This window comes from Ziziphus jujuba, chromosome 4 (genome assembly GCF_031755915.1).
Source record: "Ziziphus jujuba cultivar Dongzao chromosome 4, ASM3175591v1".
Classification (NCBI taxonomy): Eukaryota; Viridiplantae; Streptophyta; class Magnoliopsida; order Rosales; family Rhamnaceae; genus Ziziphus; species Ziziphus jujuba.
The window spans coordinates 16248670-16320758 of record NC_083382.1 but is presented as its reverse complement, the minus strand read 5'-3'; the positions used below and the strand labels follow the sequence as shown (position 1 = coordinate 16320758).

Sequence of the window (72089 nt, the reverse complement as noted above, 5' to 3'; positions counted from 1 at the left end):
GTCCTCCCATTCGAAGGTGTCTCTGGCCAGACCATTCGTCGCCTCTCTTCGAGTTCTCAACGGATCGTTCTCCACCTCTTTCATTTGGAACCGCCGGTGAGTATTGTTCTTCTTCTTTGATCTATTCATTTTCTTGTTCTTCTTCTTTGATCTATTCATTTTCCTTCTTCTTCTTCGTCGATCTAATGTCTTCTTCTTCTTCATTTGATTTGTTTAGGGATTTGGTTCACAAAATTAGGGCTTCTATTCCGCACCAATTATTGCTTCAATCTGCGAAATTAAGGCATCGATTTGAGAGGAAAATGGCTTAAATTTGTGGTCTACATCTACAGCGCAACTTCTACGAATTTGAAAGGTAAAATAGTCAAGTTTTGCTGTTATATTCGAGACCATGTTTTGAATGTGTTTTGGTCATACTTCATATGGCAGCTACTCTGTTCCATATAGGCTTTTTTACTTTTTTACTTTTTTACTTTTTTGGAAAATGCAATCAAACTGGGAGCTACTCTGTTCCATATAATTTCTTGGTAGGCAAGGGATTGAATATTAGCTTTTTGAGGCAGTTGTATACCCTGGCATTCCATTTTTTCACTTTAGCACTAGGTCTTACTGGAAAACCCTTTGTAATAACTGGTATTTGTTGTATATGATTTTGTTCTTGACTGCTAATATGGAAGTTGTTGTTAAAATAAAATATGTGCTTGATAGGTAGGTGGTAGATTTATACTTAGCAATCATACTGCATTAAGATATAGAGGTCTCTTGTTATATGTCTTGGTTATATTTGCTTGAATTTTTAAATAACCAGGTTGAGTTTTTGGTACAATGTGTTTTTCTCTAGTTTATACCAGTGTTTCCTCTCTTGCATTAGATTATGGCATTGCATATTAACTCTATCATAATATGCTGCTGCTTAGCTTTGTGTTGCTAGTATTGGTATTATGTATGGAAGCTTTTAACAACTGCATGGTTCGGATCTTATTGAAGCTTTTAACAGCTGATTGTGAGAGATTTGATTTTTGTTTGCCATGCTGCTGTTGAATTCTGCTACAACGTGTACTTCATCTTATACATTGTTTTGTCATATGAGATTGGCTTGGTTGTTAAACCATGTACATCAATAAATTTTTTGAGCCACCAGGTGGGGGTGGAGGGATATCAATAGTTGTATATGATCAAAAAATATAAAAAAATATTGTTATCCCTAGATATTATTTTATTAATTTAACTTGTATGAAATTTCAATTACACTTAAAGCAGGTTATAAAAGTTCAACTTATGCTATCAACAAATTCTTAATTAAATATAGTGTCAACTTTTTTTATTTGTAGTTAATTGTTATTTATGATTTACCATGACTGGTAATTTTGTTTTAATTGGTTTTGAAAATAATATTTTAAGTAGTTTATGGATGTAAAAAAAAAATTACAAATGTCTTATAAATATCATTAAATTATTTTTATCATCAATTAATTGTTATTTATGAAATACTATGTTATAATTTAATTTTTATTTAATTCTTAAAAAAATTAAAATTTTAATGCAAGTATAAATACATAAATTTAAAACTTTAATTAAATATAGTATTTAAATTTTTTATAAATATAAATATAATTTAAAAATTTTTCATTTTAAACAAAATAAAAATTATAATTAAAAAAAAATCCAATACAGTCCAATTATGCATCAAATATTAAACAATTAATTTACTGCTCAATCCAAAATTATACCAAATACAATATTATATTATTTTATACTATTCAATTATATCCTATCAAAATCTATCCTTCCTACCAAACACCACCTATACCATACTATCTCTGTTCAATAATAAGATATGGCCTTTCTATATCCTGAGATTTGGTTCATATCTCCATGTGTGATCCTTGTCTAGGTAACTTTCTGTCGTTTTTCCTCAATAATTATTCCTTTTTTTTTTTTTCTTCTTCTTTTTGGTAATACTCAATGATTACTCATTTAAAAATAAAAATAAAATTTTTATTTAATGCGTTCATCAATTTTATGCTTTTGCACTGAGACGATGATGGGGAAAACCATTAATAAAATATTTAATTATATAGTCATATCATATTAATATTAAAAAAAGTTAAAGAGATACTACTAAAAGATAAAACAGAGAAGACAAAACAACTGCAATTATTGTCGACGGTGACGGGATATGATAAAATCAATGGTGATATGTAGCATTGATGCAAAAATAGTAAAAAAGAAAAAAAAAATTCCAAACATTTAATGGGGAGAAAAAAATTTAATGAAAAGAAAATTTTAAGTGGAAAACTTTGTTCTGTTCTCTATTCTATTGGACATCATACATCAGTAACCGATCATAATTGTTCACACCAAACTTGTCAATAAGAGAGAGAGTACATATCCGGCAGCTTGTAAAAGAGAGATATTCCTTATCGGCACCCCTACTTTTACAGCGAAAAAAAGAGATCAAGAAAAAATGGAAGGAGGGAAAGAAGTAGATGTATCAGCACTGAAAGGCCAAGCAGAGATTTGGAAGCACATTACGTCGGGAATGATCTCTTCGCTACTGAAATGTGCTGTGGATCTTCGCATTGCCGACATTATACACAACCATGGTGGTCCAATGACATTGTCTGAAATAGCTTCCAAAATTTCCGACGCACCATCTCTTAGCATCTCAAGCCTCGAACGAGTTATGAGACTGTTGGTCTACAAGAACATCTTCGCCGCACATCATCCATCGGACGGCGCTGGAGAAACTTTGTACGGACTCACAGATCTGTCCAAATGGATATTGTGGGATTCCAAGCCAAGTTTAGTGAAACAGGTACAACTTATAAACGACCCAGACTTCATGAGACCATGGCAGTACCTTAGCCAGAGAATCAGGGACGGTGATACTTGTTGTAACAAGGCCTTTGGTTGCACACTTTATGAGTATGCAGCAACCCAGAAACCTGAGCTCGACCAGTTGCTAACTGATTGCTATTCGAACACCGCTGACACCGACACGGTTGCAGTAATAGACGCCTATAAAGAAAATGGTGGGCTGAATGAGATTACAACGTTGGTTGATGTGGGTGGTAGGACAGGGAAAGACCTTCATGAGATCATCAAAGCTCACCCACACATCAAAGGAATCAACTTTGATCTGCCACGTGTAATTGCCACAGCACCCACCTATGAAGGTGTTACAAATGTTGCAGGTGATATGTTTGACTCTATTCCTAGTGGAGATGCTCTTTTGTTGAAGGTAATAGTTTAGTATATAATTTGCTTGATTATTATTAATTTATAGTTGTTCTATTTTTCATTTTATTTTATTTTTTTGGGAAAAAAAGAAATCTCATTCTTATGCTATGCCATGCAAAATATTTATGTAAAAATTGGATTTCATTTTATGGCAATATGTGTTTCAACTTATACCAAAAGGACGAAGGGGGGAAAAAATTATACCAGTAACACCTTCCCAGCCATCTTCTTAATTACCACCTAATTAGACTTGCCAAAGTGCACTAGCACATTCAAATGGGCAATAAAGGTGCTTTTGAGAGTATTTTAATAGAGTTCTAAAAGTTAATTTGCAAATAGGCCAAAAGCACTTTCTAAACTACTGTTTACCAAAAATAATTTCAAAGTGATTTTTCAATGATTTACCGTTTTGTAGAATTTGGATATTGGACGATTTACAAGGAAGCACCAATTATGTGATTCCTTGGTGATTCCTTATAAATCTCTTTTATTTTTTTGGGGTGGGTGATGTTAAATCTCATAAATTACTTTTTAAATAAGAAGTGAGTTCTACTGAATTATTCCCAGATGATACCTAAACCATCCATAGCCACTCACATCACCAAAGAGAAACCACAATGTAGAGCCTGGCCTTAACCTCAAAGACCAACTCCAACAATAAGGAAAATGTAAGTCGTTTTATTAGTTGGGTTAGGGGGATTTCGATGTGTGATGCTGGTGAAGGAAGTTGGGGTTTACTAATGAGTGAAAAACACGGTTCTTTTCTTTTTTTTTCCTTTTTTTTTTTTTTTTTTTTTGGTATCATACCAATTAGATATTTGAAAAATGCTATTAAAATATTTGTATAGTGCATCTGTGAGATTATTCAAGAAAAAATGGAAAAAAGCAAGGGCTACTTTAATAACAACCCAAAAGTGCAAGATTAGTAAGTGTAATTAAACTTTTGCTTCTATTCAAAACTTATTTATTTTAGGTGTTAATATGTGTGAGAGTTGATCGAAAATTGAATTTCTAAAAGTGAAACTCAAAAAGGGATTTTTAATGTTTAATATATATGTTCTTTACAATAATTACTACAAAGATGTTCTTTATTTGATTTAATAGTACAATGCAGACTACGCTGCGTGATTGGCCTGATGACATAGTGGTGAAAATTTTGAAGATTTGTCGCAAAGCAATACCAGAAAAAAATGGAAAAGTTATTATTATGGATGTTGTTGTTGAAGGAAACAATCATCTGCTTGAGGAATCGCACTTAAAATCAGATCTTTCAATGTTGGTGTACACGGGTGGAAGGGACAAAACAGCAATGGAATGGAAAAAGCTGATAAATGAAGCGGGTTTTCCTCGTTACAAAGTCATCAAAATTCCTGCCATGCTTTCCATTATTGAGGCCTATCCTTACTGATTGATCCACAACATTCATAATATTATTGAAGCCTATCATATAATAATGATCATTTAATGTTAATGTACCTTGGCATTATATATTACATTCAGACACATTTTGTGTGTGTGTGTGTGTGTGGTATGCCATTGTTAATGTGCTTAGTTGTATGGTTTGTTATTGAATAACCTTAAACTAGAACTTTGGTAAGAGAGGGCAAAAAGAGAGCCTCCGTGGCTCAATTCTCTTTTGTTGTTTGATGTGCCTAGTATTATTTCTTCATGCAATCGATATTTTTCTTTAAAAAAAAGAAAAAAGAAGAGAAAAAGAAAAAAAAAAAAAAAGAAAAGGTAAAAGAAGGCCTAAATTGATAAGGCACTTCACTGCAATATGTGCCTTTGTATGAGAGTCCCATCTGCTTGCAGTTAATAACTTAGTATTTTGTCTGTAATCACCAAATTAAGTTCATCGAGAGTTATTAGTCATGCCCGTGGTTACTTTTATGAACTTTTGACTTTGCTTTATAGAAATGGTGCCATCACGACTCGTCACGCATTTTGATGTTTCTTTCCTCTAGGATCATAATGGCTAAATAAGCTTTTTAAAAAGAGGTGGCTAGTCCATAAGATGTTAGGCTAGACCACCAACATAGTTAGAGCTCGTGATGCATGCTTGTAACCCTTTTGTGGGCTCTTTCCATTGTTATCTAATAAAATGAATGCATTTTATTCAATTCTTTTGTCCATTTTTGTGCTTGTCCCTTTTAATATCAATTATTATTTGCTTTATTGCTTACTTGATGTTTGCACTATATTATTAATATATGTGGGTTATTTGCTTGCAAGGAGCACTAACAGTTGACTTACTATACTCGTGATGCTAGTAAGCATTGTGCAGTTTACTTTTGCATACTTCAAAAGTTGGATTATGCTATCTGGTATTAGAGCGCGGTTACGAAATGAACCACGTAGATACAGAAGATGACAAATGAAATACGGCCATCAGGCAGTAGCTTAAGGAGCTTGCCTACACCAAGGATGCGCATTTCAAAGGCCATAACTGAAAGGAAATTTTTGAAAAAGTTGAGATGATTGACAATTTGGCTGGTCAAGTGAGAGCACTCAAAAAAAAAAAAAAAACATGGGGGTCGATAATGCTTCAAGCTTAACGGGAGGTGTGAAAGAAGGAGCCATAGAAGAGGCAATAGCAAGTTGTCGGTTATAATGAATGACTTAATGGAAGACTTCAAGCTACCATAGAGGCATTCAGAAATGAGTTGGGGTATATGAATACCAAACTCACTTTAACCTTGCGTAGAGTAGAAAACTAACCTATCACCTCAATAGGAATGGAGTGTGGGCAACTTAAAAATGCCCACCTAGGCATATGGAGGTGCAGGAGATGCAAAAGAGCTTGAAAACTTTCTATTTGGTATGGAGCAGTGCTTTCAAGTGGTGAAACTAGATTTAGAAGAAATGAAGACGATGATGACCACAATGTATCTAACAAATTATGCAAAATTATAGTGGCAATCCAAATATGAGGACATAAAAAACAATATATGCATTAAGATATATGAGAGCAACTGCAGAAACTCAAGAACCAATTTTTTTTTTTTTCCAAGAATGTGGACTACATTGCCTGCTAAAATTTAAGAGAGTTGAGACAATAAGGTAACATGAATATACGAAGGCTTTCTCGGAGCTCTTGCTAGATATTTATGACATGTCAAAAAATGACAAAACTCTTTTATTTCTTTGAAGGCTTGAAATTTTGGGCCAAAGTTGAATTTCAGTGATAAAGAGTGCAAAATCTAGCCACTATGCTAACGTTAGTGGAGCGTTTAATGGATTACACGTCTAAAAATTTCAATAGTAAGAAGTCTCAACTGTCAGGAACCCTTCCAAAATTCCTCACCGGAACCTTAGACAAGTCCTGATCCTAGGGAAACACCACTGAATCTCCCAACGGAAAATCCGATAGTATCTCCCCTAAGGGTAGAATTTCCCACAATTTTCCTGCACTGAAAACACACTTCTATATGCACCACCTTATTCCTCCACTTTACTACAAAATATTATCACAAATTTCAGCACTTCAAAAATTAACAGGGAACCAGTGCACAATTAAATAAATAATCGTCCAAATAGTATACAAAGCGTTATCAACTACAATTGAATATGACATTTAATACAATATAAGATAAAAAGAAATAATACAAGATAGAAAGGAAAGGAAAAGCCTCTTGGACTTTCGGCAACGAACCAAGACGTCGAGTTCGCCTCCGGACAATCAACGCGACTAATCTGGACCTAAGGGAACGGAATTTAAAAATATGAGATGCTAATCATCTCAGTGAATAACCCAATCTACTATACAATAATAATAATAATAAAAGGGTAAATAACTTAGTTAATTGATTAATAATAAATAAGTAAATAAATAATAGGTAGTTAAAAATAATATTTTCCCTCAAAATTCTCATGATTCACTCAGCTGGAAAAGTTCCATTTTTAAAATATTTTCGCAAAACCCAATTTTTATGCCCCAAAAATCTAGAAAATATTTAATTAATAATTTGCAAATAAAAGACAATAAATTAATAATCGAAAAATTTTAGTGAGAAATAATTATAAAAAAATAAGTCTAATGAAAAATATTAAATTGGGAATAAAGTATTGTAAACAATTAATACAAAAACACAATAAAATTTACATTAACAAAAATTATCCAAAAAATATTTAAATAAATAAAATAAAACCAAATAATTAATAATAGAACTCAATTTAAAATGCCAAAACAATTTAATTTATAAACACTATTAAAAAAACATTTTAATTTAAATAAAATTCTAAAATATTGTATGATTAAAATCACGTCGTGAAAACCATTTAATGTACCCACTATATACCAGTGGCACCAATGGTACCCAATGTCCCAAGCACTGCCAGACATGAGGTTAAAGAGAGAAACCGGCATACGGTCGTGTGGCGTCCCACCTCGCCGTTGCAAACAGGCATCCCGGCCATGGAGGGCGGCCTATCCTCATCCGATGGCAACCACAGGACAATCCCATAATCATCTGTGCCCTACTCACACTCACCTGCGCACTCACCACATCCACCTGCGCGCTAATCATATGCATGTATAAAGAACACCAGTACGTGTATGGTGCATCTAAAAATCATAAAATCAATATATTTATTTTCAAATCTCAAAATCTCATAAATACTACCGGGTTTATTCCATCCAATTAAACCCGTAAATTTTTCACAATTCCTTTATAAATCATCATTATAAATCCATAGCATAAATTCCATCAATTTCAAATCCATCAATGAAATTAACAACAATTTAAAATAAATATTCCTTTAATTCCTCAAAATTCAAAATATAATTAAATCACATAAAAATTTCAAAATTCGTAAATCCATATATATACATTTTTATTGCTTGAAATAAACTCAATAATTTCAACAATAAATCAAAAATGTTAAAATCATAAGTTCCTTAAATATCAAATTTTCATAAAATGAATTTCCATAATTTATCAAAATCAAAATATGCTTCAATGCACATATACATTTCAATTTATTCAAATTGTGCCATCAAAATTTCAAATATAATTTTGCTAAATATTTAACACATAAATATTAAATCCAAACATTTAATTATCACAAAATAAATATAATTTAACACCCGAAATTAATTTTGAAGGTGGGTCACTCTATTCAAGCATGCAATCCAACCAAGATCCTCCATAGAATTAATTCTACGGCTCACACGTGCTCCTAGAACAACAATATTATACAGGATCAAATAAATTAATATTTTATTCGGGTAAATAATACCCGGTACCCGGGGGCTAACACAAACGGTATCCAAAATTCACAAATAAGGTATCAACGGAAAGCTAAGGGGACGAGGATCACATTACCGACCTCTGTTGGGCTCAACTCGATCGGAGGTGGCCGGAAAGTGGACGGAAGGTTTCGGCCAAATTTCCCCTCTTCTATCCCACAAACGGCTCGGAATTTGGGCAATTGGAGGTTATTTTCGAAAGCAGGGGGTTGAAATCTAGGGGAAAAGACCGGTCTCACGGTCGGAAATCGCTTAAAAAGGGGTCAGCTGGAGGACCTCCGGTTGTCGGTTTTGGATGGCCGATCCCGGCGCGTCCGCCAGCCAAATGGCTTGAAAATTGGCCGCTGACGTCGCCTAACCATGGGCTCTCAAGCCCACCAGCGCGTGTTGCCTTCCAGCCATTGAAACCCGGCCAAAATAATCGATCAAAGAGAGAGGGGGAGAGAGTCAAAAGAGAGAGAGAGAGAGAAGTCACTGTGTGTGTTTTGCTGGTGTTTTGTCGGGCTCGGGGAAGAAGAAGGAGAAGGGAAAGAAAGGAAAAGAAAAGACAAGAAAAGTGTTTTTCTCACGTGGGGAAAGGGAAGGAAAGGAAGGAAAAAGACAAAAAGAAAAAGAATAAATAAATAAATAATAAAATAATAAAATAATAATATATAAAATAAAGACAAAATAATATAATATAGTATTTTCTTATTGCTGACATGTGTCACTTCTAAAATATTACACATGGTGCATCCCACTTGGTGACACGTGGCATAATTATTCATACTTTTAAAAAATAATATTAAAATAATACTGTATTTGACAAATTTTGTAGTTTATGAACTCGTGCGTACTTTGCAACAGTACTTCGGTCAACGTGAAATCCCACCTGGAGCAAAAAGTCAACATTTGACCCCTTCTCGGTCAACAACGGTCAAACCCGGTCAACCTCGATCAAATTTGAGAATTTCAGTGTACTTCAAAACGGGGTGTTACACAACCCTCTCCATTGAATACTAACAGCGACAAGTTTTTCAAGCATGCTAATCTTGTGAAGTATAGGGAAGGCAATAATAGGAGGCTTTTGAATGCAAGAGACACTCCATTATGGACATTCAAAACTTTTATGACCAAGCTCAAATCCATGTTGTGCTTCCTATGTCGTGTCCATATAGAATTGTTGAATGTCCTCATAGAACTGCCTTTAATGCTTTACATGCTTCTATTCACTACCATGAACCAGTAAAACAATGAGTTCAAGTAGTAAAAGAAAGAGAAGACAATAACCAAGTAGGTGCATTGAGTTTTTTGAATGCCATAAGGAAGCAAATAGACCGATGAGAAAGGTCTCATGTTTTTTGATGCAGTAATTAATGGGAAGGTTGCCAAGAGCATGATAGTGGACATAGGTGCTATTCACAACTTTTGTTTAGAGAATGAAGCAAGGAGATTAAGCCTAAAACTGCATAAAAATATGGGTAAAATGAAGGCAGTTAATTCAAAGCCTTAAGCACAATGGATGTGGCGAAGTAGGTACATCTTAAGTTAGGATTTTAGGAGGACCACATTGATTTAATCGTGATTCTGATGGATGATTTTGATGTAATTTTGGGCATGAAATTTTTTATGTAGAAGAAAGCAATTCCCATTCTCACTGCCAATAGTTTATTGATGCTAGAGGAGCAGACAAGTATGGTCCTAGCACTGAGAAAACAATTGAGTAACTTAAAATTTTTTTCCATTCTTCAATTCATGAAAAGATTGAGACACAAGGAACCTTCTTATATCCTACTAATGATGGTAAAAGAAGATGAGAGCGATGAAACAACTCTTTCCATGGTAATAGAAGCTTTGAAGTCTTTTAATGATGTAATTCTAGATAACCTTTTGAGGAAGCTTCCCCCTCGACGAGACTTATATCATAAAATTGAACTAATGCTTGGAGTGAAACTGCAAGAAAAAGCACATATCGAATGACTCCCTAGAGTTGGCAGAATTACAGAAGAGGTTGAAAAAATTACTCGAAGTTGGAATCCTTAGGCCCCTTAAAGGCACCTTACGACGTGCCAGTGCTATTCTAGAAGAAGCAAGATGGAAGTTTACATTTATATGTAGACTATTGAGGTTTGAACAAGGTCATGGTGCAAATTAAATACCCAATTCCTGGATTGTTGAGTTGTTCAATCAATTTAAAGGTGCCAAATACTTCATAAAGTTAGACGTAAGATAGGGATACTACCAAGTAAGAATTGGAGAAGAGGATGAAGAGAAAACTACGAGTCCGTTTGATATAGCTGATGAAAGTAGAGCTTTAGTCTGTAAAACTTTGTATAATAGATATTTTTAAAAAAGGAACTTTTATTAAGAAGCTAATAAATGTTTGGTTGTAAATAAGAAAGCTACATTAAATACTCATTCATCTACATTAAATGCTTATTAAGTTTTCATATAAACTAAAAAAAGAAAGAGTTTTTTTAGAAAAGCATAAAATTTGAGCTTATCTAAAACAACTTAAAAAAACTGTATTTTTTATCAACAAGTGCTTGTTGACTCTTATCAAACACTTTTGTTTTTTAATAAAAAAGTTTTTGGCCTTCAAATAGAGTTTTTGGCCTAAAAAAAAGCTCTGTCAAACACACACTACATGTGTTACTCATTATGAAGCTTTTGAGTTCTTGGTCATGCCTTTCGATTGACTAATGCACCAATGACATTTTGCACACTCGTGAACCAAGTACTCCCCAATTTCCTTGATAAGTTTGTCATAGTGTACTTGGATGACATTGTGATTTTTATTTCTTCACTTAAGGAGCACGTCGAACATATTTAAAGACTTCAAAAAAATCAGCTATTCATGAAAAGGGAGAAATGTGTATTTGCATAATAACTCATCAATTTTTAGGACATATTATTGGGCAAGGAAAAATTCACATGGATATGGAAAAGGTGAAGGTGATTCAAGAATGGAAGACTCCTATTAACAATGAAGAACTTAGATCCTTTCGTAGATCGGCAAATTATTATTGTCGATTAGTCTTTAGTGTAGAAAGGTGAGGCATCTTCCCCGACATATCAAAAAAAAAAAAAAATCTAGGATGATTGCTTTCAAAAGTTGAGTAAGGGATGGGGAGAGGGAGGCTCTCAAACTAAACGAGATCATAAAGAACATTGAATTAGCACCATCCTTATGAGTGTTGTTGTCTCAAAAAATCAATAGGTGGCCAACTCTCTGTCTATCTCAGTCTCGGTTTACATCATATATCAATTTGGGAAAAGTTTTGGTTGCTTGTAGTGTGGATTAAGGAGTAAGATACTTAAAGAAGGCAACACCTCTAATAGAATTGTTAAGAAGGGGGAGTCAAGGGAACAAAGCAGTGAATGCCAAGAAGCATTCGATGGCTTGAAACAAGCTATGATGAGTGACTTGGTTATGGTGCTTTTGGATGTCATAAATCCGTTTGAAATGCAATTTAATGCATTAGATTTTACTTTGGGTAGGGGTATACTTCAAGATGACCATTTTGTTGCCTACAAAAGTAAGAAATGATCAAGGACGAAAAGGAATTATGCCATCCAAGAGAAAAAGATATTGGCTATTATTAACTGCTTGAGGATGTGAAGATACTATCTAAGTGGTCAAAATTCATCGTGAAGACTGACGGCTCAGTTGTGAGTCATTTCCTCATGCAACTGAAATTACTACAAAGTAAGCTCATTGGCACAAATTTGTTGCAGAGTTTGACTTCAATTTGAACACAAGGTAGGGACCAATAATCGGGCCATTAATGTGTCGGGTCATAGATGGAACTTAGGGTTTTAAAAGTGCTAGGTAATGTGTATGCTAGCACTATAGCTACTTCAATGTGAGACCTCATAAAAGAGCACTAGGGGGGATTCTTGCGCCCAAAACATCTTGAAGTTATATAGAGAAAGGAAAACACATCAATTTTAATAAGAAGATGGTTTGCTTTAGATAAAAAAGATAGGTTGTTTATCCCAAAATCTAGCAATTTGAGGAAGATACTTTCAAGAACTCCATGATACTCTATAGTAGGACATCTAGACATGACATAGAACATACGCTTTGATCAAACAAAGGTACTACTTTCCATAATTGCGTGATATTGTTATGGACTACACTTGAACTCATCTTATCTATCAGCAAGACAAAGTTGAAAGACAAAAGCAACCAGGATTATTGGAGCCATTTCTCATTTTTAACCATCCATGGGAGAGCATTTCGTTAGATTTCATCACTAACCTTCCAAAGATTGGTGATCTCTCCATTATTTTGGTGGTTGTATATAGATTCTCGAATTATATAACTTTTATACCAACCTCAAAGTACTGCATAATTGAAGAGAAAACCCGCTTATTCTTCAAGTTTGTGGTCAAATATTCAAGGGTGCCTCAACATATTACTAACAACTAGATGGAAAATTCACATGGTCTTTTTAGTGAGAACTTTTAAAACTTCTCAGCTCTTAACAACATTTCCTCGAGTTATCATCCATAAACAGACAGATAGATAGAAAGATTCAATGGTATGTTGGATGAGTATTTTCAACACTTTGTTAATGTTAATCAGAAAAATTAGACAAACCTTCTCGATGTAGCTTAATTCTGCTTCAATGGATAAAAAGGTTTTTCCACAAGTAAATGCTCATTCAAGATACTTAATGGTCAAAAGCCTTTATTACCCCATACAGTGAATGAATACCAGGGTAAGAACCGTAGCACTTTCTACTTTATGAAAGAATGGAAAAGCAGTATGGAAATAGGTAAAGCCTACTTGAAGAAAGTAACAAATCTGATGAAGAAATGGGTAGATCAAAGGCGGAGATTGTGAGAATTTAGTGTTGGAGATATGATGGTAAAATTGACATGAGAACAATTCCATTGGCTACGGGATTGAGACCTAAATTAACGTAGTATGAACAGCCAATGCCAATTGTTACACAAGTGGGGAGAGCCTCGTATAAGGTGGTGACTTTAAAATTGATGAAAGTGCACCCAGTGCTTCATGTCAGCAACCTCAAGTTGTGTTAGCTAGACGATGAAGATTTAAAATGCAACAAGCTAGATAAGCAGACATCAACATCAAGCTAATGAAGACAATGAAGGAAGCAGAGGAGATCTTAGTCAACAGAGTTAGATAAGTTCATTGACATCTAGTATAAGGGTACATAGTCTAGTGGAAAAGGCTTAGGAAATGAGGAAATCAGCTAAGAGAAAAGTAGATAATTTGACATTCTATAGTAGTGCATCATGACTCCTCATGAGTTCTGATGTTTTTTCTCACTAGGATCATAATGGCTAAATAAGCTCTTTAAAGGGGGTGGCTAGTTGGCAAGATGTTGGACCAAACCACTAGCATAGGTAAAAGATCTTGATGCATACTTGTAACCACGTTGTAGGCTCTTTCCGTTGAGATTTAATAATACAAATGCATCTCATTTAATTCCTTTGTCGTTTTATGTGCTTGACCCTTTAAATATTAACTGTTGTTATTTGATTTGTTGCTTGATTGGTGCTTGCACTATACTAATATCATATGGGTTATTTGCTTGTTAAGAGCATTAACGATTGGCATACTACCCATGTAGAACTAGTAAGCACTGCACTGTTCACTTTTGCATACTTCAAAAGTCAAATCGTGATACCTTTCATGTGTAATGCAAATGTCGGATCTTGGAGGCTACAACAGCTCATAGTAGTTAGTTATTTTCTTTTGAGTAGTTGTTGTTTAAGTTGTTCATATTTCATGTCTTTCTTTGTGTATTAGTAGTTATTAGTGGGTAGGTCATGTTTTAAAAGCTCGTTGTTGAATATGGAATACTTATGAATGTAGTTTGTTTCCAATCTTTACTCTATCTCTTCCTCTTTTTTCTTTCTTATTTCATCTTTGATTATTAAGTTCATATCATTTAATATCAAAGAATCATTCCATGGAACACCCATGGGAATACTAACATAGAATTCTGCATTGAAGTCTTGGAAATTTTGGTGAGACATGTCGTGCGTAGAAGTTCTCCCAAGTGCACAATTCGTTTTCAAGGAATAATAGTGAAAAAATAGGGCTGTCGTACCCAACATATTGATTCAGTATTAATTCTTTATTAAACTCAATAATATGGATTTACAATTTTTGAAGCAAGAAAATTTAAAAGCAAATTAAACTAAATTAACTAAGTAGGCCAAAATTCAACAAGATTACAAAACAAGGAAAATTTAATGATTGTGAAACCTATAGCATACAACTCACCACTAATTACTTCAATGTAATAGTTGAATCAATCTATTATTTTTAGGAATTACCAAGCTTAATAATTTAAATGATCAAAAGCCATCTCTATCTCTCTTGAAATTATTCAGATAAATTTAGATCAATTCTTTTCGGATAAAAACTTAAATTTAATTGCAAATATCATTAAGTAAAGATTAAGTCCATATTATTCAAAAGCAATATGAATATTTTCCTATCAAACATGTAACATGTAAATTAACAAAGAATTTGGCATGCATGCTAGTATATTCCGATTAAAAGGCATACATGTGAATTAGTGAGATATAAATATTTTCCCTCTTCTGAATGCAAACAAAATTAAATTATTTATGATTTTCAAGCTTATGAAAGCATTAAGAGCATAATAATTCATCAACAAAATTATGGTGCTAATAAAAATAAATCCTAACATCCATAACTAGGGTTTCATCTAAGGTTGAGACTATAAATTTAGTTCATCACAGACATGATTTTAATATCCATAATCAATAAAATCAAAATATATAATTGGAAAAAAAAAGATAAAGAAAAACTAGATTTTCAAGCCTTAGATTCTTACTGCCTATCGGCCTCTCTCTCAAGTAGTCCAAAAATTTGCTTCTTTTATTCTCCTCTACAACTGCTCCTTTATCCTTCTTTCAATCTTGCTGAAAACTTCTCTATTGTATGTTGCTTGGATGTATACCAATATCCCAAAATAACTTTAATAAATTTAAAATTTCTAAAATTGTACACCAAACAATCTAATTATACTGTGAGCCCTACATACCTCATATCTAAAATTGAGATTTTTTATCTAGAGGCTAATTTTGTTGAAATTAGACCTTTTATTGGCTTTCATCAACACCTAATTTTACTAATTAAACTTCAGTTTCATCCAATTTGTCCAATTATATCCAAATATAGTTCAAATTTGTCCACTATTAAATTAATTGATCCTAAAATGGAAAAATTATCAAACGATGTCCAAAATTTACAAATTTTATATCGATAAAAAGCTCGTGAGATGAGGAATATGATACTGCACTCATCTTGATCCAAAATCCTCACCTCCTTTATATTTTGGCTAAATTTGATGTTGATAAATCTCTCAACCCTTAAAGAATTTCAACAAAATGAAGGTTAGATTCAAGCTCAAAGGGTTTAAAAAGGGTGAGTACAAGGTATGGGGTGGGCTGAAGTGGCTGGAAAATGGCCAAACTCTTGTGAAACCCATAAGCTGCTATCGTCAGCATCGGAAGGCCGATCCCAACACATTAGGTGGCGAACGGCCATGGGATTCTGAGGTTATATCAGAAAGTTAGTGGACAAAGGCCTTGTCTAGCACATGTAGATGGTTTTTGCTGAAAAATAGATGATTCCGACAAAAACCCAATTTGCTGTTGGTGGGTCATTAAATGGGTTATGTTGGCTTGATTGTCTCACAGTTCTGATGGGTTTTGGGAAAAATGGGTATTTCCTATTTTGTTTAATGACAGCATGCATCCCCATAAATATATATAGGTTTAGGATCCACTAAATGACAAAACCCAATACTGGTTTGGACATAGATAAATATTGATATTTAGAACTTACCAAAACCATAATTTTTAACCATAACTCAAAATTATGCATGTCATCTATCTATAAACTCATATTGATGAGCTCTACGTTATAGTGTACTAGTAAAATCAAAATTCTTGACCAATGAAAAGTCAAACTTAGGGCCTACTAAAAATCTAACTGGTGAATCCTGGTCAAACCAAATAAAATTTTAATTCTAATTTCTAATTTAGCAATGGGTCATCACAGTTATTTTATTTGTTAAAATCATGGAGTTGATGGATATTAATTTCTCATCATATGAATTGTGAGAACAACTATGTTTTAGGGATAATTTGAATTTTGTAAAAACTGTTTGATAAAATAAGAGAACTTTCAAAGAGTGAAAATGAAATCTTAAAATAAAAAAATTTTAAAAATAATTTTTATTTTCATAATATTTAACATGTTCACTCACTGAGCTCATCTTATAATTTTATATTTCTAAACAGTTCCCCCAAGCCTTAGTTGACAGTTGATGCATATTATGTTTATGCACCATTTATCGTAACCTTCATTTATTTCTTTGTTTTGTATCTCCATTTTTATTGCATTTCTGCTACTGATATACTTTCCCTTTCTACACTCTTTTAAGACTACTATTTATGTTGTTTTATTTATTTTTAGACTTATTTACTTCCTTTAGTATGCTTTGGTATATTAACCAAATATGTATGCTTTCATTTCTATTTTCCTTCATCTTGGATTGTGTATTGGAACCCTTGATGGTTATGGTTGTGATTTACAGAAATTCCATTAAAAGTATTTATATTTTTCTATTTTTATTGTTAGGTTATATACAAATTAACAATGAGGTTCTATTGAACTTTTAATACTGGTTTAGTGGGGTTTCTCTATGCGAGACAACCTCTGGTATTCAGAAAGGACCCTAGGAATGGCCATGTCATTTCAATAACCACATATTTGCTAAAAGTTCCAGTCACTAAAAGCTTCCCCAACAGCACTTTATTAGAGCCACTTTCTCGATCTTTTTGTTTTGCATGGAGGTTAAGAGATCTGAGATAGTTTTGAATGATCATCTTTCCCTATGTCGATCCATATTAAGAGAGAGAGATGACCAACTGTAAGAAAACTTGGTTTCAAAATGAATTAGCAAGTTCTTAAGGATTACTCAGGCCGCCATGGTAGAGCATTTTCATGGATAACCCATTGTTAGCACGAAAACTCTTTTACATAAACGGAGCTAATGGAGGAGTTCTTTAAAATGGAAAATAGAAAAATTAAAATTAAAATATCAATAAGAGGCTTTTCTTTAAAAAATTTATTTTTTTTCAAAGACATTAATACCCTTCTTTGTTGGTTTTATTTTCATATAAAGGGATTTAGATACCCTACTTGCATTTGTTTAATCCTTGTTTATACTTGCTTTTTAATCTTAATCCTTCATTTCTAATTCATTTTAATCTAATAGCTAGAAATAATGACACATTCACTGAGGGCACATAATTTTCACATGATTATTAAAGTTTAACACATGTGCAATACATGTAAGGTTTTTGAGCTTTTGAGTGGGTATTGACATTGTGGACAAATAGACATGGCTGTCAAAAAACCAATCTAATTCTTAGGATATGTTTGATTTATAGATTAAATGATGAAATAGAATACGTATTCCTAAAATTTTGATATATTGAATTTTTTTGGGCTAATATATTCTAATGGATTCCCAATTTTACCAAACAAGGAATGATTATTCCTTTTAAAAAGTTCAAAATCTGTATTTTCTTAAATTAAGCAATAGAAAAATACGTTATTTTCTTCTTCTTTTTTTCACACTTCCAATTTTCTTTTACCTTTTTTTTCTGCCACTTTTTTTGCATCTTTTTTCATTATTGCTACCAAATTAAAGAATATGAATAATTATCCTATTCTACCTTTTTTTTATTCATAGAAATTACTAATCCTTATTTTTTAGAAATTGTCATTCTTCCAACAAATATGACCTTAATTTTTGAAGAAATTAAATAAAACAATTAAAACTTGTTGATAAAATGAAGGATACTTGGTTCATTTCCCCCCCAGAACTACATATGTTCTGGCACTTTAATCCTTGAATTTTTTTTTTTTTTTTTGGGTACTTTGGTCCCTGAAATGTTATACCTTTGGCAAGAATTGTCCTTAAAACTTATTTTTGTCAATTACCTAACAATTTTGATCACTTGTAGGTCTCATGAGGACATTAAGATGTATAGTAGGGGCAAATATGGTCTTTTCACTATCTAAAAAAAAAATAAGGAACTAACGTGTCAAATCTTGTGTAGTTTAGGGGCTAAAATGTCAAACTTTATGTAGTTTAGGGGCATCTATGCTAATTACCCTGCTTTTTCTTTAGGTGATTGGCGTTTTTTTCATGAATTTTTTTTTTTTTTTTTTAATAAGGTTGGTTCAATGACATGAGATTTATTAATTTTGACAAGAGTGACATATAATTTGTTATCTTTGAAAATTAATTGCTTGACTTAGGTACCTTAGAGTAGGAGAAAAAATTCTTTTTTTTTTCTTTTTTTTTTTTGTTCTTTTGTATTAAAAATATTAATTAAAAAAATAATCGAATTAATTGTAGTTTCTATAAATGTAGATATGGGGGGGCGCACCTTCAATTTGAAGGAAAATAAAATAAAAATGCACAGAAATTTAACTTTAATTACACAATTGTTTTAAAAATAAAAGACAAAAAAATCTTAAAGGACTCTTTAGGTAATCTTAGTCTTTATCACCCATGGGAATGAGGCTATATATATATATATATATATATATATATATATTCTCTCATCTAGAAGAAACCTATCTAGGACGGTTCAGGATAACTTCACATAATACATTGTGAGACAGTATACTATCGCGCAACATATATAACATTGTCTTGGGCCATTCTAGACAAATTTATTCCAGATGATAAACAAATTATATATACGTAGTCCTATTTTCGTGGGGTAGTAGAGACCAGGATACCCTAGGCGTGTTGTGTGGAGTGTAAATTATATTTTAAGTCTTACAACATGTTACATGAAATTACATTGCTTAAGAGAATTATTCTATACATGTACAACGTTTTGATCTATTGAGAATATAGTTCCCAATTTATGTTGGTAATCTAGATGATCGTTACAAGTTGTTGCTCCTTGCTCAATTGGGATTTTCTTATTAAATCATTCATTGCCATATCATCATTATGTTGGGACCATGTATCCAACAAATTATTGCAATATATATATATATATTTATATTTATATATATAGTTTGGCAGAGCCAAGATTTAGGAATAGTTAGTATAATGTTTTCTAAACGAATAAAGCTTAAAAATACAATACTCTTATTCCAGTTCAATAACTCATCAGTAATTACATAATAATTAAATATTTTAGCTTATGATATTGCAGAAAAAAAAAAAAAACTTATGCATTATAGTATTAAATCATATGACACTTTAGCTCCTGAATTACACAAGATTTTGGTGCTTTAGTCTCAATTTTTTTTTTTTTTTTTTTTAAGAGTGTACAAGGACTATGTCTGCCCCTTACTATTTTTTTCCTATTTCTACACGTGACACGCACGTGATCAAAATCATCAAGGAGTTTACAAAAAAAAAAAAAAAAAAAAAAAAGTTTTTAAGGATTATTCTTGTCAAAGATATATTAGTTTAGGGACCAACATGTTAAAACAAAAAAAACTAAGGACTAAAGTGTCAAAACATATATAGTTCACGAGGAAATACGCCAGTTATCCTAAAACTAAAAGAAATTTTACTCTCTAGGTTTAAAGATGACTACAAGTCAAAGATGGCATGTGAGGGGAACATTGATAAGATAAAACAAGCTAAATGTGCACCCTTTCCTTTTTATCCTCTCGTTGCCAAAAGTCAAATCTTTCTAAATTTTAAAGTCTTCAACTTTGTATTTTATATTGTTCTCAATTTTGCTGAAATACCCATCAATTAAAGTAGAAAAAGAGTAAATTCCATAATTAGTTTTTTTTAATCTATATTGCCATTTATAAGTCTGTCCTAAATTTTTTTTTTGTCATTTTAATCCTCAAATTTGTTAAAATGTGGCACCATTGTTTATCCATTTAAAATTATATACTTTTAAGGACCAATTTATAATATAATATATAATTTGGAATCAATTTGTAACACCTAATATAATTTGATGATTATATCACATTTAATCATCAAATTATATTAAACATTATATATTAATTCTCAAACTATATTTTATGTTATAAATTAATTTCTGACATAATATTTGCATGTGTATTTAACGGTAGATTTTGGATAGAGTAAACAATGTAATATTTTAAAGAGTTTAATATTTAAAATGCTAAAAAAAAGAATTATTTAGAAACTGGTTTATAAATGAAAGTATAAATTAAAGATCAATCATGTAATTTAACTAAATAAATAAATTGTTCCATATGTCTAATAATGTGAGTGTCCTAGCAACCCTCTCATTTTTTTTCCTTTTAAATAGATTCACAGAGAAATACATGGATTTGGCTTGGTAATTGGAATATTCTATTTTTCTTCCCAAAAAATTATAGAAAAAAAATGGTATGTTCTTTGGCATCGAGGAAGTCGATTTAAACCTAACAAGAAAACCATGACAAATTGGTAAAATTGTAGTCTTGTTTTCCACAACATCCTTGGGGAACATAATTCTTCCATTTCATTTTTTTTTTTTTTTTTTTTTCGCTTGACGTAGGTTGCTTATGCACGCGATCGATGCTTCCATTGCAATATATCGATTTATATACAATTATCCAAAAAAAAAACAAAAGCCCAAAAAATTCTCACGTGTATTGCACACGTGTTGTATTATGGTCTAACAACCAAATGAAAGATTAATCAGTAAAATATTGACGACGATAACAAAATGTAAGTAGGACAAGAGAGGCTTTTAAGAGCGAAACAAAGAGAGAGACTAAAACCCAAACAGTCACACAGTCACAGACATCATCATCATCATCATCAATTTGAATCTGTTCGGAGGCGCCTCTACAACTGACGGAGAATAGAGAGATGCCTCTGCGCCAAGCCGTACGAAGCTTGATGAGGAAGCGAATTCGTATTCCTTCTCAAATCTTCTCTTCTAGTGACAGAACAACCTCCATAGCTTCTCCCATTTCCTTCTTTGGTATGTAATCGCAGTCCCTTCGTTCTCTATTTCAATTGCATTTTCCATTCCCAATCTCAGCAAATTAGCTAGGGCTCCATTTCTTTTTCTAAATATATCTATATATATATATATTTATTTATTTATTTATTTATAGAAGATTTAAGAATTTGTTTAAGCATCTCAGCTGTAATCTATTTTGGCAGATGGAATGGGATTTTCTTATGGATATGGTCCCAAAGGAGGATATACCAGGGATCCTCGTCTTTGGCTTTTTCTATCTGGGAATGCAGGTTACTTTTGTTGACACTTTCTTTTATAGATTTTTGTTTTCTTTGATTTCTTATTTTGTCATTAATATGTTTTTATTTTTTTAATTCTTTTTTATTTTTTATTTTTTTGTTTTATTGAACTTGAGAGAAATGATTTTTTTTTTAATTGTATTTTTATTTTTTTGGTAATTTCTTATACTTTGCAAATTGAATTTGATAATAATGTATAATCGGGTTGCCTTGATACACTGATACTTTATCTGTTCCATTTTCCTTGTTAATTCAGATAATCTGCCAATTCTACCCAACCAAGCAAAAGAGTGTTAAAATTTTTATCTACTCGTTAGCTTGATATATTTGAAGCTTTTGCTTTTGGTAAGGGCTTGACTGAAACCATAGAGACATTTTCTAATTGAGAAAATTTGTGAAGTCTCGGAGACATGGATGAAAACAGTTCATTTTCATCTCTAAGTGCCCTCCCAAAATCTAATTGAATCCTCTTTTGCCATTGCTAACTTTCTTAATCAAAAAATAAGGACAGCACTTAGGTATAAATTTTAATGGAGTCTAAAAGATCATTGAGTCACCGTATTAGAAACCAAGCTGTTCAATTCATTAGGATACTTTTTTGATTACCCTACACTACAATTACTTATCAGTAAATATTAAAATTCTAACAACAATTCATTTTTGTAAGTAATTACAATGTGCTCAAGTTTTGGTAAGTAATACAAATTTAGTAAGCATACATCCACAATTCATTTGGCTATTTATAATTTCAGATTATGTTCATATTTCTGTCCAAGTGTCCAGTTCAAGTTGAATTAAGCCAATATTTTTTATATCTAGCTTGATCTACATATTCTCTCCCTCTTAAAATTATTGTCCCCCTTATGAATTAGCATCACTTTGTCAAATACTCATGTTGACTTCTACTGTACTCTTTTGTCGTGTTTGAGAGACTGAACTTCTGAAGTCAATCAAGCCGTAAGGATTATTCATGTTATGTGCTTGTGGGACTAATTGAAATATACGTGCAATGATGCTACTAGACATATGGTATGATACATGTTCTGGAGGGTCTGCATTCTCCGCTGGTGCTACTTACAATGGTAAAAGATATATATTGGTAACTATCTATTGTGTATGCAGCAATGCTACTTGGGATCAATACCAACCCTGTGTTAGCTAAGGAGGCTTCACTTGAAGAAAGATCTGAAAATGATGCAGAAGTGGCTGATATAGTTGGGTTACGCAAAATAGAGGATGATTCTGTGAAATCCAATATACATACAGCTAAATGGAGAGTTTTTACAGATAATGGGAGGGAATCATTTATGCAGGCAGGCATTTATCGCCTATATGCTTTGTTGTTTTCTTTCTTTTTACTATATTACATAGTTTGTTTGTTTTTGTCTCAAGTTTTTGCCCTATTTTGTTTTCAGGGAAAATTGGAGGAAGCTGAAAGGTTCTTCTTTTCTGCACTACAAGAAGCTAAAGAAGGTTTTGGGGAGAAGGATCCACATGTTGCATCTGCATGCAACAACCTGGTAGATTCTTGCCTTAAATATCTGTTAATGGTCATTTTGTGAACCTTTCTTCACCTGAACAAATCATTAAAAAATATCTAGAAAATATATATTTTTCTTGAATGGGGCAAATTTTTTTCAATTCTCAAACAAGAATTGAGAATGGTAAAGGTTCTTTACTATTTTAATGGAAGATATGAAAATTTACTAATTTTGATGTATAGGAATGTTTTGTTAAGGTTGGGCTTCTTGAGCTTGGGGAATAATTGCATACTAAACTTGACATTTTCCAATCTTGTTATTAATATCAGGTTATTGTTTCAGGCAGAGTTGTATAGAGTAAACAAAGCATTTGATAAAGCGGAACCACTGTATTTGAAGGCCATTGACATACTAGAAGAAACATTTGGTCCTGAAGATATACGGTATACTATGATTATTAAGCAAAGTAGACAAAGTATCACATATTTTGACCTCGTGAAAGAGTCCTGATTGTATTTTTTTGTGTCAAGTTAGTCTATCAGGTAACTAAATTAACTTTCTTTTGATCAGTCTGTTAGGTAACTAATATGATTTGCTTTTATAAACAAATAAGCCTTGATGGAATTTTGAGTTCTCTAATATTTGATGCATGGTTTCATAATTAGTTCATTCTCTCAAATGCCTTCTTCTCTAAACTATGCAATTTAAGTTTCTTCTTGATTTACGAAAATCTGCATGCCTAAAACCTTTTCTATTAATTTGTCCGCTCAATATTAAATTATCTAATGCTTATCAACACCCATGTTAGTCTGACATCATTTCCAAATAATTTATCTCGCTCCGACACATTTGTTTTGCAAAAAAAATGAAATTGATTTAAAAGTGAAATAGGGACGAATAGGACCTACAAGAATTATTTGACCATATGTACCCATTTTAGTCCTTATTCTCTTAGTGGTTGTGCCAATTCTTCGATATTGGTGTTCACATTCTCTTCAGTACTTTTTGTTCTTTTTATAATATATATATATATATATATATTTAATTATTTGTTTTTTAACAAAAACGAGTTTAGCAAATGAAAGTTTGTAAATATATCCCATCTTTTTCTTTCATATGTAGGGGAAAAAAAAGGGTAAAGAAAGAAAGAAAGGATTCCCTAAGCTTTATTTTACAGAGTTGGTTGAGAATCCACTTGTCCATGCACTATATGTTTATTTTTTACAGAGTTGGTTCTGCCTTTCACAACCTTGGGCAATTCTATCTTGTGCAGCGGAAGCTGGAAGAAGCTCATACCTGCTATGAGGTGATTTGAATAAGTTAATAACATATGTGACTCTCAATATATTTCTTCCATGTGTTTGGTAACTTATGCATTTAATTATTTCCTATTTGATTTTCTTTCCATGTATATTATATATGTTGTAGTTGTTGATGTTAATGGCCCCATTGGCTATGAATGTAGTGATTGATTCTCTTACGCAATACTTTATATCCGAGTTATCTTTTCTATCAAAAACTTGTGGGAAATTACATTTTTGATATTTAGTTGCCTTGTTTAAGTAGCATTGTGATTGCTGATTATTAGATTCTCTTACGTTTATAGAACATTTGACATAGTTTAGACATAGTTTAGTTCCCTTTCTCTTGTAATGCAGCGGTGGTCGTCCGTGTTATTTTACCATTTTTCATTCAATCAATAACATGTACGAAAATTATCTATTACTATGTTAAATATGCGTTCTTGGGCTTGTATTCTAACAACATAGTTGTTGTGACAACTCAGCAAAAATATTTAGTGATGGACACTAATCTTATATGCCATTGCTTTATGATTGATTTTTTTAGTAGCTCTCAGTTTTACTTTTATGCGCTTTGAATTTGGGCATTTTACTATAATCAGAAGATGATTAGAATTAAGAAATTGTGATTTTGGCAAGTATTATTGGTAGATTAATATTTTACTTCCATGATTCTTTCAAAATGTTTCTGTTAATGTGACTGACAATTTATGTTGCTGTTTTCCCTTTCATATCTGCTTTTTGATTCATGGACAGCGTGCTTTAAAGGTATGTAGTTTGATTGTATCTTCAATACACGCATAAATTAAATTGTCAGCATTCTCAAGTTCTTACTTTAATGGTGAATCACCTTATGATATTCAGATAAAGGGTCGTGTTCTTGGACTTAACCATATAGATTATGCAGATGCTATGTATCATCTTGGAACGGTACTCTCTTGAATCTTGTTTTAAGTCGTATGTTGAGCTTCCATCTCATGTGGGTTTCTATGCTATTGTTTTATCGCAATCTTCAGTGTTTTATGTGTTAAAAGGGAAAAAATAAATTAATTATACATATCCTTCGCCCTCCTACAAGTTCTTTGCTCAATTAAATTGCTAATTGTTCTTTTTATCATTAAAAAAGAAAAAAAAAAAAAAAAGAAAAAAAAAGAAAAGAAAAGCAAAGAAAATTGCTTCTGTTCAATATAATGTTGTCAAGGTACCATCCCAACTATGAGTATCAAGTGAACACCACAGACATATAACACTCATCATGTGTAGACCTGAAGCTTAAAGATACCTAATTCCATGAAACAGTGATCTTTAAAATCTTTCTCATCATTCTTTCTAATTTATGACAAACTACTTTTGGAGCTTCAAACAAAGAAGCATCTTTAACCATGAATTTTTGTGGTCTAGTTAGACTGCTTGACTCTATTGTAGCATTAGCTTGTTAGCTTGAATACAATGGGCAGGGGCCAATACAATTTCGGCTGTGAAATTTTATGACGTGATGAAAGGCATTTTTCAAGGAAAGGTAATGAGAAGTAATACCTGACAAAAGAAATTAAGTCGGCATGAATCTCTCTCCCTTAGATCAGTAAGCTCTCTTTAAATCATCTAATTCATGATTAGGAAAGTCTGAATGTATGTGTCTGTGTCTGTGTCTGTCTGTCTGTTTCTCTCTCTCTCTCTCTCTCTCTCTCTCTATACATATATTTATAAATCCGATCTTCTTCTCTTGATAGTTGATTGTCATTTATTATGTCGACCATGGACATCATTGGTCTTCTGTGAAAGGACAATTGCTTGTGCTATACATTTTTTTTACTTCATTGTTTCTTCAATAAATCATATAATGTTATTGAAACTTGATCTATTTTATGTTCTTTCGGAGTCTTAACGATCAGTATCTTGCAATGCTAAGGCCAAAACAAATATAAAAAAAATCTCATGCATAAATAGTTTTTCCTTTGAAAGTTTATGTCTTATATAGTTCAATGTGACTTTTTATGCAGGTCCTGTATCTCCAAGGAAAAGAAAAAGATGCTGAGGCTCTTATTCAGGATTCTATCAGAATACTAGAGGTGCAAAGCTAGGTTGCTTAACTAGCACAGATTTTGGCCCTTCCTTTTCTTGTGCTAAATTCAATGTCTTTGATTTTCTAGGAAAGTGGTCATGAAGAGTCAATAATGTGTATCAGGAGATTGCGATATCTTGCACAGGTTGTATTTTATTTCACTCTATTTGAGCTGGATGATTCTTAAATTTTTGAACTTGGAAATTTTGCTGAATCTTTTGTCCTGCAACTGATTTTAACTGAAATTTCAATGCTGTATGAGTGATTGTTTATCAGACATGAACACTTGTATAGAGGACTTTTGATTGGGTATTTGATGGACCATGATAAAACAACTTTGTTAGAGAGTAAGACTTCCTCATTTGTAAAGTTGACTCACTCATCTATATTGTGTAATTAAAAATGCTAAACTTATAGGAGGGACGGAACAACTATATTGTTCCTTCATCATATTCTGAAAAAAATACAACAATATGTAGGCATACAAGGAATAGAAGAAAAGAGAATCTAATAGGAAAAACAAACTGTGCAATACATATACAGCTAAAGGATAAATGGAACAAATTAGGAATAAAATCCTAATTAAATAAAAGAAATAAAACCAATGTGTACTCCTCCGGTGATTCGGCCAGAACAAGAAAACAACAATCACCACTTTAAGTCTGGTGAATTTTCCACTTTTCCCCTGAAGCTGGTCCCAAACCTAGTTTGTAATTGGATCGAATGGGTGTTTTACCAGGTTTATTGGCTTCATAAGAGGGTGTTTCACCAGGTTTATTGGCTTCATAAGAGGATTATCATCCTCCATTATCTTCAATAAAGTTTAGTTTTGTATCAATAAGGAGAGAACAAAAAAAAAAAAAAAAAAAAAAAGGATTGGTGGTGTTTAATGTAAAGGTGATAAGCGATACCTCTTTTCCAATCCAATTATATTGTTCTTGTAACAGGATGATTTTGTTAAAGGGTTAACAGATTTCTTTTTGCACCTTATGTGATTAAGTTAATTCGCCTATTTCTTTGGTTACTGGAACTTTTAATTGCATTTGAGCTTTCTCATATTCTTGCCTATTTCCTTCTTCCTTTAGATTTACCTGAGATCCAATCGTCCAGGAGAGGCTGAGAATGTACAGAGAAAAATCCTGCATGTTATGGAATTAATAAAGGTTGCAATTTTATTATCTTATTCAAATTTCTCTCTCTCTCCTCCTGTCTCTTTCTTTCTTCTTCTTTTCTTTTCCCCTCTATCTATCTCTATTTTTTGTTCAAAAGTTTTTCAGTCATATTGCTGCACACTTGGAAATACTAGATATTAAATACTGCAAACATAGGATATATAAATCATAGAAAAATACTAACCTTCGTTACTGCTTGTAAAACAGGGATGGAATTCTCTGGACACCATAATTGCAGCAGAAGGATTGGCTTTAACCCTACAATCAAATGGGAATTTAAATGAAGCACTGGAGCTTCTTGAAAGGTGAAAACTGAAAAGTGTGTATGATCAATAAACGTGATATTACTACCAACTTTCTTACTTTTAATCCTTGCAGATGTCTTGACGCTCGAAAAGTCTTACTTCCTGGTGATCACGTACAGGTTTATTTTTCACTCAACTGACTTGTAAAAATATTGCTGCCTTATTATTACCTATTATTTTAAAGGATAAAATTCTTGATGAAGAGAAACTCACGAAACAATTTCCTTGCATCAATTGCAGCAATTTATATCATTTTGATGACTTGTTATACTTGGATGCATTATGATTAGATCTTGTCCCTTTTCTATATATATTTTCTTCAATTTTTTTATAAGAACCATAACATTATTTAAAAGAACAACCATAGAATGCATTAAAAGAGAACAAACTAGCCAAAGATCTCAACATATTGTTGATGATATTTTGTTTTTCCTGTTATCAGATAGCTGCCAACATGCTTCACATTGCTAGGTTGGCAATGCATAATTCCAGCAAACTGAGGAAGGTGGATACTTCGAAAGCAATTACTGAGCTTAATAAGGCAAAAGATCTTTTAACGGATTCCATAAGGTTTGTTTTCTTTTGACTTTCTTAACCTTTTGTGTTTCAGAACTAAATTTAGATGCTGTGTATAACTCTTTCTGTACATATTTCTTTGTGCTATTCCCTCTGGGTGTAGATTGAAAACTAATTTTGACCTATATGCAATATATTGCAAAGAAAATTGTTCGGTAATGCAGAAAAGGGAACAATGTTAATGGAGAACATAATTATGGAGAGTCAGGACTTAGCTTTGTTGATTGCAGTAACTGCTCCATTCTATGTGGATAAAATATTTATTGGATTGTCAAAATACTTTGGCTTAACGTGTTGAATTTTTCGGGGGCAATGGGAATATTGGAAGAATTTTTTTGTTTTGGGTAAATAATTGGAAGAAACTAACGGACTTTAACTTTTAACTAAGATGTTGAATATCATAAATCAAGCCAAGCCTAATAGAGTACTCAATAAAGTCTTTAACACTAAATATTTTTCTGAACCTACAACTAGCCTATAATTCGAAATATTCTTGTTTATCTTTTTTTGAGTAACTTATCTTGGAAGAAGTAATGCAATGGTAAGTTGACATGATTTTGCTAATGATATGACCATTAGAGTTTATCTTTCTCTTTTATAATTTGATATCATTTGTAATGTGCCTTTTTTCTTTTTCCAATATAGGATAGCATCCCTTTTGTTAAATAAAGCCATGAAAGAAAATAGAAAAGTGCTAAATAATGGAGCATCTGGAGAAACTAAAAAGCATCTGCGTACAGCGTTAATCATATTGGTCAGTTCTCTTTGTTTGTGAGGTATCTAATAGTTGTGATATAATTTGATTCCTTTTATGTAAATTACTTTCTGAATCGGGATATTTTCCCCTACAATAATTGATGGGTTCACTTTCTTGCAGTTGCAATCACTTGATGCTCTTGGGCTTTTGGAGATTGAGAAGCAAGAGCTGCAAGAGTTGAAGGTTGGTATTAAATAAAGCTTTTTTCTTTTGCACGTGTAAAACTTGACAAACCCAACCCAAACCCCCCGTCCCAGATTGGTATGGGTTAGGTTGTTGGCTGGCTTGGTAACTTTAAGATTTTTGGGATGTTAGTTGGCCATCTTCTATATTTCCTATAACTTGTCAGTATGGTATCCCAGCATGTTACCCCTTGCTGACTCAGAGAAAATTTTTAATTTTGATGACTTTTGTTACCTGTACACATATCCTAAGAGGAGTAATCATCTATGCGCTTGGATGAGTTAAAAATTTTTTATGGCCATATCTTGCTTCCTAAATTTCTGCAGTTTGTAACCAGTGCATATAGGCTTGTAGAAGCTGAACTGATATAAGGCTGTTGTTCTTCGTTGTGGTTATGGTTTTGGTTTTGAATATGCTTTGAATGCATATATTTTCGATAGCTTTGAGTTGTTTTTGGATGTCCAATACCTTTATCACATTTTAATTTGTAGAACACAGCATGGTTGGTTATGCTTTATGACTTGAAATTGACCCTCGACATCAATGACATATCAAATCTGTATGTCTATGACTATTATTCTCTCAGGTTAACCTATTATAGTCTTACACCTTGACAGGATGAGCACTCACCAGTTGAGGCTGAAAATGCGCTTTTGAGATGCATTTCTGCTTATAGAGAGGTATGGTTAAATAGTTTTCATTTTGCAAGGCTGTGAGTAGCATTGGCTTTTACAGTCTTTACTCTTTTTATTTTGTTTTTTGTTTTATTTATTTAGCAGAGAAAGGAATTTATTATGCATTCTTGTAATTGCATGTTCTGGAAGCTTTGTTTATAAATATGATATGTCTCATATCATGTCAAGTTAGGATTGTAATTGAAAGTTTAAGCTAAAAGAGTTAACATATTTACTTTTCATGATTTCAGCAAAGCTTAAAAATATTTTGATATTTCTAATAAAAGATTTGTATTATTTCCACATTTCAGTGAAATAAGATTGTCAAAAAATATATATTAGAAAAAAGGGAAATGTTTTTGTTATTAATTATACTATTAACTTATTCCTGAGATTTGATTTGCTATTAAACTTTTTGACTTAGTTTTGTATTTATTTGGCAGTTTGGAACTGAAAGCTCAATTTCTGATACTCATGAGGTCAAGGTCGAATATCTTTCATGTCTAAAGCATTTTTCAAGCTTAATAAGTGATAACCATACTCAGAGGAAACATCAAAGTCAAGGAATCGATTTTGAGGATCTTAAAGGAGAGATAAAACGCCTTGAAGTTGAAATTTCTCATCGAAGACAAAGAAACTAAAAGCTTGGCTGTATCGATGCTGATTTTTGGTTCCACCTGTGGTAAAAACTACATTTATAACAAAAAATAAATATATAGTATGAATAATTTTGTTCAAATAAAAGACATCACACAACATAAAGTGGGCGACATGCATTCTACCATCTTCAGTGGGATGTCTATATTTTTCTTTTACATTCTACGAGTGTTGAAGTGATGAGTTTGTTGCCCATTAGAAAACCCATGATACGTATGAATTAGATTTGATCTGGTATTTAACAGATTAGGCTTCTCTCCATTTCTATGGAAATGGAGGGAGTCGAGTTAGATGGATAATATAATGCTATATGTTTTAAACAAATTTGAACCACTGAATTATTTTACTTGCCTAAAGTATGATTTATCATCATTAATAATTTGATTAGTTTTAGGAAATAAGTCATATATTTGATGGTTTATATATTTATGATTCATTTTTTTAAAGCTCTTGGTTAATGTTAAATATAAATATTTTCTAAACTAATACTAAATACAAAGTCCAAATTATTTTTATACATATGAAAAAATTTAAAATATACTTGTGGATAAATTCCTTAACTAATCATTTTTTTTAAAAAAAAAAAAAAGAAAAAAAAAAAGAAGCTACGAAATAGTGTAAATCAAAATATTTTTACTATTTTTTTTTTCTCTTAAAAGAAATTATGAAGTTTTTTTTACTCATTGAAGGTTGATACATCCTAAACATCTTGTTATGGTAGTTTATATTCTTTTAATTTAAATAGCTACTACTGAAAAAAAAAAAAAAAAAAAAAGGGCTGGCGTTTATATATTAGTTATAACAATATTTTCTATATCATTTACAATAATGCCTCTACATATTTATAATAATTATTTATATCTACCTATGGAAAAGCAGGAGCTGGATCCAATTACTACCAAAAAGCTCCAATGAAGATGAATATTTCACTTGAAGGAGTGTGCATCTGTTTGTTGGGTGTTCTTCTGTCATGCTATTTTGAGTCTATGATTTTTTAGATATGAGTGCAAGTAATTTATCAACTAAATCAATTTCACTTAACTAAATTATAATTGTATTTGATTTGAAAACAAAAGAATAATATTATTGATATGGTTCTTTATTAAAAAAAAAATAATTCTTAAAATAACATAGAAGGAAACAAATGTCATTTAAGGTAGTTAGAAGTTTACAAATTTGTTTACACAAATTTATTTATTTTGTCATGAAAACATTTAAAATAGTTAGATTTTTTTTTTTAACTTATAAATACATATATGATAATAAGGATTTAGACATCAAGAAGTCATTCAAAATTCAATTCTTTTATAAGATTGCAATATACCGAAGTTTTGCATTAGAGCTAACTTCAAATTTAAAATATGGTTCAATCCATTTGAGGTTCCATAACTTTTAATTACAATCCTTTGGTATAAAGGAACACCTTTTTTTATTCCAATTATATTTTAGAAAAAAAAAAGTTTTGAAAATATTTTACAACTATACTAGGAGGAAATATTTAATCGCCTACATACCCCTTTTAAAAATCAAGTTATGGTAGCTCTTAGGAAGATTTTGTTGTTTGTTGAGAAAATTTATAAAATTTGGATTTGATTTGAAATTTGAATTGCACCCAGAGTTAGATTAGGTTGCTTTCGTATTTTTTTTGTAGAATAAGTTGCCTATAGTTCATTGAAAATGATTTTGAAATTTTAAAATACATTTAATTGTAGACTAAGCTGCCTACACATCCTTTGCAAAATCAAATAAACTATAATTTATTATAAAAATTTTTAGAAATTTGGAATTTTTTGATTAATTTATAACCTAAAAATATTTGCTTAAGTTATTTGATTTGAAAAAAAAAATCATGTAATTTTAAGATATATAAGAAATCCAAAGATTCTAAATTATTTAATCCACTTAGATGTCTTTCATGGAGTCTTAGAGAGAGAGAGAGAGAGAGAGAGAGAGAGAGAGAGAGAGAGAGAGAGAGAGAGAGAGAGAGAGAATATTTATCAAATCTCTCTTTAAATTGTTTATAATCTTTATTAAATATTTATTTACTTACTTTTTTCCTAAGGCTTTTGCTAAGATATTTATAGTGCTGTGAATGGGTATTATTTTAATATAAACTACATTATATGAAAAATTAAAAAATAATTAATTTTTTAAAATATATTTTTTTAAAATTTATACTATTATTATTATTATGTGAGTCCCACATGGATTTTTCAAAAAATATTATAATGTTTCAACTTGTTTTTTTATTACAATCAATTAGAGAAATTACTTTTTCCAATAAAATAACAAAAATGAGGACATTATGATAAATCCATGACATTTTCAAATGCAACTTTTTGGAAGAAATTGGATAACAAAGAAGGTTTTACTCATTTTCCAAACCTAAAAGAGTTATTTTCCATTATTCCAAATTCTAGAAGGAGGATACAATTTTATTTTAACAATAGCATACCACACACACAAAATGTGCCTAAACGCGATAGATAATGCCAAGTTACGTTGACATTGCACATCATTATTATACAATAGACTTCAATAATATTATGGATATTGTGGATCAACTAGTTAGGATAGACCTCAATAATGATAGGCAAGGCACAAATTTTCATGACTTTGTAACGAGGGAAACCTGCTTCATTGAACACCTTCTTCCATTCCATCTCTGTTTTTCCCCTTCCACCAGCTGTGCACACCAACATTGTCATATCTGATACCATCTGTGCTTCCTCAAGTACGTGATTTTTTCCCTCTTCAGCAACAATATCCATAATAATAACTTTTCCATTTTTCTCAGGTATCGCTTTACGACAACTTTTCAAAAGTTTCACTATTATGTCATCAGGATGATCAGCCAGTGTAGTCTGCATTGTAATATTATATCAAATGTTGAATATCTTTGTAGTAATTATTATAAAGGACATATATATTAAACATTAAAAACCTTCTTTAGTTTCACTTTTAAAATCTCAAATTTTCTATCAACTCTCAGACATTATGAACACCCAAAATAAATAAGTTTTAAAAATATTAATTACACTTATCAATCTTGCACTTTTGGGTTGGTATTCAAATATCATTTTTCAAATATCTAATTGGTATGATCAAATATATAAATTCTATGAAACAATAAATCATTGAAAAATCGTTTTGAAATTGTTTTTGCCAAAAAGTAGTTTAGAAAGTGCTTTTGGCCTATCTGCAAATTAAGCTTTTCGGATTCTAGGTAAATATTCTCCAATGTAGCTGTATTGCCTATTTGAATGTGCTAGTGACTTTGGCAAGTCAAATTTGGTGATAATTAAGAAGATGGCTAGGCAGTTGATGTTGGTATATATATATATATATATATATATATTTGTGTTCTTCCTCCTTTTGGTGCAAGTTAAAATACATATTGCCAAAAAATGCAAACAAGTTCTTACCCAAAAAAAAAAAAAAAAAAAAAAATTGCATAGCATAGCATAAGAAGAACGAAATTCTTTTTTTTGGTTTTTTTTTTTTTCCTCCGAAAAACAATGAAATAAAATAAAAATTAGAACAACTATAAATTAATATTAACCAAACAAATTATATATATATATATATATATATATATTATTATTACCTTGAACAAAAGAGCATCTCCACTAGGAATAGAGTCAAACATATCCCCAGGAACATTTGTAACACCTTCATAGGTGGGTGCAAGGGCAATGACACGGGGCAGATCAAAGTTGATCCCTTTGATGTGTGGGAAAGCTTTCACGATCTCATAAATGTCTTTCCCTGTCCGACCACCCACATCAACCAACGTTCCAATGTCATTCAGCCCACCATCTTCTTTATACGCGTCTATAAATGCTTTGGTATAGGTATCCACGGTGCCCTCCATGCAATCAGTTAGTAACTGGTCGAGCTCAGGCTTGTCTGCTGCAAATTCCCACATTGTGCAACCAAAGGCCTGGATAGTACATGTATCACCGCCCCTGAGAAATTGGCTTAGGTACTGCCATGGTCTCATGAAGTCTGGATGGTTTAAAAATTCCAGGAACTTCACGAAATTTGGCTTGGAATCCTGCAATATCCATTTGGACAGATCCGTGAGGCCGTACAGAGTTTCTCCTGCACCGTCCGATGGACGATGTGCGGCGAAGATGTTTTTGTGGACCAGCAGTCTCATAACTCGTTCGAGGCATTGGATACGAGGACACGGTGCGTCGGAAATTTTGGAAGCTATTTCCGACAATGTCATCGGGCCACCGTGGGCGTGTATAATGTCAGCTATGCGAAGATCCACAACACATTTCAGTAGCCAAGACACTACTCCTGATGTAACGTAATTCAAAATCTCTAACTGGACTTGAAATGCTAATTCCTCCTCTTCTTTCCCTGCCATTTTCTTTGATCTTTGTTCTTTTTACTATCTCTTTCTGAGTGAAAAGATATTTGAGGAGCTTCTCACAAGTTTCTTGACAGCACTTATAATTGGGTACCGATGCGTGACAGTCCAATATGATAGAACAAAATTTTTCATTTTTTTAAAAAATATTATAAATTATCTCAAATTTCATCCCACGATTCAAATTATTTTTTTATTAAATATTCAACCACTAAAGCTATCTTATTTATCCTATTTGTTTGGTTTCTTGCGGGTAAATATTTAAGTTTTTAATGTCTTTGTAAACCAAATAACATTTTTCAATTTTCACATCCATTTTAATATTGATTTGTTGATATGTTTGACAGATGCTTGAACCTAATTGGATGATGCATCATAGCATTTGATCGTGCTAGATTACATGGGAGCCACCAGATCAACCATTTTGTTTTCTTCTTTTTTGAGGCAAATTTGGCCTATTAAGCGCACAAGGGCCCCCAACATGGCTGAGAGCATAGTTGCTTTCCCAGCCTCCTTCAGTGAGGATTTAGCTGCTGCCTCTCTATCCGCGAATCAACCAAATCAATACGCGTCACCCACGATTTTACCATAAAAATAAAATAAAAACAACATGGTCTTATGATCACTTACATTTTTATAGCTTTTTCATTAAAATTTTTTACAAGATTCGTGCGGAATTTAAAATAGCCAAAGCAATTTTATTTTATTTTATTTTTACATTTAATGTTTGTTTTCTATTTTTCCACTTAAAAATTCTTCCACTTAAAATTTTTCCTAGATTAACTGTTTGGAGTTTTTTATTTATTTATTTATTTATTTTTTCCCTATTTTGCCATGTAAAAGTTCTTCTATGTTTAGTTTTTTACCCCAATTTACTCTTCTATTTTTTTAATGTTTACCAACTAAAAATAATTTTTTCCCAATTTAATATTTTGTTCGATGCAATAATTTTTCTATCTATTTTCATTTATTAGACTATTTTAAAATCAACATCAATCATTTTCATCCTTTGGCAAAGTAAATGGAAGAGTCTACAGTGCTCCTGTTTTAAAAGGCCATCACTGAAACTGCTGTTAACCGTTTGATGAAAAAAAAAAAAAAAAAAAAAAACCCAATAGTAAAGAACCATTTCGTTGTTTAATCTGATACCTGTTTACCCAATCAACCTTCAAAATTTCATCTCATTCCCCTTCAACTCCTGATAACCAATCCGATAAATCATTTTCTTCTTCTTCTTTTTTTTTTTTTTTTTTTTTTTTGGGTATTGCATTGCAAATTTAAAAACTTTTATTGGTAAATTAAAGGAAGAGAAATATGAACATTAAAACGTTCTCTTTCATAGTTTCTTTTTTAATTATTATGATTTTTTTTCAACCTCTTTTAATATTTTTGTGAAAGAGTCCTTTTTTTATGTGTCAAAATTTTGAAAAATTAAAAACACCTAAATGGTATTGATGGGTAACATGATCGACCGTTTGCATTGATTATTATTATTATTATTATTATTTTCCTAAGTGATATTGAAGGGTAGGAATTTAGGATTATTGTTGAAGAAAAATATCATTGATCAGCATTGAACTATTCCTACAAAGACATTCTTTTAAGAACCCAAGATCAACTTGTCTCGTTAATTGGGTTTGTGAGACTTCAACTGAATATGAATTTAAAATCTACATATATATATATATATATATATATACACACACACATAACCATTTAATTAAAACCCAATTTATAATTTAAAATGGAATTAAATTGGGATAACTTGCCTTTGATTAATAAAAATATTTATGTGACTTATTTTTCAGGGAAAAAATAATTTATACTTTTTCTTTTTCTTTTAATCAATATATATATATATATATATATATATATATATATATATATATATATATATATATAATGGGGCATACAAAACCAGAGAAATCATGCATGAGATTGTTTTTGCAGAAGGTAAGGTGTCTTTAATGCTCCTCCTTAGATAATGTCAAATCCCCTCCCCTTCCCTTTCAATCATCATTGGTTTATGCATGTTTATACAATTTTGATGGGGACAAATTTATGAAATATTTTGAAAGTAGGAGTACCAATTTGGCTCTAGGTGGTCAAATAGCTATCATTAATGGATTAGGAAGCAAAAAAGTACATAAATTAAATAAAAATAAGGACAAACAAAAATCTATTAAAAGCTTCATTTTCTAGATTTTAAAAAAATATATTTTAAAGCAATAATTTTGCATTTTTTAAATTACTTTTTAATTATATATGATCAACTAAATTCTTGGTTGTCGTGGAAAAACCAAAAATTGAGAATTATTCAATAAATAAATTGATATTATAATTTAAAAGGCTAATTACAAAAATCAAAATTTAAAATTAAAAAAAAAAAAAAATTGTTGCTAGGCCATAGGCCCGACCTGTTATTACCGTTGTAAACTTTTTCAAAACACTGGATAAGTGCCAAGCGGGACCCATGGAAAAACTGAGCAGATGGTGATCCTTTAACTTTTTCTCGATAGGATGATGGTGGTTCCTGATTCCATCAATGCTATATATCACCCATTGATAGGTGAAATAGGAAATTGGGAAAAAGATATTGATAGATAACTTTTTTGTTTTTTCAGAAACTTTTTAATCATTCAAGAATCACACCTCTAATCATACAAGAATCACTTTGCGAAATTTTAATTAAAAAACTGTGTAAAAGCATATGGAAATAAAATCAGTTGCTTTCTGATAAAATTATATCAATTAAATTTATTATATATTCAAATTTTATAATAAAAAAATCATGTAAAAATAAATTATATAAAATCATATGATTTTTTTTTTTTTTCCAAGCATGTGGTCCTTGAATTTTTTCTTGATAGGGTGAAAATTGCATGGGACCCATGATTTTATCATGCCTTGTCACTGTCGACAATAATTGCAATTGTTTTCACCCAAAAAAAAAACAAAAAAAAAATGCTCAAAAAGAGGACAATAATTGCAGCTGTTCCCTACATATCATATCATATCATCTCGGCACTGTCCACAATAATTGCAGTTGTTTTCACCCAAAAAAATAAAATAAAATAAAAAGGGCAATAATTGCAAAAGACAATAATTGCATTTGTTTAATGTCTTTTGGATTTCATTGCTTCTTTTCAACCCAAAAAAAGAATCAATAGCCTTCAGTGACCTATCCATAAAATTAAAAAAAAAAAAAAAAACAAAAAAACATTTTGTCATTTACAATTCTTTATGTTTTGATTTGTCGAATCCGTAGCTTTATATTTATATAGATGAAAAGTTTATGAACTAAATTAATTTTATTTAAAAAAAATATATTTTTATTTAAAAAATTTTATTTGTCTTAAAAGGAAAAAAAAAAAAAAACCTTTTTATTTAATTATTTTTTACGATATGTTTATTAGAAGAAACGTTTTGATATATAATATATTTTAAACCAGCTAAAAAGGATATGATAATATTTTTAAGAAACTTTTTAATGCCAATAATATGTGTGGTAAGGGATTCTAACTCAAAGTATTAAAAATAAAAATAAAAATTATTGGCTCAATTAATCGATCCTGAACTGTCATACTCCTATTCAGGAAAAGAAGGGGAAAAAGAAAAATGTACCTTCTCTAAGAGGATGTACTTTCACCTTCACAATAAATGGGATTTTAGAAAAACTCCTATGGCATATTACTGATATATAGGGTAGATGAAGTTTTGTACTCCTCCAATAACACATTGTAAATTTTGCCAATTTGGCACAAAAATAGATGAATTTCAGTAGCGGATTCTATAATAAATTTGTGGGTTCATATCATTTATTAATATGATTTTTAATTTTTTAAATATTTTTTAGTTGACAAAACTAAAAATTGAGTGGGATCCAATCTGATACACCTTTCTGGCAACTTTTGCTACTGTTTATACTTTTCTTGCCTCCCTATAAAAGCTTTTTCTATTTTTTTTGATGGACCAAATGTAGCTGAAATATGATAGTAAATAAAAGTTTGGTAGATAAAAAGAAGGATGGTAGATGAAAAAAATGCAAACATACAAAATAAATGATTGTAAATTGGTAGATTAAAATTTTTTTTGTAGAATAAAAGTATAGTAGGTATATAGATGTGGTAGTAGATTAAAAAAATATGTTGATAGATAAAATAAATGTTCTTGATTAGTATATTAAAAAAATATTTCTAGAATAAATATGGTACACATATAAATATGGTGGTAAGCAAACCAGAAAAAAAAAAAATTTAGTTATACTACCAAATGAATTTTATACAGTTCCATTATAAATTTAGAGTTTTACTTTATTTAAAATTATTATTAAAGATATTGACCAATTAAACATATTTGTACTCAGAAGTATTGGATTACATATTCAAATGTGCTCAGAAATATATGATTTAACATATTAAATATAAACATGCAATCAAATATTTTTAGATATGAATATTTCTGATATGTTTACAAATATATAATTGAACATATTAAATGCATTTAAAAATATGCGCCTGAACGCATTCAGAGACGAACATTTCAAATATGTTACAAAAGTATATGATTGAACATTTCAAATGTGTTCAGAAATATATGATCGAACATCTTTACAGAACATTCCAATGAATATATTTTTCCATTGTCCAATAGTATTTTAGTTGAAAAGAAAATTTTATAGAATTTTCACTATTAGTTTCGTCTAAATTTATTGTGAAGAATTTTTATGGAGTGATGTTTGATTTGTAAGCGATTTGTAGAAAAAACAAAACCGCATTTTTTGGCTTAGTTAAAATTCTATAAATTGTGAATATTTTAAATATTAAAAATATTATATAAAATTATTTTATATATTTTTTTATATTTAAATGGTAGTATGTAAATAACAATATTATATAAAGTTCTTTTAAAATTGTGAAAAAAACTTCAAAAAAAAAAAAAGTCATTCATAGGTAAAAGAGGAAATTGGAGAAAAAAATATTGATAGATGACCTTTTTTTTTTTTTTTTTTGGGTTTTCAGAAACCTTTTAATCATATAAGAACCACACCTAAAAATAAACTTTTTAAATATACAATTTTGAAATCATGTTGATAATGGAAAAGCTACCTACTCCTAGGAGGTACTCTCACCCTCCCACCAATAGAATGTATATATATTGGAAATATTACAGATTTTCTAGTCGATCACCAGTGGCACATGATATATTAATTATGATTAAAAAAAAAGTTCTAGTTGTATTATCAAATGAACTTTATACAGTTACATTATACATTTATAATTTTATCCTCATTAAAAATTATTATTAAAAATATTTATTAATTAAACATATCTGTGTGCATAAGTAATAGATTAAATATTTCAAATGTGTTCAAAAAAATGTGATTGAACATCTTAAATAATTTAGAAGTATGCAATTGAACGTTTTTAGATATGAATATCTCAAATATATTTAAAAATATATGACTGAACATTTCAAATGTATTCAGAAGTATGCGATTAAACATCTTCAGATACAAATATCTCAAATATATTTAAAGAAATATGACTAAATATCTCAAATATGTTCAGAAGTATATAACCGAATATCTTTAGAGACGTTAATGATTTTCAAACTGAACACTTCAATGAAAACATCTTTTCATTATCCAAAATTTTTCTTATCGGAATGAAAATTTTGTGGAATTTTCATGAGTATTAGTTTCGTCCAAAAGCATTGTGAAGAATTTTTGTAAAATGGTATTTTATTTGTAAATGATTTATGGAAAAAAAAAAGTGTTTTCTTTTTTTGCTTAGTTAAGACTTTATGAATTATGAGTATTTTAGGTATTAAGAATATTATATAAAGCTTTATTATATTGAAAGTTTTTGTTAATATACATTTTAATTAATTTTATTTAAATTAAGTGATAAATTCTAAGTTTAAATAAATAAATAAATAACTATGTGGTGATTTTAATAAGTTTTTCCAACCAAGTAATAATTTGTCAAATATATTTTACTAAATGCATTAAAATGTCTTATAATCTTTCAAATATATTCAACTCGATATATTATAAACTTTCAAATATATTTATCAAATATATAACTTAAAAAAAAAGGCTTATGCAATTAAAATTATTATATAGTTTTTTCCATAAAAATGAAAAAATTATCACATAATTTAAATAAAATTTAATTAAAAATATATAAAAAAAAACTTTGAAGTCTTTAAATATTGCAAAATAAAGAAATAAAAGGAATTTTATAATTAATTCAACTTAAGCAAGGGTATAAGGGTAAGTTAGATTTCTTTAGGGAGTGTGGATGATACTATTAAAAACCTGAAGGATGTTTTTATATTTGTCCTAATGTCAACGGAATGAAATATTCACTAAATTAAATATTAAAGTTCATCCAAAATTACTTTTTACTAAAAAAGTGATAAAGGATGGCTCAAAAGGCCATATGACTTTTCATTGTACAAAACCATGTTTGTGTGGCCCCAGATGTGTGAGCATGAGAGAAAAGATTTTCTACAACACAACCCACTAAAAAAGGTGTGGAATGCAAACTACAAAATGGGAATGGAATCTTATAATTGAAGGTGAAGCTTATTTAAGATGTTTTGTGCCCTTTGGAAGTGGAATAAGAAAGTTTTTAAATATCCTGAGAAATTTCGTTGAAAGAAGGAAATAAAAATACTAAGTTTTGTCCTATAAGTACCTTCCTTAGGAGAAGAAGGAATAAAGTATTTGTTGTCCAAAAAGAGAATGAATAGTTGTATGACAAGAAAGCAAATGAGAATTATTTTATGACACAAGTCAAAGATCTATTTTCTTTTGACTACCTCTAAATTCATATAGGCTTGGAAGGGTTGGGGCTTTCTTGTGTCACTGAAGAAGAAAACTATGGTCTCACTAGGATCCCCTCTACGAAAAAGATCAAAGACTTCGTTTGAAAGATTTATCCTTTGAAACCACAAAAATAATACTACTAAGGTCAAGCCATCCAACATACCAAGGTGAAAAGAACCTTAAAGCTCTAGCTAAAGAGCAAAACAAAAACAAATGAAACTCATTTCTAACTTCTTACACCTATGAGGAAAATTTTGCTCTATAATAACAACATCCCTCGCCACCAACTTATCCCTTAGAGCGATGCCATAATTGATATGCTTTCAAATAAAGAACTTAAGCCTTTCATGTAAGGCACTATACTATAGCCAACCACTCCATGGATTCCAAACTTTCCTTATTTTTAAGAATATATATTGATTTCACATTAAACTTGTCGTCCTTGCTTTCCAGCCAAACAAGCTTATCATCTAGGGAAGTAGAGGCCTAGAAAATTTTCAAAACATTATTAAACATATTTTCATCAAAAATAGATGAAAAAACTCATTCTAGAATCAATTTGCAAGCTTTAATGAATCCACAATTCCATGCAACTCAACCCATCTTCATACTTTGTTAAAGGCTTAAATCCTATGTTGTTAGGAACCCATAGGTCTTTTCAAATGCTAATCGAGTCTCCCATTTCAATCAGGTAACACAAACCTTTGCAAATAGATTTGTGAGTTGCTAAAATACCATTCCAATACCACAAACAACTTTTCCTTTTTCATACATTTCAAGAAAGATAATGAAGGGAAATATTTGCACACTCTTTTCCATGCTGCTACATGCGTGTGTTTCTCTTTGACTCCCCTTTTCCAAAGAAACGCCTTGGCAATTCTTCTGATTCTTTGGCATTATCCTTTTGGAAGCTTATTAGAGGACATGGTATATAATGGTATGGTCACAACCACAAATTTGCTCAAAGTTACCCTTTTTGTTTGGGAAAGATGTAACACCCCGTCCCAAATCGCACCGGAATCCGTGCACGTTGACCGAGGTTGACTGTTGACCGTTGACCAAAGGGGTCAAAAGTTGACTTTTTGACTCGGTGGGAATTTCGAGATGACTAGGGCACCGTGGCGAAGTGCACGATGCCACGAGTTCGTAGACTGGTAGCACGTCGAAAACGGAGCTACGGTTTGAAAGTTATGGACGAAACAAGTTGCGGTCCAAACTGTCCAAGGGGTGCCGGAGTTGACTTTTTGTTTATGGGGAATTGAGCTTTGACTCATGCATGGTTGTGAAGTGCTCGTCGATACGAGTTCACAGACTAGCGGCACGCTCAAAACGGACATCCGGTTAAAAAGTTATGGACGTTTGAAGTTTACCGGATACCGTATTATTTTAATGTTTTTGGGTCGTGAACAGTGAAATGCCACGTGTCAGCTTCTGAGTGGACCACGTGGCATGAACAGTGTCACGCAGGGTTTTAATTTTGAAAAACTCTCGGGGAAGAGAGAGAAAGAGAGAGAAGAGAGAGAAAGAGAGAGAGGAGAGAGAAAGAGAGAGAGGAGAGAGAAAGAGAGAGAGAGGACCCGCCGGCCGCCGGCCATTTTCACGTTTTTCCGGCCTAGTTACTGTACACGCGCCGGCCAGCCAGATTGCCCACCTCATTTCCGGCAAAACCTCCAAATTTCACGGCGAACGGCCGCCGGACGCGCCCGGATCGGACGTCCGAAGTTTGGCGGCGATTTTTCCCCTCCACCGCCGGCCACCGCGAATCGGCACTATTCCGGCCGATATACAGTACACGCGCCATACACCCAGCATCCTCTCCTCAAATCCGGCCTACCCACCAAAAATCACGGCCATCGGACCACCGACGCGCCGGGATCGGAGCGTTTTCCGGCGAGGGGTCGAAAATCTTCAAACGGTGATTTCTCCGCCGTCCGACCTCCGTTTTGCTCACCGTCGGTCCCGTTGGATTGCTCTCCTCACGATCTACAAATCTGCAAAATTTCACAGCAAACGGCCACCGTCGGAAATTACTGTTCCGGCGACGGTTGCCGGTGACGTGGCGGCCCGCCGGAAATTACTGTTCCGGCGAGTACCCGAAAATTTCCGGCCAGCTCCAGTCTGCAGTGTTCGACCTCCTGAACCCAAATCCGACTTCCGTTTCCACCAATTCGCGACGGTTTGGGAGAATTGCGGAGCCGAAACCCGAAAAGCTTCCCGATAAAATTCAAACCCCGTCGGGTACGATCATCGAAAATTAAGACCGGATCTGTGATTAGCATCACTCGAGCTTCGATTCGGTATATGATTCGTAAATTTTAGTTATCGTTTGTGTTTTGACCCCCCGGGTACCGGGTATTATTTACCCGAATAAAATATTAATTTATTTGACTGTTTGTGAATTTTGTTCTAGGAGCACCGGTGAGTCGTAGAATTGATCCCGTAGTGGATCATGGGTTAATTGCGTGCTCCAGGTGAGTGACCCACCTTCAAATTAATTTTGGGGAATTTAATTGATGAATATATTATGTGTGAATTAAATATTTGGAATTTAATTTCTATGTGCCAAATATTTATTGGATTTATTGTGGAATTATTTATGAATTTATTGGATTTAAGAAAATGTGTATTTCACCAATTTATGCCATGTGGAATTATTTTATGGTTTTGAGGATTTTGAAATTGGTGTGGTTTTAATGGTAAATTGGGCACGATTTGATTTTCAAATATTTCAAGGAAAATATTTGGTTATGTTGGTGATTTCAATTTTTATGAAATATGCCCATAAAATATTATGAGATTTGATTATGAGATTTTGAGCATTATTTATGCTATTGGGAAAATGTGGATATTTGAATTGATGGATTTGAAAGTTGGTGGATTTGAAAATCATGGAATTTATGGCATTGATTACAAAGAAATTGTGGGAAAATTCCCGGTTCAAGCGGATGGATTATGCCCGCTATGTTTATGAAAAATGTGAAATTTGTTTTATGATTTAAATTTATGGATTTTATAATTTTTAGATGCACCGTGCACGTACTGGTGTTCTGATTATGTGATATGGTATATGTGATATGGTTAGTGTGCACACGGTTGTGATTAGCGCGCAGGTGGGTGTGAGTAGCGCGCGGTTGATATTATGAGGGTGTCCTGTGGATGCCATCGGAGAGGGCGGCCACCCCCCTTTGGCCGGGACACCAGGTTAGCAGCGGCGCAGTGGGACGCCACGCGACCGTATGCCGGTTTCTTTCTATAACCTCCTGTCTGGCGGTACCTTGGGACGCTGGGTACTGTTGGCGCCACTGGTATATAGTGGGTGCATCAAATGATTTTCAGAACTGTGTTTTAAAAATAAAATGTTAATGAAAAATATAATTGTTACCGCTTCTGGTATTTAATTGATGTCTTGGTTTTCGGGAAATATGAATAAAGGGTTTTGTGAAAATGTTTTAAAAGGGGAACCTTTCCAACTGAGAGAATTGTAAGGGTTTTGAGAGAAATTATTATTTCCAACTAATTATTATTTATATACCTATTACCGTGGTATGATAGTGTAGAGTAGTAGGGTCGCTCACTGAGATGATTAGCATCTCACACTCTTAAATTCCGTTCCTCTAGGTACCAGGTTGTCAGTGTTCACTCGGAGCGGACTCGATCTTCCTCGCTGTATTTGTTCGTGCAGTACCTTGTTCTTCTTTTACTGCAGTTGTACTATTTCTTTCACCTTTACTGTATTCTGTATTTTGTAGTACTTCATAAAGCTCTGTATACTGTATGGGACACTTATGTATTTGTACTGCACTGGATTACTGTATTTTTATTTTGGAGTGCTGAAATTTGTGGAACCAGTTCGTAGTACTGTGGGAGGAATAAGGGAACAATTATAGAAGTGTGTTTTCAGTGCAGGAAATTTTGTGGTAAGTAAATCCCTTAGGGGAGGTGCTGCCGGATTTTCCGTTGGAAGGTTCGGTGGTATTTCCCTGGGATCAGGGCTGTCTAGGGTTCCGGATGAGGAATTCTGGACGGGTCCTGACAAAGAAGTTTCAAATGCCAACCCTAAAATCTTGTCTTAACTCTATTATGTAGATCCTCAAAGGCACCATTTTTGTTTTGGCCCATAAAGAGTGGATTTCCTAAGTACTTAGCACCTTTGGAAATTCCTTTATGTTAAGCAAACTACTAATTTCATCTTTTAATAATCCCTTCATCCACTTGAAATAATTGGAAAGACAATAGACCAAAAATCTCACATTCCCTAAGTCAACTCTACAAAAGAGCATCAATTCATCAACAACAAAAAAACAAATGCAAGAAAGTTGGACTTGTATGCCTTATCTTTATTCCTTTGATATTTCTATCCAACTCTAGTAGTAAGCATCCTAAAAAGCAGTTTAAAAAATAAATAAATAAATAAAGAATAGGGGATAAAGGGCTTCCTTGGAAAAACCCCCTTTCCATACTAAATTTACCACAAATACTTTCGTTTAGAAGGATCGAAGAGGACTCCATAAAGATACGTTCCAAAGTCAGACTTACCACCTTAGTTGAGAAGAGATAATGTAAAAAGATATTTGAAAGGACATTCTAATCAACGCAGTCATATGACCTTTTTTCCTCCTCATTTGATGGACAATTTCATTTAACACAATTGAATTCTCTTCTATCAATCAGTAAAAGTCTCATTAATAGCCTTTCGAACTTTCTTTATCTTGAAAGTGTTTTGAACTTTCTTCACGCATTATATTCCAAAATGTTTGATAGATCAAAGACAACATACCGTGGGGCTTAGAACTTTTAAGGGATTCATACTTTTAATAACCTTAACAATATCATAAGGTAGGGCCATAATACAAATATCTTCATTTTTCCTCATCAAAACAGAAGGCTAGATCAACTCATACAAACTGTGACAATGAGTTAGAGCATTTGTTTTGAGCAACTTGGAAAAAACTCTTAAGAAGGAAATTGCTAATATCCTCTCTACTTTCCAACCATCTTATCTCATTAATTTGAATAGAAGCGACAAAATCTTTTTTCTGTTTGCAGCACTAATGGCATGGAAATGTTTTGAATTATGGTATCCATGAACAAGCCATAACTCCAAGATTTTTGCCTTTATAACATCTCCTACCTCAGTTACCACTCCATAAAATCTTTCTAGATGATCTGCTCCTTGATTAGAACTTTTTCCAAAGGAGACAGGCTACAAAGAAATGAAAATCAACTCATAGACTAAAGAACTCTTATTATTCCAAAGTCTAAGCATCTGTATTGTTCTTTTGAGTTCAATATTGAGCAATAACCTTGTGCCTTCAACCAAGCTACTTTTATTCCAAGTTTAACAATAGCCTCACAAGTTGGGTCTCTTATCCAAGCCTCAAGGAACTTGAAAGGTTTAGGAAGCGGTGGTCCAAATTTAAGCTAAGTTGAATTGGAGAGTGATTAGAGCACAAGGCTGTGAGATGGCTAACTTTGGCTTACGGAAATAAAACTCTCTAGTTAAGATTCACAGTAACACAATCTAACATTTTCTTGATTACACCATATAAAAGTATTACCATAGAAACCTAAGTTCAGCGTTTTTGAATTGAACAAGAAGTCCCTCAGATGACGATTAGATCTATGAGTAATAACTCTTTATCCTTTTTTATCCAATTAATCAACCAACTCATTAAAATCTCCTATATAGTTTTAATAAGAGCAACCATTGCTAATAACTAAATATAAATCAAACCAGAAAAGACAACATTTAGCTTTCTTTGCAGGACTATAACAAAACCAACAATTCTAGAGAATACCATCTTTTGAATTAGCAAAGATACCCAAAATTCTGTGTGATCTGTGTACAACACTCCAACCCATATCAATGGACAAAAATAAATCTAACCACTACAACCATTGAAAGCTTTAACAAAAACAATCAAAATCTAAGAGACTACCAATATGAGCCATCTACTTTCTAGTCTACTTTATGTCACATAGAAACAAAACCGAAGGGGAAGACTTTCTAACTAACCTTCAAAGGCTTCGAATTGTTGAGGGTCTCCCCAGCCTTCAATAATTCCAAGAGATCATTTTCAAGGCGAGTTGGGGAGCATGATAAAGCGTGTCTCCTTAGTCATTGAAGCGTCCTTAAATAGTTCATATTTTTTATTAACAACAATTGCATGAATAATTAGATCCCCATCGGTCCTTCCCTTTGACAAATTCTTAATCCAAATTCGAACAATCTTGCATAGCATTAGAATTTTCTCTTTCCTTACCCTCCTTCAAAATCTTTGATTGAGCAAAAGAAAAATTCCTAGCTATTAGCAAAGAATGGGCCCATAACATTTTCAACCCTAAAAACTACTTTGGGTTCATATTATCCTATATCTTTTAAATTAATGGCCGCATTTCTATTCCAAATCGTAGTGGAGGATTCAAGCCCAATGACCTTAGCTTCACGCTTAAGGATCACAATTTTGAGATCATCTCATAACAATTCAAACGACCCAGCATATTTTTTTTAAAGCTTGCTGCTAACACTTTAAATGGTCCCATCAATTTAAAAGAATCTCTCTTTGTACACTATGAGAGGTTTGATTTTGAAATAGTACCTTAGTTATCCAAATCTGCCACACTATCTCCTACACCCCTAATGTGTCCACCATCCATTGAGCCTATATTCTTTACACAACCTAATGTTTTACTAATTTTAAGAGCCATTCTAGCAACTCAATCTTGAGTTGACTCGGTCTTTCAATCATTCTCTCCGATGTCAGATTTGTCTAACTTGCCTTCCTCTTCCTTGAAGCCTTCATCTACATTATTTTGACTCTCTTGAGATCCTTCATCATTCTTAGTGTCCAAATTTATATCATTCTTAAAAGTATCAGAAAGACATCCTTTGGAAATTTCAACTCGCCTAAGAAAATGGCTTTCACTAGCCACCATGAAAAAATTAACTTTGGCTTTAAATTAGGGTCCATAGAATTCCTCCTCCTTAGATTGGAAGGCTTTTATTGGAGCCAAACAAGCATTCCGCATATGACATAATAACTCACAAGTTCACCAATCTTTCATAAATTGTATCTAGACTTTATTACCCTCCAGTCTATTAACAAACTCTGCTAGGAAATGTTTTCTCATATCTACCTTTACTTGAAGTCTCATATATTTTCTTCCAATAATATTGGTTCTAGACAATAATTCACACTGTAAAACCTCTTTAAATAAGCTCCCTATTTTGATGGCATTCTCAATTGTCATGAATTTGGACCCAATTTGAGAAAATTTGGAATTCAAGGTCTCGAATGGCTACTTGGGGGTTCCATTCTACATCTAGGGTGAAAGTGTCGAAAATCTCTCCCCTTGGAATTTCGACTCGTCTAAGGAAACTTCCTTCTGTCACTACCATGTACGTATCTGCTTCAGAATGCAGCCATGGTCCATACTTGGAAACGTGCATTTCATTGTTTGCACATGTTGTGGGACATGAGCTTTTACCATGACCAACTCTCCCACATCCATAACAAAACTCCGCAAGACGTTCATATGCGAAAGTTATCCATACTGGGGCGGCCCCTAATCTATGGAAGAAACCTGTCATCAACGGTTTGGAACATCTACCTTGACTTGAATCTGCATATATTTCAACCCTACCATGTTGATTCTAAAGATCAAATTTGAACCTTTAGCAAGGTGATATGTGATGCTTTGGAGGCCCAATTTTGACTAAAGTCAAGTCATAACGGACTGATTTTTGGAAAGTAACATTTTAAAGGATTTGTTCTAGATAGAAATGTATTTCTCTATTTTTCTATTCTTTTTTCATTCTAACCAAACAAAAATTATCTCATATCTCTCAATTTTTCAATCATCTTTTTTTACCTTCCACTCTTCCATCGTACCAAAGGCCTTAATATTCAATCTGCATTATTTACTATACATCATCAAATTAAGGGATATATTTTATATTTTTGAGGATCTATCCTTTTTTTTTTTTTTTCAAAAATTACATATCATATTCTTTATTTCAATCTTGTTCCGGTTCATCTTTTTTTATTTTTTTATTTTTAATATTGAGGGTGAATATTGAACTTGAAACCTTTGTCTAAAGAAATAGTGATTTTCTCACTTAAATAGTCCTCGAATGAACCAAGAAAAGTAAGCAAATAAATCAATAAGTAGTGTATAATTAGAAGGGCTATTATAGGGTGTATATATATTGAGACTTATTTCTAGGTGACCTAACTTTTTAACCACTATATGAAGGCATTTCACCTAGAGTCAATTATGAACTTATCCAATGTAGTCGTTGGATGTAGGTGACCGTTGGATCTAGGTGACCAATTAATCACATACATAACTGCTTGGAAGACCCAAAAAAAAAGAAAAAGAAAAAAAGAAACTCATTTCCTTCTTCATTTATTGTTGGTTGCATTGATCACGCTGTCAAGATCGACAATAACTTTTTTGTCAGCTAGTACTAGTGCTAGGCTGTATGCATACGTACATACATTAATTCATGCATGTTATATATATATATATATATTAAAATTGATCTTTTTTTAGAAAAAAATATTGGTTTTGGTGTTGCACATATGAAACAAAATTAATATATATTTTTTTTCAAGCATATCCACATATAGATAGATCGTATGTTAGTATCATTATATATATATATATATATATTAAATAATTGTCTATGTATATAATAGATAAAAAATGAAATGAATTAGGTAATAGCATATCCAAGGCTAGCAGCATGAAGGGCATGAAATTGACAAAACCCAAAAAAATATATGGGGCATGGAGAAACAGGGGAGCCAGTAAGCCCGAGTGCACACTACGCACATACATAACTGTTTGAAAAATTATTTAAAAAAAAAAAAAAGACCCTCATTTCCTTTTTCATTTATTGTTGTGTTGATCTTGATAGATATGAAGATTGAAAATAACTTTTCTATGCATGTGCAGTATTGAATTCAGTTGTTGTCACACACACACACACACACACACACACAGAGACAGAGATAGAAAATGAAATGAATTAAGTTATAGCATATCCAAGGCTAGCAACATCAAGGGCATGAAATTAATCAACATCCAAAAAAATATGGAGTTTGGAGAAACAGGGGAACCAGTAAGCCCTAATGCACAATACTTCAACAGCTCGATCTTATCACTATCCATTCTTGCAGTTCTGGAATTTGAGATTCCAATCAACTTTACAGATGCTCAAATTATATCACTCATCAGCCATGTTTTTCTGCCCATCAATGAACGCTTCTCTTCCATTATGGTTCTCTCTCTCTACTTTTCTTTTATTTTATTTTTCATTTTTTTTTTATCATATCTTGCTTAATACACTTTCGAATGCACTCTATTTTAAATTCCAAGCCATTATCAAATCATGATATAAAACATAGCAAAATTCAGCTAAATTTTTTGGGGTTACGCCTAGGTATGTATTGTGATTATATTTATAATTGATAATTCCCTCACCATCTTATGGTTTTCATATATATGATGTGCTTATAGATGATTTGATTTTTTATTTTTTATCTTTTATTTTTTTCATTGTGAATCATAATTAATCATAAATTACATGTGTAGGTGACTGAATTTTACCTAGTTTTCATTGTATTTTCTAATATATTATATATATATATATATATATATATATATATATATATTCTTCAAAGTATCAATTCAAGTTCTATTTTTTAAGGCCACTTGTTAAGATAAATTGACATTTAAAACTATACCTAAATTCTTCTATTAATTTATCATACCATAATTAAGTCAACGAGCTTGCGCACAAATATTACAATTAGTTACTCAATTTAAGTTAAATATAGTTGCTTATACATATAGTTACTGAAATTACACAAAGCATAAGGATATATGTTGCTCTTTTCATATAAAACAGAAAGTTAGCAATTTATTTATTTATTTTATTATTATAATTATTATTATTATTATTTTTTTTGTTGCATAAATTCGCAGGTTGAGGACCAAAATGGAAAGAAACGATGGAAGAGAGTTGAGGTATTGCTTGAAGACCATGTCAAAACCCCCATTTTTCCATCCAGCCTTTCGCCGGAATCATATGATGACCACTTTGATGACTACCTATCAAAAATTTCACAAGAAAGATTTTCACAAAATAAACCTCTATGGGAAATTCACATTGTCAAATATCCAACTACCAAGGCAGCTGGTAGTGTCATATTCAAGCTTCACCATGCACTTGGCGATGGTTACTCCCTTATGGGTGCTCTTCTTTCTTGTTTACAACGAGCCGAAAACCCTTCTCTTCCTTTAACATTTCCTTCACGCAGAAGCTCAAGATCAATGATCAACCGTGAGAAACGGAGTGTATTTTCTTATATTCCTCATTTTTTCTCATCGATTTTCGAAACTGTATCAGATTTTAGTTGGAGCATCTTGAAGAGCAGTTTAATTGAAGATCACCAAACAGCAATAAGGTCTGGAAATGAAGGACTTGAATTTCAACCAACTATAATAACTACCATAGCTTTCTCTCTTGATCAAATCAAGTTAATCAAGGACAAGCTTGGAGTGGTACGTACTTTACCACTTTTTTACTTTGGTTAAATTACTTTTCTTTCACATATTGTAAATATCTTAATCACATTTGATTTTCTCATTTCATAACTATAAAAGAAATTACAGCAATATATATATATGTACGCCAAGACAAACATAAACACTAACAATGTCTTTAAAACTTAGAAATTGTAATTAAGTGTATATACTGTTTGATTAATAAAGTTTATAATAAGGGACAAAAATATGATTTTAAAATTGCTCGATATACTCTTAAGTTAGGATATAGAAATTTTCTGTGATATGAGCCTATTAGCAAAGTCATTATTCCTTTGGCAAAGGTCAAGAATTCGAATACTCCATCCCAAAAATCAAAGAAGTTTGGATGTATAACAAAATAACATTATTATATGATGAGAGCAAAATCTATAAATATTGTCACAGTTTTGTTTTTTAACCATGTAATTAATTAGTATTCGAGTTTTAATTAAATATTTTTATTATTCACGCCCATTGCAGACGATAAACGACGTGATCGTGGGGATAATATTTTTGGGCAGTCAACTCTACATGCAAGAGATAAGCATAAGTCAAGAAGCAAACAACATTAGCAGTGGCAGTGAGTCACATAGTACAGCACTTGTGTTGCTGAATACAAGGATGCTTGGAGACTACAAATCTATTAAGGAGATGACCAAACATAAAGCAGACATGCCATGGGGAAACCGATTTACATTCTTGCATATTCCAATACCAAGCTTAAAAAAACTCTCTAATCCTCTAGACTTTGTATACTATTCTCAAAAATTAGTAGCCAGGAAGAGAAACTCTTTCGATGTTTATCTCACTAGCATGTTACTGGACATTATGAAGAAACTTGGAGGCGCTGATGTAAGTTTCTATTTTTTAAATTTTTTATACTAATTAATAATATTTTAGTTTCTTGCAGATTAGTAACGTTTCTTAGTAGATTATTAATATATATTTTTTTTAATGTGCAATATTCCCAACATATCATTACTTTATATACACTATATATTAATCTTCCATTGATTGATATTGATATAGGCAGTATCCCGATACATTCGCAAGACAATGAAGAATACCAGCATGACAATCTCAAATATGATAGGTCCAGTGGAACAAATGGCATTAGCTAATTATCCAATTAAAGGCTTATATCATATGCTGATTGGTACACCTCAGGTACGTTTTTGGTATTGATTTTGTCCAAATAAAATATTAAAACAAGTATATACCGAATAGAGGGAAAATCAATGTAAAATTCACTGTTTTTTTTTTTTTTGGGACAATTATATCAAATTCACGTCCCCTCATCCCAATATAAATTAAAAAAAGAAAAATTGTAAACAAAGTAAAATTAATTGGTATAAAAATGCCTAATGGCTCAAAATCTAATTGAGCCGATCTACATAAACCCGGCCAAAAATTTTATCTGAGAGCCTGTTGAATTGAGCCCGAAATCGACCATAAATGTACGGCTTTCCTCATGGTCAGCCCTGAGACCTTTTTAATGGGCTTTATACAACGTCTTAGCCTAACATGACCCAAAGAGGCCTACAACTGTATTATTTTATATTTTTCATATTAAACCTTTTAATTTTTTTGTTTTTTAATACCAACTTATTTCAAATATAAATCATTTTGGGGGTTCAATAAAAATTTAACAATTAGTTATATATTTGTTTATTTGTATTAAGTTTTATAGCTTTTTATACATGCCTTTTGTCTTGCAGGACCTTAACATTTCAATAATAAGTTATATGGGAGAGCTAAGGGTTGCTTTTGGAACTGAGAAAGGGCACATAGATCCTCACAAATTCAAGTTATGCATGCAAAATGCCTACGAGATCATATTAGAAGCCACCCTCAATAAATCTACAAAGAATAAATTAAATTAAGAAGAGGAATTCTTCAGTTGTGTCGTTCAATTCTAATAAACTATGTAACTTCTGTTTGTTTTATTTTACTATTTAGTTTTTATGTTATTGGAACTCATCACCATAAACCTAAAAGGAAAAAAAAAAAAAAAAAAAAAAAAAGGAAAAAATTGATAATTGAACAATTTTTTCCGCCTCTTTTGTCATTTTGGTCATCTTCTTGTTACTTTATGTTGATTTCCAGAAGCTTAACATGAATTTGTTATATTTAATTACCAGTGGATGTGAATTGTATGAAGTATGATTCTAATTACCAATCACTTTCTCTCCCTACCAAAATTTTCTTCAGATAAGGGTAAATACAAATTAAATTTGTCAAATTTACTCTTATTTAGAAGTTACTAAATAAACTGTTTAATTAAACCAAAGTAAATTTGTTAAAATTTTCATATAAAATCTTGCCTGTCACTATCAGACTGCATCCATTAAAATGTCTAAGATCCTGTTTAGGAATCAACTATTTTACAAAGCCGAAATTTCTTCCAAGGAAATGGTACCTGCCAGTGTAATCAGGTGATTAGGAGCTAAGCAGAAAGTATGACAAAGAACTTCACAACCCTTCAATTATTGTGCTAAGATAAATTGGAAGCTCTCATTCCATGTAGTACGAATCCTGAGACATGATTAATTTGAATTGGACTTGGAAGAATATAGTGCATTGATTATAATTTCCTTGACCTAGGATTTTCTGTTGTTCAATAGCTATGTCTTAAACAAGTTGCTGAAAAGCTCCTCCGCAAACCATCGACATATGCCTTGGCAACTGTGTAAAGCCTTGTTCCTTGCTCTTGATCTTATATAGTCAAAAGTCACTATGAGAAAATGTTCTTGTCATGAAAATTAATACTCACTATCTTAGTACTCAAATCATGAGCAGACACTGGGAAGCTCTTTCGATCAGGAAACATGTGAATGTTGGCAATTAACTGAACTCACTGTCCCTTGGTTTTCATCTGAATCATTCTTAAGTCCCTTATTCATGTTACTAACTTCCACACAACTCCCCCATCGGTTTGACCAACCACATTCAATAATTCATAATCACTGATTTCCAAAACTGGGTCAATCATCTCTTCTGGCGAGGCTTGGATGATTTACTGAATTCACTTACAAGTGAAGTATAAGCTGCATAATCTGAAACCAGGCCCTTCTCTCTTCGCAATGTATTAAAACCTTGTTGATTTCCATGCTTACAATGCCCTTCTAAGAGAATATTGTAGGTAATGTCATCTGGAACCACTCCCAAATTAAGCATGGCATCTAAGAGCATATTAGCATTTTTCATCTGTCCTTTCTTGCAGAGTCCATTCATAAGCACATTATAGGTTACAACACTTGGGACATGGCCATCTTTCTGCATCTCCCTAAGCAAATTAAATCCCATTTTCACATCACCCAATTTACAAAACCCATCAATGATCATAGTATATGTGGCATCATCAGGTTTCATTCCGGTGTTCAACATCTCCCTCAACGTTCTTTCTGCATCAGCAACTTTTCCCTCTCTACACAATCCTGAAATAAGGGCTGTGAAAGCAACATCATCTAGCTCAATTCCTTCTTTCATCATTCCCTTCCTAATCTCCAGGGCTGATTCTAGATCTCCCTCTTTGAAACATCCATCAAAAAGTGTAGTGTAAGTGATCTTGTCAGGCTTCAACCCTCTAATACTCATTGCATCAACAAGCTTTTTGGCTTCCTCTAAATTCCCAACCTTGCAAAGGCCATTTATAAGTGTATTATATGTAACCAAATCAGGTATAATATTTTTCCTCAACATTTCCTGATACGTTTCCTTGGCCAAATCAACTCTCCCGCACTTGCACTGCCCACCAATCAATGCGGTAAATGTAACATCATTCGGAACCAAACCCCTCTCACACATTTCAACAAACAACTCATTTGCATTGTCCAACCTGCATTCCTTACACAATGCACTTATCAAAACACTGTAAGTAAACACATCGGCAGATGTTCTACTCTCCTCCATAACTCTCTTCAATCTAAAACCCTCTTCTAAACTCCCTGATTTACAGTACCCATTAATCAAAGTATTGAAACTAACAACGGTGGGACGTAAACCCCGCTTCCCCATTTCATCAAACACCAACTGGGCTTCTTTAACTTCACCATCTCTACACAATCTGTGCATCAAAACGTTGAAATTATACACCTTCGGCGGAAAACCCAATTCCAAAATCTCAGAATAGAACGACCACGCCGTCATTGGCGACTTTGTTTTCAACATTTTATCCAGCAAATACCCACAAGCATGAAATGGGATACGAAAATTATGCTTCCTTACCAACCTCAAGCACTGAACTGCGTCGGAAACGAAGCCGCAATCGGTATAAGCATTCATCAGAGCATCGAACACGAAACTAGAATGATGGGCAGCCTTTGTTTCAAGAACAGCAGCGAAGAGAGAGGAGGCCGAGTCCTTTCCTTTCCGAGAGACGACGAATCGGAGGAGGGTCTTGGCTTCGGAGAGCATTTGATTGGCGCAGAGGAAGTGAGTCATGGTGAAGTAGGATTGGACGGTGTGGCGGAAATTGGGCTGCGAAGAGAGCCAGTTGAAGAAGGAGAAGAGAGAAAGAGGAGAGACAGAATGGGGGTTGAAGTTGATGAGGTCGATAACTTGACGAGCTGTGATGGAAGGGAGGAGCTTCTTGAGAGAGGAATCCAGAGGCTTTCCATGGCTTTTCTTGATAGCTTCGGAGATCGCAGAGAGCGTTGGATCTTCAATGCGAGGAGTGGGTGGAGGAGAGTACCAAGCGGTTGTAGAGTAGAAGAAGCAGAAGAAGCAGGATCCATGGAAGCTTCTGAGGTGGTGGAGAGGCAGAGAGTGATTTGAGTTTAAGACTCTGAGGATTCCCATTTTTTCTTTTTTTTTTTCTGTGTTTTTTTTTGGCCTGGGATTTCGTCAATTGCAATTGCAATTTTGCATATGCTCCAGCAATTTTTACCAGCGAATTTCTACATTGATCATGAGGACAATGAACAATTTGGATCCCCATTTATTTATTTTCTTTTAAGTTTGATATTGTTTATAGCCTCATCTTTTTAATAATAAAAAAAGTAATTAATAATTTATTGTTTATAGGCTAATCTTATTGAACGGTTGGTGGTTAATTTTGTCAAATTGTAATAATAAAAATTAATGGAAAGAGACTAAACATTAAATGTGAAATTGTTTTCTGAAAAAATTAAAAATATATAAAAAATTAAAAATAAAAAATAAAAAAATAACTAATGGGCTAAATTGACACAATACCCATTATCAAAAAAATTGAAGAAAAATTAAAAATAAAAGTAAAAAACTAAAATGGATAGTAGCAAAATTATATTATATATATATATATATATGTATTTTTTCGACAAATTAACATACCAGTAATGTATCAAAATATATATTTTTTTTTTTGGTGAATCAGTAATTTATCAAATTGATTTAACAAACCGCTTATCTTTAGATTTTATTAATTGGCATGTTTATATAACTTATGTATAAATAACTTAATTAAAAAAATAAACAATTAGATATTATCACATTAATTATAAATAAATTTAATAAATATTTTAATAACTCTCATACTAATATTGTATGTATCCAATTATACATATAGAATAATTATATCTTGATACATTACATATATAAAGAAATAAAACAGAAAAGAAAAGAGTCTAATTAAAATAAAACTAAAACCCATGACATATGATATACTAAGGAAGCTTCGTAATAGATTTAAGGATAAACTTCAATGAGAGACCTTAACCCCAAGATGGGAGTTATACTATGGTTATTGAATCCGGCATCATAAAAGAGTTTAGCCCATTCTTTCTCAGTTCTTTCTTTACCTGTGACCAAAATCATCATCATCATATCAAAGAAAAGCTGGGTTTCAATTGATTCTTCATCTCCTTTCTTGTTCTCCATCATCATGTCCATTATTATCACCTTTCCATTCTTTCCTTTGTTTGCAATTGCTTCTTTGCATTTCTTCAGCATTTTCACACTTTCTTCATCACTCCAGTCACGCAATATCCACTGCTCATGAAACCACAAACAAACAGCAATCATGCGTAAAACCCAAAAAGAAAAAAAACAGCAATCATGTAAATGCATGTAATTCTTATTTAGTATTGTTGGTAGCCTTTTAAGGACAGACAATTTTTAATCTCGTGAATTAATTAATTATATAAATTAATTAGATAACCGATCACGTGATAATTTTTAATATTTAACATGTCAATTATAAATGGGTTAATTAAGAAATAATTAACCCATAAGTAATACATGATTGTTGTTTCTCAATTATTTAATTTTTTTTAAGGTCTGTTTTTAAATTGATATATAAAATTTATAAAGAATTTTTTCTGAAATATAAATTAAAAATACTTCGCATAAAGCTTTTTACATTTCAAAATATTGCTAAGAACCATTATTTTATCATGCTTAATTATTAATAAGCATCTTATGGAGAGGCAAATTCGACAGAACATAGACGTTATAAGTAAATTGCTTGCATAGCATTAGCGTTTTGTGTATATGCTTTGACATAATTAAATTGCTTACATAGCATTAGCGTTTTATGTATATGCTTTAACATATTTGGTCTTGTAATTATTAAATACACAAGAGTACATACATATATATATATATACATATATATGCTTTAAGAAAATTAAACATTATGATTCATGGTTTATTAGAGTAAGTTTTTACCTTGAGCAAAATTGCATCTGAAGGAGGAATTGCCTCAAACATGTTCCCTCCGACATATTTCAAGTTCTTGGTCCCTTTCAAATCAGCAACAACATGTGGTAGATCAAACACAGTGCATTCCATATTAGGAAATGCATCTGCAATAGCCTTTGCGACAGTGCCTGTTCCACCTCCAACATCAACCATAGAATCCAATCCCTCAAACACACCCTTACCCTTATCAATCACCACCTTCGTGACCAACCGAGCATCACTAGCCATGGCATCGTTAAAGAAGTCGTTGAGCTTCGAGTCTTGTCCGCCGTACTCCCAGAACGCCATTCCATGCGAGGTCTCAAATGGCGTAAGATCATCATTCTTGAACCAATTGCTTAGATGGTTCCATGGTTTGGTCAAAATGGGGTCCAACACTGCCATCAAAAACGGTGTCACACTCAAGGGATTGTCCTTGAGAAGGAGCTTTGAAGCATCAGTGAGAACATAACCTTCTTCTTCTTCTTCTTCTTCTCCATCATTATTTACATTGGTTTTTTGGATCGAAAAGAACCCGGAATGGACCAAGATTCGCATTAGACGATAGACATGAGGGGTTTTGTTTTGGTGGAGAAGTGGTAAGGAAGATATGAGGTGAGAAAGAGTCATGGGCTTGCCATAGGAATGGATGGTATCAGGGATACCAAGTTGAATAGCACATTTGAGAGACCAAGAGTTTATGAAGCTAAAAATGTGGTTCCAAACATGGGCTTGAGCATGAAGAAGCTCGTTTGCGTTTTCTTCATCAACTAAATCTATATTGATGTGTGTAAAACTCTTTAGTCTCTCCATTGTAATTGCTCTGTTTCTTACTTCCAAGTCCTTAAATTGGTTAAAAGAATTTTGGCCATATATATAGAACGATGAATAATTAATTAAAGGGAAAATTTCATTTTTACTTTTTAAGTTTTGTTATTATTCCATATATATTTTAAAGTTTTTGAAAAACCATCATTTAGCTTTATTTGATTTTCTTAAACTATTAAAAGAGATAAATCTGTCAATTTTTGTTAATTTAATAATTAGAAACTAACATTATATTTGTACAATATTATTCAAAAATAAAATATGAATTTTTAGCTTTCTTTTACTTTCTTTTACTTTCATCTATAAAAAATGACAAATAAAAACTGATAAATAGATATTTTTGATATACATAGAAAATTAACAACGAATTAAAAAAAAAAACGTAAATTTAAGTGAAATAATGGTACAACTAAAACAATATAACTACCATTAATTAAAACTTTAGCATTAATAATTAACCTTTAAAATATTAGTAATTTGTTAGAAGCAGACAAGGAAATTTCTATAATGATTTCAGAATAGATTAATTACCATTATGTAGCTAGATTAGAAATGTTTCACGTGTTAATAGGCATAGTCTTTTATATGCTTTTTTCTTTTTCTTTTTTAATAAGGAAATTTCATTATTGAGATTTTGGATCTAAAACTTTAATATTATCACTAATAGGTGTTGCGGATTTGGTTGTCAGGACTCTTTAATATGAATCATATATGAATATTTTATAATATATAAATTGTCCATATGTATAGATAATCAGACAATGGAGATATTATTGCTCATTTAAAATTGAAGACGTTCAATTATTATGATTTTATTTATTTATTTATTTTCTTTGTTTTTCTTTTTCCATGTGACAAGACGCGTGATATTTTTTATTTTATTTTAAATAGTCAAACAGTAATATCAAACTATTCCAAGCAAATAATTGGACGGACGGGCCATGATCTTATTCGTGGAGAAAGCAATTTTTAAAAATTTGACGAAGTTGGTTTAGAATATTTTTATTTATGCTCATGAACGTGTAATGAGTTCGAATCAAACAAAAAATAGAAAAAATAAATAATTTATATTTAAATAATTTATTAAAAAATAAAAAAGAAAATTCCCTTTGAAAATTTATTCAGGGTTTTGATATTGACAGTGTGACGATTCGAATGATGTCAGTTTTTTTTTTTTTTTTGTTATAAACAAACGATGTCGTTGTTGATTCCAATGAGATGGATGCACCATTTGTCCTATTCTGTGATGGCATGTATGATCGTAATACACATTTGTAGCCATCTCAATAAATCTATTTGGCATCATGACCGAGAATATTATTATTAGTATTTTTTAAGTAGCGATAGCCTGTGACTCACCTATATTTATTTATTTTTTATTAATTTTTTTTTTCTGGTAAATGCATGTGACTTATTTGTGCATTAAGATGGTTGAGCAAAATTGCTCGTTTGAATATATTTTATAATTTGTAATATTTTAGATTTATTTTAAGAATTTTATCATGGATATTATGTTCCATATTTAAATACATAAACATTTATTTTTCGTATTTTAATGTCTATCTATAAACATTTAATTTTTGTATTTTAATGCCTATCCTTCAAAGCTCGAGGAAATTTGGTATATAACGTTGTTCAACAATTAATTCTATATTATTGTTATTATTATTATTATTATCATTCAAATAACTTTTTTTTACAGATATTGTTCAATGACCTTAGTGATTGATATATATATATATATATATAAAGAAGGTTCCCATACAAAATCTGTTGACAAGTCTTTTTCATAAATAATCCAAATCCTTAATAAATATGTTCTAACAGTATGCATTTGTTTTTTTCAGAACCCTTAAATTTTTTTATATTTATATCGAAACAACCTTTTATCCTTTATTTAAATAACTTTATGCTTTAAAACAATATTTTTTCTATCTTAATTAAAATTTTTTGTCATTCTTAATTAAACTTCAACTATATTTCTCTCTCCTCAAAACTCATCTATAAGATTTCTCAATTCTGTACGATTAACGGGTAGAATCATTAGAAAAAGAGAGAGGGTAGAATCCATTACAGAAAAAAAAAAAAAAAATTTGTGAAACAGAAAAAAAAAAAATACAATCCAATAATTCTCTCTTTCTCTTTTTCTTAATTTTTACCATTATTTAAAATACCATTGGCTTATAAACTCAAAATTTGTATATATATGAAAAAGCTAAAAAATCTATTGGTCCTTCAGTGTCTTTTGTGCAAAACAACTCAAGGAAAAGAATCTTCTATATCACTTTCATACAAACGCAATTTAGTAAAGGGTTAGCTGCAAACTTAAATTTTTAGCAACAAAACCGAGTTTCATAAACCCTAAACTCAGAGCAATTTTTTTTTTTTTTAATGCATTGATGGATTTCTACCTATTAAAATTAGAAATCAATAGTTAGGTTTTTAACCGATAAAAATATGTTTAGGGCTTAATTAGAAAAGAATTTTTAATTAAGAGAAAGAAATATTATTTTAAAAAAATAAATTATTTAAGGAATAGATAAAACTTAAAAGGGTGTTTGGATGTGGATATAAAGAATTTAAGAGTTTTTTAAGAAGGCATATATATGCCATTAGATCATATTAATTAAAGGCCTAGATTATTTTTTAAAAAGCTTTGTACGAAGAACCCTCCCATCTATATATATATATATATATATATATTCTATATATATATATATATATTGATGTAGGAAGTCGTAAAAGAAATAGGTTTGGAATCACCAAAATTAAGCAGAAGCAAAAAACTAAGGCTTAATTAGTCTAATTCAATTAAAACGCAAGCTCTTAGAGCTTACAAAACTAAACAATGAAGGACAAAAACACAGATTGGCTCGAGCTTGAGGACAACCAAGCTTTATACAAATGGAAAAGATGAAACGCATTGTTTGACACAACGATTACTAACTCATAACTGATGTGGTCAACCATGGCTAATGAAAAGACTTTTAAATGACATGGTACAAGAGCACTATAGCTACATTGACTCACGATTGTGCTTTGGTTGATAACCAAGCAGTATAAGACGCACTGTTAATTTGATTAAAAACTGAAATACAATAGACAAATAAAAGACATATGGACCAACAATTTTAAAAGTAAACCAACGATAACATCTGAACCTTAATCCTTTATTCCCAAATCGATGGAGTTTGATCAAAGCTTAAGTTCTAGAGGAGAAACAGAAACTTGGTCCAACGATGAAACATCATTCTCCCTCCACCATGAGAGAGCTCGACCACAAACGAGGAGGAAAAAATTGGAATAGGTGTTGGACAGTATTCGTAAAGAGCAGCAATGTTGAAAGTCCAGAAGATTGGCAAAGCTGGTGGTAGATCAATCTGATAGGCATTATCTCCACAAAGTTTAAGGATTCGAAAGGGTCCTATTTTTTTGTTCTTCAATTTATTGTAAGTGCCTACTGGAAAATTTTCTTTTTTAGATGAACCATAACCAAGTATCCAAGATTAAGAGTCTTAAACCTTCAATGGATATCTGCTTGATCTCTTTGCTTATGGTATTGAATTTTGCAAAGTTTGAGTAACTTGGTTATGTATTAAACAGATGTTGTTGGCCAAATCTATTGTTGGCTTGCCAACCCTCTTACGATTAGCTGCAATGTCTAGGATTGTATTAAGAACTTTAGTGTAAAAAATAGAAAAGGGACATAAGCCAATAGAACAATTGTTCTTTAAATTGTATGCAAACTTAGCTTGTGGAAAATTTGAATCCCATTCCTTTGACTTGTCATTGGCTAAACTTCTTAGCATATTTTCCATAGTTTTGTTGACAAATTTGGGTGGGCAATCAGTTTGAGTATGGTAGCCACTGCTAAAGTTTAAGAAAGTATCAAATATTTTCTATAAGGTTCTCCAAAAATGGCTTGTAAATTTCACATCCCTGTCACTAGTTGTAAATGTAGGCACTCCATGTAGTTTAACAATTTCTCTACAGAATAGGTTAGCAACATATGAGACATTAATGGTCTTTTTGCAACGCACAAAGTGTGCCATTTTAGAGAATTTGTCAACAACTATTAAGATGAAATCAAACCTCTTTTAAGTCATTGGCAAGCTAAGAATGAATGCCATTGATAGGTCCTCCAAAATGTTGCTAGTGATTGATAGATGAGTGTATAATCCAATGAAACCAAGGAATATTAACTCAGGACTCACGAAATCACATTTCTTTGGGTTGAAATAGAGCTTGTTGTCATGCACAATCTAAAACACTTATTGTAGATGTGATAGGTGATTAGTTTATGAGCAATTGTAAATAAGTATGTGATCAAAACAAACAACTACAGATTTTCCTCTCACTTGCTTTAGGATATGGTTCATAAATCTCATAGATGAACTTAGTGCATTGCAGAGCCTAAATGGCATCATTTGTCATTTATATAGGCTCTCTTAAGTCTTGAATGTCGTCTTCTATTCATCTTTTGGTTTGATTCTTATTTGATGGCATTCATTTCTCAAATCCAATTTTAAAAACAACCTTACTCCCCCTAGTTTGTCAAGCATGTCCTTGGGTCTAAGATATAGGAAATTTGTACTTAATATCAACATGCATGATCAGTGTGATAATATATATCTATATATATATATATATATATATATATGTAAATGTATATATATGTAAACTGTTATATTTTAAATTAACTAATTTAAAATTTCCATCAATAAAGACTTTCATCATATATATTATTATCTTAATCCTCAATTTGAATATTACAATTATCATGTCTATCAAGTAGGTCAACAAATCATTAAAAATATATATCATATAATTGGATGGCCTTTTTTCTTTTTCTTTTTCTTTTTTTTTTTTTTGGGGGGGGGGGGGGCAATGTTGGATGGCCATTTATATTTAAATATAATGAATATTTGATAATACCTAATTCTTTTTATTGTCTGATTGAAACAAACAATTCAACAGATGAACCACGTAGAAGAGAAGAAGGGGGAAAAAAAGTTGAGATAAAAAACGATATAACAAGAAACCACGTTGATATATATTGTAATATAACAGGAAACCATGTTGATATATATGGTCGTGGTAGAGTATTAATATCTAATAGATGTAAAGATATAGGGGGGGAAAGTCAAAACAAAACAAAAAAATGATCGAGTCCCTCTAGGGGAAAAAAATCACAAAACAAAACTTTAAAAAAAAAAAAAAAAAAAAAGTCCCAAACTAGAAGATTAAGCAAAGCATACCATTAATAGGGAGGATAGACAAAAAATAAAAATAAACACACAAAATTTTTATTTATAACGAAGCTCATGGAAAAAAAGAAAAAAAGAAAAAAAAACAAAAACAAAACAAACTTACATCTATCCCTATTTACCAAAAAATAAACCTAAGAATAAAAAACAAAAAGTCGCCTCGCTCTACCCCTTCAATTATTGTTTGGAATTATTATTAATTTATTCGACCTATTAATTACTCGAAAAAGAAAAGGTCTCATAATTGCAAAGATGACTAATTTCAATGTATTGTCACAGCAAAAAAACAAGATTAAAGGGAAAAAAGAATACATATATCGTGACATTTCATCGGGTAATATAAAGTATACCTCCATTTTCTAGTTATTTAATACAATCTACAATGACATTGCCCCCAAAAAAAAAAAAAAATACAAAAAACAATCTTCTAGGAGATGCGCTACCTGCCTCGAAAGACACAGTATATGCAAATAACAAACAATATATATATATATATATATATATATAACATGGTATAGATAACATATTATATATTATAAAAATAAACAAATATTAGTATATATAGACAACGTATCAGATCTGATCAACGCATTAAACATGCTGTCGATCGAATCATAAAAAATATATATATTATTATCTCCTTGTTTTCATAATCTTCAAAAATTAAAATTTCTGTCTGCTTCCTCCAATTATTTTCAGGGTAATACGGTAATTTTAAGATTTCCACAGCTCTATATAAACATCTCAAAATTGGGTTAATTTCAAGGTACTTGAACAAATTATCAAGACCAAAATTAAAGGCAAATATGGAGAGACTAAGGAGTTTTACACACCTCAATATAGATTTAGTTGATGAAGAAAATGCTACTGAGCTTCTTCATGCTCAGGCACATGTTTGGAATCACATTTTCAGCTTCATTAACTCTTGGTCTCTCAAATGTGCTATTCAACTTGGTATCCCTGATACCATCCATTCCTATGGTAAACCTATTACTCTTTCTCAACTTATTTCTTCATTGCCACATCTCCATCCAAAAAAAACCACTCATCTCTATCGCCTTATGCGAATCTTGGTCCATTCCGGCTTCTTTTCGATCCAAAAAACTGGCAAAAATGATGAAGAAGAAGGTTATGCTCTGACCGATGCTTCAAAGCTCCTTCTCAAGGACAATCCCTTTAGTGTCACACCCTTTTTGATGTCAATGTTGGATCCTATTTTGACTCAGCCTTGGAACCAACTTAGCACTTGGTTCCAAAATGATAAACTTACGCCGTTCGATACGGCTCATGGAATGCCTTTTTGGGAATATGGCGGCCATGACACAAATATTGGCAACTTCTTCAACGACGCCATGGCCAGCGATGCTCGTCTAGTCACGGCGGTGGTGATCGACAAGTGTAAAGATGTGTTCGAGGGCTTGGAGTCTTTGGTTGATGTTGGAGGTGGAACTGGAACTGTGGCCAAGGCCATTGCTAATGCATTTCCTAATACTGAATGCACTGTGTTTGATCTACCGCATGTTGTTGCCGATTTGCAAGGAGCCAACAATGTGAAGTATGTTGGAGGTGACATGTTTGAAGCCGTTCCTCCTGCAGATGCAATTTTACTCAAGGTCAAACTTACTCGACATATTTGATTTTTTTTTTTTTATTTGTTTATTTATTTTTTTTTTTTTTGTATTTTAAGGTCTTAGATACTAGAGTTACCAAATATATACTTAAGATATTAATATAGTAGGATGAGATTATTATTAAACACCGACTTGAATTTATATCATGTATCACTAAATTTGTTTATGAAAATTTTGGATACCAAAACTTACATGTTAACTGTTGACAATCCTTTTTTCCAAAAAAAAAAAAAAAAAAAAATTTGTTGATAATTTGATATAGAATAAATACATGGATACGTAATTAGATTAAGAAAGAAAATTAAAAACTGTTGGTTAATATTTAGTTAACAAATCTGGTAATAATAATAAAAGGACTACACTTAAAATCGCACCAGACATTTGATGTAATGCTTGATAAAATTATATTTAGAGGAAGTCTTCCATGCATCCGATGCACATAGAGTATGCACCATTTTTTTAAGTAACTCAGTTTGTTAGAATATCTTTAATGGTTCTGTGAATTGTTTTTATATGATATATGAATTGCAAGGACTTCTAGTATATGTGGTATAAATGTATACTTGATTGATATTCAACCAAAAAATCATTCTCTAATGATTTTGTTCAAATCTCAATTAATTAATAATATCTATATTTTTTTCTTTAAAAAAAAATAATAATTTATTTATTAATTGTTTCCTTTTAAAAAATATTTTGATGAAGATTATTTTAATGAGTTATACTATCTAACATATCGTCTACAACTCTTTAATGATGTCTATTTTATTTTTTGCGACATCATTTTGATAAAGTAAATGAACAGAACCATTGAAGAAGTTTTTTTTTTTTTTTTTTTTTTTTTTTTTTTTTTTTTTTTTATAACTTTGATATGGCAAAATTAATATAGCAATCCATAAAACCATTCATTTTGTTTTCGTCAAATCGCAGCCCAATAAAATATGCTATATGGCATATGCAATATGTAACTTCTCTTTATACTTTCTAATTATTATTTTTTTTCAAATAAAGACTTTAATTAACTACGGCACTTTGCACTTGCAACTATAGTTTAACAACATTTTAATAAGATAACTTCAATTTTAAATAATATATAGTGATTATTATATAGAAAATATTTAGATTCAATATGGCCAAACAAAGGTATTAATTATTATATCCTTTCATTGATATATTCCATTAGGGATTTAGAATATACTCATGAAAAGTGTTTGCTTGTCTTGGTTTCCTAACAGTGGATATTGCATGACTGGAGTGATGAAGAAAGTGTGAAAATATTGAAGAAATGCAAAGAAGCAATTACAGGCAAAGGAAACAAAGGAAAAGTGATAATAATAGACATGATGATGGAGAACAAGAAAGGGGACGAAGAAACAATTGAAACCCAACTCTTCTTTGATATGCTAATGATGGTTTTGGTCACAGGAAAAGAAAGAAATGAGAAAGAGTGGGCTAAGCTCTTCTCTGATGCCGGGTTCAGGAATTATAAGATAACTCCCATTTTGGGCTTAAGGTCTCTAATTGAAGTTTATCCTTGAAAATAATTAGTAGCCATTTGGTAAAATAGTTCATTTTTAGTTTCTATTTTTTATTTCTTTTCTATTTAATTATGTGTAATTTATTTATACTAAATATTAACTAATGATAGTTATAATTTATTAGATATCTTAAATAACTATAAATTTAAAGGGAAAATAAAAAGCCAACTCAATTTGAGGTTGTGTTAAGTTTGGTGTTTATGCTTTTTTTTTCCCTTAATTTTATAGTTAACTTAAATGTCTAATAAATTCTAACTACTACTACATAAATAAATTATACGAAATTAAGTGGAGAAAAATAAAAAAAAATAAAAAAAACTAAAACTAAAAACCGACTATATTATCAAATGGCACCTTAATTATCAACTTTCTAATATTTGTTTTGCAGTTGTCAAAAGAGTGAATTTTAGGACTTGTTTGTTTGCATGCTTGTTTATGGATATAATAAAAATTAAACTAAATATTTTGCACTATGTGTGTTATGTAACTTTATTTTTTTCTTCTGTCATTGAGGATGGAGAATTCAAAATGAGGATCACTGTTAATAAAACAGTGGTTTTGCCACTGAGCTATCATGTAGAAATAATGTTTTCATGTTATTAAGGAATATATTTTGCTGTTAATAATGTAATATATTTGTTTTGCTTGTTATGTCCATTTATAAGTGCTAATTTATGTTTACTGTTATCACATCTTATAATAACAAATGCTCTTTATGTTTATTATAATTTCACATTGCATACTAGGCTTTTGCATTATTTAATAATGAATTATAGTTTAGTTTACAACCTAACCTGACTTATAAAATCTGGTAATTACACTAAACTTTCTTTCTTCTTTTTCTCACTTTGGTACAACTGAAACGACCAAAACAGGTAAAAAAATAATAAATAAATAAATAAACCTCTCGTTGAACCAAAATAATAAAAAAAAAAAAATGGAGATGGCTTAAGGAGAGAGATTTAAAGAAAGCTGTTATTCCCAAATCAAACACTTTATCCACTTTTAAAGGTGAATTATGAAAATAAAAAATCAAATTTAGTCTTCAAAAATTAAATTTGATTTTCAAATTAAAAATTGAATTTCAAAATTTAAAATTGAAATTCAATTATTTTATCCGGATTCCCCTTTTCTATAAATAGCTGAGAATTCAAAGGTTTAAAGAGGTTGGAAAAAAGTGGCAGAAACACTAAAAATTGCAGAAGGAAAAAAAGAAAAAAGCCAACCAAAAAAAAACAAAAAACAAAAAAGTGCAGAGATTAAAAAGAAAATAAAAGAGAAAACAAAATGTGAATTTTCTTTTCTTTTCTCCTCCTTTCTCAAACTATAGTTACCAGGATGCTAACCTAGTGGAATTTTGCGGTATTTTTAATGGTAACATAGGTACAGCTGACAATCTTTTTTCATTAAATAATTTCATTATCAATATTCTGGCTTTAAGAATAATTCGGTAGTCCCTATAGGCCAATGAATATTAATTACGAATATGTTAGCCTTAAGGAATGTCGTCGTATTCCCCATATGCAACATAAATATAGATAATATTTCTTTTCTATATTAATATTAATTTTTTAAAAAGAAAATTCTCTCTTTCCTCTACCCAAAATTATAAAATATAGATAAATATCTTAAATATATTTTATTCAAAGAAAAAAAAATGAAGTTCGTCTTATTATGGACTCCTAATTAATTCCTAATAAAAGAGGAAAAAAAATATGTTTTCTTCTATTTTCCTAATTTTTTTGTTTTAATTAAAGTGTATCCCGTTGCTCTTATATATAAAATGAATCAAGTTAACCAGGGGAAAAAATGATAAAAAGGATAAAAGGCAGGAAAAAAAAAAAATCAACCAAAAAGATGAGAGCTAATTAAAAGAGCCCTATTACATTTTGCAACAAAAGGAAAAGAGAAGCAAAGAAATAGTGCAAGGCATCAGGCGAAACAATATATAAATATATATATATATATAAAAGATAAAAGTCAAAAATAAAAATAAAAAGAAATACAAAACAGGACTGTAAATAAGTTTGAACAGTTTGTGATCGGTTTGAGCTTGGTTCGATTTTAATTCCCACAAACTCAATTTATAAAGAAAATAAGCTGAGATTGAACGAGAAATAAAACCCATGAACCAATTTTGAGCAATAAATTAAACTTATAAATAGTTTAAATTCATCATTTATACGTATTTATATAAGACCTATATTATGAATTAAGAATATCAAATATTTATGATGCATAAATAATATATTTTTTTATATTTTAAATTTATAAATTTTTTAAAATATAATTAATTTTATAATAAAATTAATAGAATATTTGAAATTTATTAATTATTAATTTTAAATTTTTATTTTAAAAAATAATATTTAAATTTTTATAATATAACGAACCAAGTTAACTTCGAATTTTTCATGAATGAATCAAATTTAGTATAAGTAGACAATTTTAAAATTTTGTGGGTTGACTCGAACTTGAGCATTCTTAAAATCATGTGATGCGATCCCAGCTTGAAAATATCAATGCTCGACTCTACTCGCTCATTTACAACTTTAATGCCAAATGGTTGAAAAAAATTAATAATAAAAATAAAAATAAAAAAATGTTTACATTTAAGCACACTCAATTTCTTTGCCATTTCCTTATTTTTATTATTCCAATTAAATATTGGTTTTAGAGTTAAGTCAAAATATAAAAATATTAAAGGTTTATTTTGACTTCAGTTATTGCAAAAATTTAAAAAGTAAAATTAAATCTAAATTAAAAGCCATATTAAGTAATGGATCTCATTTAAACTATAATCCATAAAAATTTATGGGCCAAAAGGTTTAAATAAATTAAATTGGACTTTTAAATGTTTTCGGCATCTCAACCCAATTAAATGGGCTATCAGGATTTAATCAAGGGTTTTTTTCAAAAATAACCACCTTATAAATCATTTGTTGAAGAATAGCAAATTTGTTTTTTTTTTTAAAAAAGTAACCCATTTTAAAAATATTCGGACTAAAATACCCTCTATTACTAATTTTTCTTTTTATTTTTATTTTATTTTTTATCTCTTTTCGTCGACCAAAACACTTATTTTTTCTGCTTTCCATTTCCCTATTCTTTTTTGAAACACAGGAAGGTGCAGCGAACTGAGTAGAGGAAGAAGGATGTCCTTGAAGCTTCACACCGGTGAAAACCCTAGAAAATGGCGTTTCGCTTGGGAAGTCCAGTCTACATCCCAACCCTCCGATTGTTCCTCTTCGATTCGCACACTAACCCTTCGACTCAGTGTTAGAACCTCAAGGTCGGTGTAAGTCTCTCGCAGTCCTCGGTTCTGGTCAGCTGGTGCCAAGAAACCCAAATCTCGCTTAGGGTTCCAATACCAAGCGTTTTGGTCGATTCCGAATCCCCTGTGAGTTTCAA

General features: G+C 31.4%; 7 protein-coding genes across 13 annotated transcripts; 4 read left to right on the top strand and 3 right to left on the bottom strand.

The window, feature by feature from the left end:
- The first annotated feature begins 2225 nt into the window (after window positions 1-2225).
- On the top strand, window positions 2226-4890 carry LOC107417274 (desmethylxanthohumol 6'-O-methyltransferase-like). Its single transcript, XM_016025888.4, has 2 exons — window positions 2226-3244; window positions 4358-4890. The coding sequence occupies exons 1-2, from the start codon at window positions 2468-2470 to the stop codon at window positions 4649-4651; spliced, it is 1071 nt and encodes a 356-aa protein (XP_015881374.2). The 5' UTR covers window positions 2226-2467; the 3' UTR covers window positions 4652-4890.
- Window positions 4891-21208: 16318 nt separating this feature from the next.
- On the top strand, window positions 21209-31100 carry LOC107417286 (uncharacterized). Of its 6 annotated transcripts, none has more exons than XM_016025900.4 (18): window positions 21210-21493; window positions 21679-21765; window positions 22897-23087; window positions 23190-23294; window positions 23598-23698; window positions 24483-24561; window positions 25313-25324; window positions 25421-25486; window positions 26557-26625; window positions 26707-26763; window positions 27704-27781; window positions 27998-28095; window positions 28169-28214; window positions 28538-28665; window positions 29317-29425; window positions 29549-29611; window positions 30229-30291; window positions 30729-31100. In XM_016025900.4, exons 1-18 carry the CDS (start codon window positions 21379-21381, stop codon window positions 30924-30926), a joined length of 1665 nt encoding a protein of 554 aa, XP_015881386.2. In that variant the 5' UTR covers window positions 21210-21378; the 3' UTR covers window positions 30927-31100. The 6 variants fall into 6 exon arrangements, 4 of the variants coding, with proteins under 4 accessions (XP_015881386.2, XP_048328166.1, XP_048328167.1 ...); XM_048472209.2 differs by having other exon boundaries at window positions 24378-24561; XM_048472210.2 differs by lacking the exon at window positions 21210-21493 and adding an exon at window positions 22031-22803 and having other exon boundaries at window positions 21680-21765; window positions 24378-24561.
- Window positions 31101-33296: 2196 nt separating this feature from the next.
- LOC107417273 (desmethylxanthohumol 6'-O-methyltransferase-like) lies at window positions 33297-35421 on the bottom strand. The gene is made up of 2 exons (XM_016025887.4): window positions 34550-35421; window positions 33297-33806 (listed from the first exon to the last, which is right to left on the bottom strand). Exons 1-2 carry the CDS (start codon window positions 35318-35320, stop codon window positions 33507-33509), a joined length of 1071 nt encoding a protein of 356 aa, XP_015881373.2. The 5' UTR covers window positions 35321-35421; the 3' UTR covers window positions 33297-33506.
- Window positions 35422-51124: 15703 nt separating this feature from the next.
- LOC107417281 (wax ester synthase/diacylglycerol acyltransferase 4) lies at window positions 51125-54772 on the top strand. Of its 2 annotated transcripts, XM_016025893.4 has the most exons (5): window positions 51125-51444; window positions 52152-52730; window positions 53235-53606; window positions 53784-53921; window positions 54473-54772. In XM_016025893.4, the coding sequence occupies exons 1-5, from the start codon at window positions 51232-51234 to the stop codon at window positions 54635-54637; spliced, it is 1467 nt and encodes a 488-aa protein (XP_015881379.3). In that variant the 5' UTR covers window positions 51125-51231; the 3' UTR covers window positions 54638-54772. The 2 variants fall into 2 exon arrangements, with proteins under 2 accessions (XP_015881379.3, XP_024928289.3); XM_025072521.3 differs by lacking the exon at window positions 54473-54772 and having other exon boundaries at window positions 51126-51444; window positions 53788-53921.
- Window positions 54773-55240: 468 nt separating this feature from the next.
- On the bottom strand, window positions 55241-57678 carry LOC125421952 (putative pentatricopeptide repeat-containing protein At1g09680). Its single transcript, XM_048472208.2, has one exon. It carries the CDS (start codon window positions 57552-57554, stop codon window positions 55743-55745), a length of 1812 nt encoding a protein of 603 aa, XP_048328165.2. The 5' UTR covers window positions 57555-57678; the 3' UTR covers window positions 55241-55742.
- A 626-nt stretch (window positions 57679-58304) lies between these two features.
- LOC107417276 (probable O-methyltransferase 3) lies at window positions 58305-60277 on the bottom strand. The gene is made up of 2 exons (XM_060816309.1): window positions 59403-60277; window positions 58305-58724 (listed from the first exon to the last, which is right to left on the bottom strand). The coding sequence occupies exons 1-2, from the start codon at window positions 60225-60227 to the stop codon at window positions 58422-58424; spliced, it is 1128 nt and encodes a 375-aa protein (XP_060672292.1). The 5' UTR covers window positions 60228-60277; the 3' UTR covers window positions 58305-58421.
- A 6011-nt stretch (window positions 60278-66288) lies between these two features.
- On the top strand, window positions 66289-69129 carry LOC107417263 (probable O-methyltransferase 3). The gene is made up of 2 exons (XM_048472212.2): window positions 66289-67122; window positions 68376-69129. The coding sequence occupies exons 1-2, from the start codon at window positions 66316-66318 to the stop codon at window positions 68676-68678; spliced, it is 1110 nt and encodes a 369-aa protein (XP_048328169.2). The 5' UTR covers window positions 66289-66315; the 3' UTR covers window positions 68679-69129.
- The last annotated feature ends 2960 nt before the right edge of the window (window positions 69130-72089 follow it).

Excerpts from the sequence above, each read along its gene's own strand:
- LOC107417274 (XM_016025888.4), top strand. The coding sequence starts at position 2,468 with ATGGAAGGAGGGAAAGAAGTAGATGTATCAGCACTGAAAGGCCAAGCA. Across the intron at positions 3,245-4,357 it reads GAGATGCTCTTTTGTTGAAG|ACTACGCTGCGTGATTGGCC; the intron begins GTAATAGTTTAG and ends AGTACAATGCAG.
- LOC107417286 (XM_048472209.2), top strand. The coding sequence starts at position 21,379 with ATGCCTCTGCGCCAAGCCGTACGAAGCTTGATGAGGAAGCGAATTCGT. Across the intron at positions 21,766-22,896 it reads TTTTCTATCTGGGAATGCAG|CAATGCTACTTGGGATCAAT; the intron begins GTTACTTTTGTT and ends TTGTGTATGCAG. Across the intron at positions 27,782-27,997 it reads ATGTTATGGAATTAATAAAG|GGATGGAATTCTCTGGACAC; the intron begins GTTGCAATTTTA and ends CTTGTAAAACAG.
- LOC107417273 (XM_016025887.4), bottom strand. The coding sequence starts at position 35,320 with ATGGCAGGGAAAGAAGAGGAGGAATTAGCATTTCAAGTCCAGTTAGAG. Across the intron at positions 33,807-34,549 it reads GAGATGCTCTTTTGTTCAAG|ACTACACTGGCTGATCATCC; the intron begins GTAATAATAATA and ends ATTACAATGCAG.
- LOC107417281 (XM_016025893.4), top strand. The coding sequence starts at position 51,232 with ATGAAATTAATCAACATCCAAAAAAATATGGAGTTTGGAGAAACAGGG. Across the intron at positions 51,445-52,151 it reads AACGCTTCTCTTCCATTATG|GTTGAGGACCAAAATGGAAA; the intron begins GTTCTCTCTCTC and ends ATAAATTCGCAG. Across the intron at positions 52,731-53,234 it reads TCAAGGACAAGCTTGGAGTG|ACGATAAACGACGTGATCGT; the intron begins GTACGTACTTTA and ends CGCCCATTGCAG.
- LOC125421952 (XM_048472208.2), bottom strand. The coding sequence starts at position 57,554 with ATGGGAATCCTCAGAGTCTTAAACTCAAATCACTCTCTGCCTCTCCAC.
- LOC107417276 (XM_060816309.1), bottom strand. The coding sequence starts at position 60,227 with ATGGAGAGACTAAAGAGTTTTACACACATCAATATAGATTTAGTTGAT. Across the intron at positions 58,725-59,402 it reads CAGATGCAATTTTGCTCAAG|TGGATATTGCGTGACTGGAG; the intron begins GTAAAAACTTAC and ends TTTCATGAGCAG.
- LOC107417263 (XM_048472212.2), top strand. The coding sequence starts at position 66,316 with ATGGAGAGACTAAGGAGTTTTACACACCTCAATATAGATTTAGTTGAT. Across the intron at positions 67,123-68,375 it reads CAGATGCAATTTTACTCAAG|TGGATATTGCATGACTGGAG; the intron begins GTCAAACTTACT and ends GTTTCCTAACAG.